Source organism: Diorhabda sublineata, chromosome 7 (assembly GCF_026230105.1).
Source record: "Diorhabda sublineata isolate icDioSubl1.1 chromosome 7, icDioSubl1.1, whole genome shotgun sequence".
Taxonomy (NCBI): domain Eukaryota; kingdom Metazoa; phylum Arthropoda; class Insecta; order Coleoptera; family Chrysomelidae; genus Diorhabda; species Diorhabda sublineata.
The window spans coordinates 26,028,881-26,100,969 of record NC_079480.1 but is presented as its reverse complement, the minus strand read 5'-3'; the positions used below and the strand labels follow the sequence as shown (position 1 = coordinate 26,100,969).

General features: G+C 32.7%; 2 protein-coding genes across 2 annotated transcripts; both read left to right on the top strand.

Moving 5' to 3' along the window:
- Positions 1 to 25,867: 25,867 nt before the first annotated feature.
- Positions 25,868 to 40,703, top strand: LOC130446744 (venom allergen 5.02-like). Its single transcript, XM_056783157.1, has 5 exons — positions 25,868 to 26,122; positions 28,673 to 28,828; positions 28,889 to 28,970; positions 31,369 to 31,516; positions 40,409 to 40,703. Exons 1-5 carry the CDS (start codon positions 25,991 to 25,993, stop codon positions 40,629 to 40,631), a joined length of 741 nt encoding a protein of 246 aa, XP_056639135.1. The 5' UTR covers positions 25,868 to 25,990; the 3' UTR covers positions 40,632 to 40,703.
- Positions 40,704 to 45,390: 4,687 nt separating this feature from the next.
- LOC130446743 (venom allergen 5.02-like) lies at positions 45,391 to 57,896 on the top strand. Its single transcript, XM_056783156.1, has 5 exons — positions 45,391 to 45,561; positions 46,420 to 46,584; positions 49,303 to 49,384; positions 54,873 to 55,029; positions 56,619 to 57,896. Exons 1-5 carry the CDS (start codon positions 45,439 to 45,441, stop codon positions 56,839 to 56,841), a joined length of 750 nt encoding a protein of 249 aa, XP_056639134.1. The 5' UTR covers positions 45,391 to 45,438; the 3' UTR covers positions 56,842 to 57,896.
- Positions 57,897 to 72,089: the final 14,193 nt, after the last annotated feature.

Sequence of the window (72,089 nt, the reverse complement as noted above, 5' to 3'; positions counted from 1 at the left end):
TTTTTGAAACACTGTTTTTCAGAGATAACGCAGCCAAAAGATTCTAGGGGTCACAGGTATATACCGGGGACAGAGTTACACGCAACAAACTTGTGAATAATGTCTCGTATGCAAGGAGCCTCAACAACAATTCCAGACATACACAAATCATCCAAAGATCGCCAGAACACCAGCCAAACTATTTTATATATTGTTACGAACAAGTTCCTTGGGTCGGTCATGTCCAGCTACTATGGAATTTTAAAAGTTCGGCGGCCCTTTTCGCACGGCATCTTTCACATTTTTCATAAATGGAGGAGCTCGTTTGACGTTTATTTTTTCATTTTTTTTTTAGTGGAAGATGGATTATTTGCAGTATTGCTCCCAAATGATTTCTAGGAAAGTCTATTTATTTATTTCTATTTGCTCTAGAACTTCGTAGAATTTTATTTAGGTATATAAATTATTTGTGTAAACGTAGTTAGTTTAGTATTAAATAAATAGTCGTAGTGAATAGAACTAATTAAAAAGTAATCCAAGAGTTCAAGTAAATTACTTAAGTAATAGTGATAAGTGATTTATTTCAAGTTTAGTGTAGTTATAGTGCTCAAATAAATTAAAAACCAAATAGACTGCGTTTATTAATTCACCCTAAGAACAGAAAGAGTGTAAATAAATACGAAAAACGTGACAATATATATCTTCCAGATGATCTGTAATTGGGGTTTTTTTAATAACCATAAATATATAATAATATCCATCGCATAATTCATGTGAATCTTTTCCAATGTCATATTTTATCTACGCGTATAATAATTCATATTAATATGGAGATTTAATTCATAATTCTAGCTTTAACAACACATCATAATAAACGTCCATAATGAATTTATTTATCCTAGTCATGCGATACTATTAAAACGTCATACGTTATGCGTTCAGCTGTAATTTGGACATGCTGGAAACTATTCGCGGACGGTTGGTTTATGACGTTAATTAGTTATCTTTCTATCAACGCGCTTTATCTCTCCGCCAGTTAATCACTCAAATATTCTTCCGACTTCGGTTGTCCTATCTCGACTGCGCCATCTTACCGGTAATATCATTTCCTGTATAACATCGACCAACGTTGAGAGCTTCAAATTACAATTTATGGGTGGAACATTATTTCAAATTTATATTAGTTGAACGAAATGAGGCTGAGATATTAGGTAAATACGAGTCCGCGAATTCGAATTTAAGTTTAAGAAACACTAGGGGAGTATAACTTTCTTTAGAGAAAATAACCAAATTGTTTTCGTGCTAAAGCTTGAAGGGTTTCAACAGCAATTTTACAGATATAAAGTCTAATATTACCTTTCAGGATAAATGTCCCGATTCATATTTCACTTTATCCGAGACCATTTCCTCGGCGGAAAATCATGGTTTAAAGAATTTTTCCAATTTAATATTGGTTGGTTGAATATTGAGATTGATAATGCGATTTTATGGACCAGAATGTGGTTTGGAAAATAAATATTCTCAGAAACAAATATATATTCTCAAATTAATTTCGCATACATTTCTTCGAATTCCTTCTACTCGAATGTAAAATATTAAAATATTAATTCATTTAGGTGAGAGTAGTAAGTTTTTACTCATCATGATAAAGGGTCGAAGCTCTATAATTTTATATACATTTTTCAAAACGTCTTAGCATACTTATAATTACCATCCTGGAGTGAAACATTCTAGGTGTAACCAAATTGTCATCTCGAAGACATAATGATGGAAGTGTATGGTAATCGGAAAGTGTCCAACAGTCACAAATGTGAGGCTCAAATATATGAGCAAGCCTTACAGTTTTCCCAGTGACATTTATATGACCAAGATATCTGATTGGCTTCTCCAAGCTTATCGGTCTTTGGTAGTTTCTTAGAGGGGCATGACGGGTGTATGTGTGCACCGATTATCACAACTGGGTTTGTTGCGCAAAGCATTATTATTCGTTTTTACGCGCACTGAATATTTACCACAGACGAGACTATACATCACTATATTCCGGAGTGGAACCGCCCGTCTATGGAGTGGAGAATGAAAGATGAAGGCGTGCCAGTTAAAGCGAAGGTTACAGCGAGGAAGTTGTTGTGTATCGTGTGTTGGGAGATGAAAGGAGTTATTGCGGTTTATTTTTCTACTGAACAACGATTTGTGAACACAAAGACGAGGAATTTTTACGAAAAAGGAATCCCGAAGCTTCTCTTGACACAGTGTCTAGAGTGTGACGTAAACACCAGAAAAAACTGTGAAAAAATTCGGCTTTGTACCTTTATAATGAATTTTTCTATAAAAACATTACAGTTTATATTTCAACCACTATCGTATGATTAAATGGCGCTTATATATCACATCATCAGATATCGAGAAGAGTCTTCTATTTTTTATGTTCCTCGCATGGAGACAAATCCAGGAATCCTGAAAATCAAATCTAGAGACGAATTGGAAAATGATACAAAGTTTTCTGGGTAACTAAAGAGATATTTCCCAATAGCTCATTTGTAAGAGGTGCACTTTTGTTAGAAAGAGAGCACATCTCCTGAGTACTTATTTCTCATTTTCGATTTCATCTGTTGGAGTGAGAGTATAAAAATATTTACCAGCAGTGAATAGTAAGTTAACTTTTTCAGTGGAGGTCCAATCCTAAGCCAATTCGTGATGAACCATCTTTATTCCATTTATTACATAGGAACAGCTTATTTACCTACAACGATGAACAAAACCATCGCAATATTTCCAGACGACACAATTTTGACTGAATCCAAACACATTATCTAGATATCTTTGATTGCATCTAAGTAAATTAACAGAATGGTTCACATACATAGAAAATTAAGCAAAACTTTCACCTTAGGAGAAGAATTGTGTGCAAAGGTCTTGTTTGCGAATTAATGTTTCATTCGGGAAAATGAAGTGAAATACTTAGTAATCCACTTATATTGAAGGTTAACATCAACCACCAAGGTAAAAACGAAACTAAGATATTAGGTGCTATTCATTAATTGGGAGACCATCCCAACTAAATCTGGAAAATAAGCTGTATTGAGGCCAATATGGATTTACGAGATACAGCTATGGTATGCAGCCAAAATTCAAACTTTGATAGTGCCAGAATAAGACAATTCACATCATTACTAATGCTTGATGGTAAACTACCGTTCAAAAGCTGCTCACATACATTATAGATAAGAATATAGTTTCAATGAAGCTACACTCTAATTGTTTCTAATTGTTTTCGATTCATCGATGTAGCCCTCAATTGCTTTTATTATTTCGGTAGACTATTTTGGCAATCTTTGTAACAGTTTTGTCAAATAATTGTCGTCTATTTGGTTCCATTTGTTTTTCTTCTTTGTTATCTTCACATATTCCAAATATGTGAAGATAACTGAGATAACCAAATAAAACTTTAGGATATTCTCCCTTTCCAATCCTTTTAAATACTTTTTGCACAGCTTCGAGGAATGCTTGATATCGTCATGCGCCAGAACTCACTACATTCTCCTTTAATATTGTTAAACAGCCTTCTCTCTTTACTAGGTAGCTCTTGGGATTACATATGGTTATATGGTGCTAACATCGTTCTTATTTTGACCTGGGGGGAAATACTCCTATAAGAATACACAAAAACTTCAAACTTTGACTCTTTCCTACCCTTCATGCGTCCAATTGTCATGTTCTTTAACCCACTACAACCTCTTTGTTCAATGCCAGCATTCTAAAAAGGATAACTTCTCTCTCTTTTTCACTGTGGAAGTACTTAACGGCTCCTTGATTTGTTATATCTAGGCCCGTGTCCCTCTGGGTAGTGTACGTTCTAGGCCTACTTATCCAACGAGATCTTGAAATTCTATCTGTAAAAACTTATAGGTGTAAATTCAGCCGTGACTGCTGCGGAATCAGAAATTTTGCAGTTTAGAATACGTACGACAATTGAACCATTTTAAACAAGCGCACTTGACTATGTTATTCAATTAACAAGAGTCGTATCTTGTCTCATTTTATTTAGTATTAAGTATAACCACCAAATAAAGCGTTTTTGTAGACATATAATAACTCAAAGTAGTAATTTTCTACTTCTACTTGTCATTATACAAAAACAAACATTTTACTTATTATTCAACAGTTGAACAGTTTATGCAGCCTCTGAAGACGATAACTTGGGTATCGAAATGTGACAGCATAATTTTGAGTTGGTGAACTACTAGTTTAAACAGTATGTTCAGTATTTCTATAAATATGAGTCTGTCAGCAATTAAAATCAACCTCATAAATTGAGAAAATCTACTGATATTTTTCCAAACAACGTAACATGTTTCGCAGAAGTAATATCGCGTGCGTGAAAAATATAATAAATTTTGTCAAACAAAAACCTTGTCGTTCTACTCATATATTATAAGGTATTCTACTCGAACGCTTCAGGGTCGAAGAGGATATTATACTGTTTAAGAATATTCTCGAATTATTATTAGTTTCGTTTTAGCTGTTTTGTTGTTTACCAGATACAGTTTCCATTTTATAACATAGGAAACCCTCTTCGAAATGTCCAAAAAACGTTTGAAGCTGTAATAATAAATGATGAATTAGTTTGTTTTTCATGAGAAAAGTTCAGATCATACTAGATAAAATTTATTGAGAAAATATTCTCCTTTTCATGACATTATCATCTGATAGTACAACAGTGAACGACAAATCTTATCCTAACTAACTCAGTATTAGTTACTTAGAATTTATTACAATCAACATTAACTTTTTTTTGAAATCTCCTTGTCTGGTCTGTTGTTTATGATTTCTGGTAAACTTGGCTATCGTCTCGTTGACAGTATCCATTTCCAAAATAGCATTTTGTCGTGAAAATAACTGAATAACAAAATTCTTAATCTCTATGACTTTTTTCGATATAATCAATTCAAACCATTTCCAAAATTTCAATGCTATATGTTTTTGTTTTTGGTTTTTGGAAACAGTAGTTATTTAGAAATCATACCTGTACAATATGGTTGGTAAGGAAACAATTCAAAACAAAATTCATTGGATTTGACCAGCCTTTCAGTTCTTTTGATGATTGCAGTCGATTCAAATCACTGTCGTTTTGTTGTATATAGAAATGTAATTTCATCAATCGTCACATTTGGTGCAAAAAATATTTCAATTTTACAATTTATTGTTGTTTTCTCTGTTGCACTGTGATGATATACTGAGTTGATTTGCAAAGGTATGTTCTTGTAGAATGATATGATTTCCAAATGATATCTTGATTATGTCTTAATTTCATGATTTTCTATCATTATTTATGAGATTTTTCCTACAATATCTTGTGTAACCAACTTTTTGGTTGCTTACTTCGAAAAATTTTGATAAACGAGCTATTGGATAGAATGAGCTGGATATTTAACAAACGTCGTTTCAACTATGGTACTATGGCATTAATATAAAAATGTGATACACGGTGACATCTTTCTTACAGAAAAAGGACTTGAGGTCGAAGAAATGCTCCACTGCTAACTAAATAGTAAACAATTTGTCCGCATAACAAAATTTTATTTTCAGAATCAGTGAATCATCAAAAAAACATTACAAAAAAATTAATCCCTTGGAATGCCCAAATACTTCTTAAATAGAGTATTATATATAATCCAGAATATTTTTTCTATACCTAATCATCAGGTGGGTATTTTTCGTAGGGATTCCGTTTCAATAGTTGTAAACTGCGCAAGGGTGCGTGGTATATTAAAAGTCAAATTCGAACATGGTACTTTCTCTTCTCATTCGACTATAGCACGGTAAATGCTTAGAATATTTTGGTTAACTTATCGGTTAACGACGTAATTTTGATATTCTATTATTACAACCTAAATTTCAGTATTCTATCTTTATCTATACTAAGTGGCTTCAAGATCAACCATCAACAAGGCACAGAGAGAGACCAAACAGTTGAAAAGAGATGACTACATATATCAACAGATTCTCAAAAATTGCTTTCAACTGTTTTCAACCGACTTTGTAGTCGAGGAGAGTCCAGAAGAGATGCCGTATAGGAAACAATGTTTGTGACAAATACTTCTCGAACTACACTCTACAAAATTGCAAAGCAAAGTACAACAATAAGACGAAAAATGAATGATATGTTAACTCCAATATGCATAACAATCTATAGCACGTTGCATAAAATGCCAAATCTTCAAGGTTCTTGCAGAAGCTAAACGTATCTTTGAAGTATGTTCGAACATTGGAAACTTGGATGAAACATGGTTTGACAACCACGATACTGTTCGTAAAGCCTGGAAAATGATAATTAGAAATGTAGAATGAAAGAGCCCCCAAGTTTGAAGAATGTTACGGATAGCTTTTTAGATTTTCACCACCGAGTCTTGGTTCAAAGACAAACTGGTGCCAGCACTGCATGTAAACCGTGTAATTGTGTTAGATAACGTCTCAAATTATTCAAGACAAATTCGTATAATTCCAACCAAATATTCTTCCAAATCAGATATACAGGAGTTTCTATTTCAACAAGATTTATATTTCAAAAAGCATTATACAAAGAAGAAACTCATAGGGGTCTTAGGAACAAAAATAATTGCGGAAGGATGTGGCTAACTAAAAAGACAAACAAGAACTAATTACACTTCGCCCAAAAATTTCTCTTTCATTGTGGAACTGATATTGAAAGATGGTTCAAACATTAGCACCGAGATTTAAATAGTTTTAAATAGACATGTAATTGATTTAAACGGCAGTGATTCTGAGGAAGATGAATGTGATTTAGAAAAATTATATTGCAGTATATGTAGAATGGAGACCAGAGGGGAAAACTTGGTAAGTCAAGAATCGAGAAATTGTCATAGCTATGAAGTTAAAAAGTTATTTACTGGCATGATCTTACTGTTATGGAATATTCACTGTATTGAATCTATATTATGACAAAAAAATATAAAATACAGGAAATGGTCTTAATAACTATTTCTCCCAAAGATTTTTTTGCTCTATGAGTAATTTCTATCAAAAAGGGCTATGTAACTTATACTCAAATTACTCAAGTTTTAAAGTTGCAGATGTAATTTTAAAGCAACAAATTCATCTTGGTATTTAATTTTACTGAAATTATCTTCGCTCGTTATGCTTCCTTATTTACGTGTGTAAATCGATTATGGCTATACAAAGTGAACATCTATGTGACAATATTTCCGCTAATTCATGCCCGGCATCATAAAACTTGTACTTCTATTCAGTATATTCATGCTTTTGGAATATAATAACTAATGAAAAATTATTTTTTGTCATTAAACTAGATTTTTATTTTGAAAACTACGTTGTGGAAAACCTATTGATCAATATCAAATCATATTCTGGAAAAAATTGATTTTCTTTTCAATGAGAATATATATATATATATATATATATATATATATATATATATATATATATATACACTGACTACCACCCTGATATTTCTCTATGTAACATATATTTCTTATGCTTTATAGACAACAAAGGCGTTAAGGGAAAGAACTTTTTTTAGGAAAAGGCGGTAAAATGGAGATTTGTTGTTTTTGCAATATATTTTGATGGTTCAAGGAACTGAGACTTTACCAATGATTTATATGATATTCAAACACGTCACGAAAAGTCGAGTTCGCTATCATATTTATTTATATTATCGTTATTCTCTCAAAACTCTATAAACGACTTTTATGTAGCTTCAAAAAAACGAAAATATATATAAAAGTCTCAATTATCAAGATTTACGTATTTATATATGGTTTGACATAATATGATATAAAAAAAGTCCCCATTGGCTCTTTCTATATTCGAAATAAGGAATATTTGAAATATTATGAATCAATATCCATAAATTGATACTGATTATTTGAAAGTACCAAGAATTAATTTAGAATTCACTAATTTTCAATTCACTTTTTACATAAATATAACTCGATAAAAAATATATTCTCTGTCAAAAAAGTCCCAATAATTCTTAAAATAATATTTAAACTCTTGGTTAAAAGTGACTTGATTTGTATGCCGCTATTTTTCGCGGGCTTAACATGACGCCATTTGCCATTTTCAGTATTTGTTTACTATAAGTGTGAGAAGTACTTTATACAGATTTTACGCGACAAAAGCCATCAAAAAAGTTAAGAACCCGTTGTTGTATTGTATTGTATTACACCATAGTGTGAAAACTTTAACAGAAGGAAACCTGATAAAGTGTTCCGTGACAAACGTAAACAAGAATGCAATGGTCTATAATAAACAAGTTCATAGAAGAGATTGTTTAGAAAATTCCATGTCTAGTTCATTTTCAAAAATGTTTTTAAAATTCTCTTATGTTTTAGTTATTAAACCTGACTGTAGATATAAGAAAAAAACTATGAAATATATCACAATATATAATGCATGATAATATTTACCTTGCAGCTTTCACTCCTTTGACCTCAGCTATTGTTAAAATTTGATTAGATGCAAAATATGCAGTCATCATAAATGCATATATTTTCTGTAGATTCTTTAATTGTACTGTCACAAAACCACTTTCAGTCATCTTAAAAGATGATTACCAATACCACAATAACACTTTAGGAACACAAAAATGAACAGAATATTTTTTCCAACTGTAACCAACCTTCTGTTTTTTCGCTCGCTTATTTTGCACTTTTTAATGATCGTTTTATATAATTGAGAGTAACTTTAATTTTGAAATAACGATTTTATCATAATATTGCTTCTGGGAAAAAATAATCAGTCGAATTTATACCACAAGCATATTTTCTATTATGCAGCATCTATTCCAATTATTCTGCACATGTGTTGACACGAACAGTGAGATGTTTGCACCCGTTAGTTTACTAATACATAGTGGATCGAAGAAAACAATCAATCTCAATATTTTCTAGCAGTAATGAAAAAAGATAAATGACAGTAGATTGGATTACACATTAACCTTATTCGCCATATTGAGCTCCGTGCGACGTATATAACTTCACGCAAATAAGATCTGTCCTTGAAGGAAAAATTTTTGACACCATTTGTGATGCTGGATTCAGGTTGAGACAAATGTTTTGCCAGCTAAAGCTATTACAGAATTTATATGTTACCTTTTCACTTCATTTTTTTCTCACCGTGTATACTGATCTTTGCGTGTTTTGACTTCATGAAAGCATTCTAATGGAAAATGAACTTCAAGCAAATTCAAATGAGAGGAGAAGGATTTGAGTTTAAACAAAATATCTAAATAATCACATCCGCTTCGTTAGCTGGTCTAATTCCGAATCAGTTTGGAATCAAATCGCACGCTCACTTTCTAAATAGTCGTTCGCGTGAGGGAGGGGTTGTGAGAAGTAATCGACCCACAAACGACAATTTTGAAAGTACGCCAGCCATCGGTTCCAAACTGATTCAGAATCAGACCCGCGAACGAAGCTATTGACCGATGATTTCAAACGATACTGAAGGAAGTCAAACTCAAAAATAATCAATGGAGATGTTGGGACACTTTGAACTAAAAACAATACTATAATAGTATTGAAATTGCAAAAAATAAGTGAGAAGCGAAATTCTTAGTTTAAGCAATCGGGAATAAGCGTTTTTCAAAGAAAATGAAAAATAAACAGAGATCAAAAAGCAAAAGTAGGGATTTTTATGGTAGCGATCTACAATTACTAGCATCTGAAATGATGATTTTAATGGAAACGTAATAAAAACATACTAAAGTCGCTTTAGTATGATTGGTATTTGGAGTGTATATCGTAAAACATGGATCACAAATAACACTCTATCATTAAATTTTGTTTTAAGATGAGAAAAAAGACAAAAAACTCAACAAAATGTGACTATGTTAATAATTTGCTAATTTTGAAAACTGTTTACAGTTATATGGGCGAATTAAAAATAGAATTTTTTCAATTGAAAACCAGCAATCGAAACCCACGTTAGACCGTGTATTTATGAGTGCCGAGGGAGTGATAATAAACAGTGTACTTGATATAAAACAGCTTTATTGTCTTTGATAATTTAGTATGAGAAAAATTTGGCAAAAATGTAGTCACCTGGGTATAGTGATAAAAGAACTTTGGCTAAAAGATACTATTACCTGATTATTTAGTTCCAGAAGAAATCCAATGAAATCAATTGATTTGAAGTGATCGGATTGAAAACAACCAATTAGGAAAACATACTGAAAACAGGTCTCATGAACTGTTCTTACTTTATCACATTACCAAGTGAGCTGTTATGAAAAAAATATCATAAAGATATGAGAGTTATTATTGATCAATTCAAAAGTGTTCTATTTCAGCAAGCAAGCTGTCCATAATTCTATACGACGAAAGCTGCAATCAGATCCCTGTAAAAGGAAGAAAAATACCCCAGCGGGATTGCAACGGAAATTATATCACATAGCAGCGGTAAAATTAGTTTGGCTAGGGAAGCTGCTACTTGCTTGAATTTACTTTTTTTGTAAAGGATCAAACAACGATGGTTCTGTAACAAATCGAGTTGAATATAACCCTGTATTCAGCTTGCTCATGAGGTTTAAGAGTTCAAATTTTAGGTAGAAAACAACGATTATGATTATTTAAAAAGTTGCCAAAATGTCAAAAATAGACCTAAATATTAAAGCATAAATCGTCAATGGAAATTCGGGAACGTCACTGGTATGGTATTAAACCCATTGGAAGAAATACGATTCAAAATTGGACAAAATCTTCTGCTGAAGTAATTGGTTGGAATACCAAGGAAAAAAAAATACTAATCACTCCACTAGACCGACCACGGATAGTCGATTGGCCAAAAGTGGTGCACAAGAGCAAGAGTTTAAAAAACTTATGAGTCACAATAATACCAAGTCAATTAAACTCAACTTGAATATTGACAAAGCACGTAATAATCGAATTATTAACAACATGCATGTTGGGAATACATCTTCATCAGTTATAGAAACTAACACATCTGGATCTTCACTTCACTTTTCCAATTGTTTTCTTGTCAATTGCACTTTCAATGAATATAAATTTTTTCTCTCTATAATTATCAAAATAATCCTTTTACATATATAAATGTTCAAGGATTTTGAAACAACTATCTCAAGCTCATTACCAATGTCTTTGAGTTATCACTACTGATAATAAAATGAACGAATGTCTTTTGGATTATATAAGAATATGCTCACAACTCAAAAGAACCAATAGAATAAGATCTACAGAAATATGGTATGGTTCAAAAAATGCCATAGCACATTGGAATGAAATAAAAGATTTAGTTGACAGGTGTTTAGGATATGACTTTTTCGCCTAAATAAGCTTCAGCAACAAGTAAAATAGGCAACAGTAATAAAAATTCTTCGACATCCTTGCATCCTATCCTGCTTCAAGGTTGTCGCTCCACCTTTTTCTGAGTCCAATGGGGATTTATCGCGCCCTATCTTAACCAGTCTGTTGGTATCCATACGACTTATGTGTGCTCATTCTATTCATTCTTTCTTGATAGAACTCATTCGTTGACGTCATCTATTTTGCACAATTTTCTGATGTTCTCACTTCTTTCCCTCTCCAGTAGGGTTTTTCCGGCTATCCTGTGGAGCACTTTCATCACTGCTGTATCCATAATTCTTTTGGTTTTTGCCGTTTCTGGCCGTGTCTCTGCGGTGTAAGTCATTATGATTCTTACCGTGGCCTTGTATATACTCGATTTGGCCTCTATTCCGATTTGTTTATTTCGCCATATGGTTTCGTTCAAACAAGCTGTTATCCTTGAGGCTTTAGTTGTTTGCTCTCTTACATCGTTCTCTACGTCTCCAAATCCTGAAATCTCGATTCCTAGGTATTTGAATTTCATTAATTGCTGAATTATCTGGTCCTCTACGACTAGCTTACATGTGGTCATACAATTTGCTTTCGACGCAGATATTATCATACTGAAAGATTTAGCTAAACACATGTAAAAGCCTTTGAAGTTCATCCTCATTGTTTGCGACTAGAATAGAATCATCAACATAACATAATATTGTAATATTTCGGTCCCCCATGTGGTAGCACTCTTAGCTTTCTTACTTCCTTGAAGGGGCTTAAGGAGTCTCTGTGATCTGCCTAATGACGATGATCGCATCTGTGCACGATCTTCTCGATCTAAATCCCCGTTGTTCATCTGTTAACGTGATAAGACTGTTTATTTTGTTTGTGATGATTTTTGTTGTAAGTTTCAGAGTGCTCGTTCTGCAATCGTCTGGGATTTTTTGAATTAACACGATCTTGTTAATGAGAGTTGTTAGTTGCTTGGCAAGGTTTCCTCCTCCGTATTTGAGTAGTTCGTTAGTTATGTCATCTTAATTTGGGCTTTTTCTGTTTTGAGCTGTTTGATAGCCGCTTGCACCTCTTTCAATTCAAACTGTAGATCTTCGAGTGTAGTTATTACAGGCGCGTTCGGTTCGTTTCTATTTTCGTCTACATTACCGTACAGTTCTTGGAGGTACTTGACCTATGTTTGCTTTTGTATTTGGTTAGTCTCGATGAGCATCATTCTTTGTCCCTTTATCGTTCGTCATATCTGTTTCTGGAGGCCGTAAAAATCATTCTCTTTCTGTTTGAAAAATTGTTCCCAATATTTGTTCTTGATTTCTCTCGCTAATTATAAGTATAACAAAACAAGTATATTCTTGTTTTATTGTGTATACAACTGGGAAGAATTTTTGCTCATTACGATCCACTTTGGTATAATCAGAAATGCAACTCTACTATGTGAAATATTGCCCATCCCTTTATTTCGCGCTTAATTTGACCCATCCTCCCCATTCATTATGTAAAATAACGAGGACCAGTTTTCAACGACGTTAAAATTATATTATTTCAACCAAAATTCGTAGACGAGTCCCACATCTCTGAAGTAAACGAGAATTTTTAACGAATTTTCCTTTAGAATATTTATTATTCAACTTCCCCCTTTTCCGGCAATAAGTTTCATAAACAAAGAAGCTGCGGACTATGATTATACATAATTCATTTCGTGGTTATTTCCCAAAATAGATCAGTCTAAAAGGGAGTGGATTTTTTTTCTGTAAGGAAATTTATTTATTATTTATAAGTTAATGAGAATTAAAGAGAATAATGGCATTATCCAAATGTTGTCATAATTACTATCACATGTGACTACAAAGGAATATAAATATTCAGATTTGCTGGAACAACAAAGTGTATCAAGTTTCGGAATCGTACATTTGGGAATCATAGTAGAAAACAGTCTTAAATATGGGGGAAATAGCATTGCTTAGATTCTGATAATAATGATACGTTTCGGCCTATTTAATTTCTAATATCTTAACACGATAATATTAAACTATACAGTAGGGCTTCATGAGGTTCACGGACATTGTTCGGTGCCACTGAATATATACATTCTCTAAAACGAAATATATAGAATTCTTTCTTTATAAAGATATGATATATAACAAAAATTGTGGTGGCACTGATCGTAGATATAAGGTCACAGAAGAATTTCTCAAAATTGAACTGATTTTTTCTAATCACCCACGAATATTCGAGCCGAATAGGGCGAGTTATCTGATTTGATTTAGTTTTTGAGTTTATATTGCATGTTGATTATGCGTGTCTTTTGTTGAAGTTACTATTTGACGACAGAGCGCTGAGAGTGAATATTCTTCATAAAAATACTGATAAATTTTAACTTGTCACTAATTGTATACCGTATAGTTTTCATACTCGATATAGACCTCGAGATAACCACAAAATAATCATATTTTTCACTTTGAATAATTGACGATTTCGAGATTTTATGAGAAGTTTGATACGATTTTTAGAACCACAAAATATAGTTACATCTTATTAACCCTTATTCTTGCATTTTTTCCGCTAACTTGACTGTATAACATTGAAATTTATATTAATTTAATTGAATACTTTGGACACCTTACATCGGAAGTGCTTCAATTTACAAGTAAAAGTTTGAACCAAACAAATAAACCGACACGAAGTGGACTAATAAAAATTTGGAATCTTCTAAAATGCTTAGATTTGTTTTCTCAAGGCATTCAAAATAAAGGAATATCCTGTGAGAAAAGTTTGTATAATATTTGAACTTAAGGTCAGGATTTTGAATTTGACCGTAATTATACAGATGCAAAATAATCTAAAATGAATTTAAAATGTGAAACTGTTCAATTTGAATCATATCGATAGACAAATAAATATTTTATACTAAGAAAATATATGAGAAATATACATATTAAGAAAATGTATGAGAGATATACAAACAGTAAATATCTACGAACATACTTTGATTTTATTCGTTCAGCATAGTATGTATGCATAAGGGTGTCCGACCGCGATCCAAAGGATCTCTTGTGTCCGCTTTTCTTGCTGTGACTCTGGGAATCCACAGCTAATTTATGAATCCTTTTTTCGTAGAAAGTTCAGAATGTGGCGTGGCTCTAGCTGCTAGCAAGGGCGTCGCCAAGATGGCAGTGGAGACAGGGGGGCCAATTGCCCCCCTCTAGAGATCAAATGTAGCTAGCCTTTCTATTTTATATGCTCTCAGGTGTAGTGCTCCAAAGATCTCACACCTTTTTTTATAAACTTAGCATTTACAGGTGTCCATTGAAGCGATAGTACCTAGACAAGACTCTTGTTAGTAATCGTTGGTTGCTTTTACCTAGATTGATATATCTGATATTGATAAATCTGCTTTGATTATAGTATCTCATAAGTGTCTTTCTAATATAAATATAAACTAGGTGAAAATATGTGATTAGATTAGGAATTTTTCCCTTCTTTTTTCTTGTGAGTCGCCAAAAAATCCTTCTAGGTACAATCATCTAGTGTGTGATAAAGTATCTAGTAAAAATTGACTTTTTTATCAACTAATAATAGAAGAACTATAGGCAAAAGCATCTGTAACGCAGTTAGATTATACTTGTATAAATCAGTTTAGGTTAGATTAGATTAGTTATGAAGTCGATCTAAATACTAATATAAATGTTTTATAAGATTATTGAAGAATGAAGTCGATTTTAGGAAAGATTAATGAACTTAACTTAATGCGTAAAAAATATATAACTAATAAATATTTTTATTCTATTCTTAATTCGAAATGTTCGAATTTCTTAGTAAATGAACAAAAATATATATACAGCTCTACAAAAAACATATATTCAAAGGAGTGCGATTTTAAAAAGATTTAAACTCATGAAATTATAATAAATTTTCAGTAAAATTCCTCATATATTTTTTCCATGACTTTATCGTAAAAACAAATAGAACACAAATATGAAAAGAAATAGATATTTATGTATCGAGTGCGTAAAATAGCCTTTTATCGATGAAAATGAATATTATCAATCACATGAGTAGAAAAAATTCATGAAAACTGAATGTTTTTTCGATTTTTTAGAGCCAAAAAGAGACGCAGCAAATAAACACGTAAGCAACCGTCGTGACAAAATGTTCATTAAAATGCAATTCGTATTATTACCAATGTCACAGAACTATTAAAAATATATATTTCCTGCTGGTTTTATGTGACATCAAACTTTAACAACATACTTGTTTAATATCATCCAAACCATTAAGTTTATCTTATTATGCGACGAAACCGAGTGAGAACTAAAATTACAAAGCAAAGCAATTCTATGTAGCTTCGTGAGTACAGACGACCAGATTATGATAATAGGTCAACTTTACTGTCTTGTCTTCACCATGAATTGCCCTTGTAAAGTTTATGTTCTACGCGAATCGTAACCAGTAGACACCAGTATAACCGAAACACACTTCGAGTTAAAAGTAGATAAATTATGTTGTTGTGAAAAGAATGGGGATTCTGCAATGATGAAATTACGAGGGGAACAAAGAAGAAATCGGATACTCGGATGTTCCCTTCCGAAGTTATTTATAAGAACTTATTAGCAAGATCGTTAACATTGTATGGGTATAATCATGAAAAACAATTCGTTGGGGATGGGTTTTAGGATTATAATGCCACAAACAGATAACTACCCCTTAATAGTTGTCAAAGTATATTAAAATTATCTTATATAAACTGATACTTGCTACTTGTCAGTTGACTAGTTTTGAGTTCATGATAGATTTTAGTTGAGAAAAGGCACTAAAGAAGTTTTGGTTAGCAAACAAGTCTTCTCCGAGTTGATCCCAGACCTCCTGCAATAGAAAAAATCTAAAAAAAAATAACGGGAATAAACTAAAAATCTCAGTATACCTGGGTATTAATACTGAAGTATCAGTGACCTGAAAACTTCCGCATACCAGATTACAGTAGATCTAAATGATTTTCTAGCATTGTTGAGCGCCATTTTGTTTTTCAATAAAATATTAACGGATTCATGATTAGCGATCCCGAAAACCTCTGTATACCGATTTTCATTGGAATATAATTATTTTTCAACACTGCAGGCTGCCATTTTGATGCCGCCATCTAGTTTTTCAAGAATCTTTTGCGACGACGGAAAACCCGACATTTCAGTTCAAATTTCAGTAGAACGTAATGATTTTTTAAACATTGCTGGCCGTCATTTTGTTTTTTAATATATTATTGATTAATTCTTAATCACAAGCCCCATATACCGAATATTATTAAGAAATAATGATTTTTCAATACTGCGGGCCATAATTTTGGAGCCGCTATTTTGTTTTTCAAAACAGGGATCGTAATCAGCAACCTCGAAAATCCACGCATACCAAATTTCAGTCGAAAATAGTGATTTTCTTTATTGACCGCTATTTTGAAAGCGTCATTTTGTTTTTGAGAAAATTATCTCAATTCCTTCTAGATTTTGTCATGTTTTCTGCATTTGGAACCACTATGCGCCGAGTCCATATGCTTTCGCTCTATTTTCAATTAGTAGGAACATTTTTTCCAAGTACTCTCATGTTCTATTACAAGTACCACATTATTTGCTTATTCAAAATTACAGTTCCATATTGTAGTTCGTGGAGTACTGTTTCATCAGAAAATAGATGAATTTTATCTAGTCATACAGTCAAATATTTCTATAACACCCTATATAAATACAGTTGTTGTTTGCAGATGTTACCAGTATTGACATCAAAACACTAAATTATGTACATGGATTCGCTGTTCGGTTTATGTGTAATTCAATATGCTCTGGCGTAGAACATCCTTCTGGTCGATAAACATTGTAATGTCTAGCATAAATAGTCTAGCAATGGAATATAAAAATATGAATCATACTTACAATTAATAACCTCTAGAGTATGGATAAGAATAACAAGTATTGAAACACTACCTGAGACAAAAAGAATATTGTACGATCCTAATTGTGTGTCATATTACAGTGGTCAAATAATGAATTAAAACAATTAATGATGAATTATTACCACATGTTACTTACAGGGGGACTACAGGTTTTACTCGTTTGTGTAAAAATATCAAGAATAGTTATTTAAGCAACAAGTGATGTGAAGTGATGTACTTTACTCACAAATTTCATACAAAATTTTTTCTATGTCAGCAGATTTAAAAAAATTCTACGAGGCTTTTATCAATTTTTATTTTGTAATAGTAGATAGTAATATCAAAAGTACAACAGTGAGCATTATTAATTTGAAATGAAGAAGTTGGTACTTGTTCAACGACAGAACATCGTCTATAGTCTATAATATTAGCACTTATTGGATTGTTGATAGGATCTTGAAATTTTACAATGTTGCTTGAAGTCGAACTAGTAGTTTCCCGTTAAAATTTTCACTGCCGTATCCATTTTGTTTTTTATTGAGTCGTCTACGTAACCCTCCGCAACTGTGTTGGATTTTCACCCACCGTGTTTCTTTATTTGAATTATATCACCACCGGAATCCACTAATAGAGACGCCGAGCCGAATAGCGTCGAAATGTATGCCCAGTGTAGTTTTTTGGATTAGGTGAATTCAAATAAATTGCGATAAGCGAGGGAATTTTTGAAAAGGTATTCATACCTACAAATTTTGGGTTTGGTTTTGCATTTTCCATTTCTACTGCAAAAAGAAAAGATCTGTTTTGATATTTGTGGGTCTTTGGTTTTCATATTTTTTATAAATATTTAACAGGTTTAAAATATCGCCAAATATTTCACCAATAACAGTAAACCATCGTAGAACATGAGTTTTTGTATCAGGAACTGTGATGATCAAAACATTTCCGGTATTATTAATATCGTTACACTTCATTTCATATAATTCCTACCTCCGCAGAGCTCCTGCGACTCCGAATATTGAAGCAACATCAAAGATGCTACAAATAATATCTAAGCATTAAAAATTTTTGCTGTCATATCTTATGCGTGAGATAATGATCGTCTAGAGCTTGCAACAGAAACTTATTAATTCCTTCACAGGAAAATGTAAGCCAACTGATTTCTTTTTCAAATATGCAATGAGTTTCCAGTATTTACTGATGTCTACGTGGTTATTTACTATTAGGGTGCTTTTCAGTTTTGTAATTCGCGTGTTGAAGACTTTTTGAACAACACATTTTGAATTTAGTTCTGAAATAAGCCAGTAACACTCAACAAAATCTTCTGGTGTGCAGTTTATACTTTCTTCACTATCACTCTCCATCACTAATAATAATATTACTCCTTTTAATCAGACACAAAACGGATTTTCTTGAACGAATATCAAGTAAGAAACGTTAGAAAATGACACGTTACAGCACTTTTTTAACGCAAATGCGTGAAAAAATGAACCGCTATGATACTTTTTTTAAGCTTTTTTACCGATTCAGAAATTACATTCTTTATAAATGCTGATTAATGGAAAAAAAGGAACGTAGAAAAAACTATTTTTGATCTGGTCTAAAGAAAGATGCGGCAGTTTTTGTCAATCGGTGCGATGAAAGCAAAAATACAAATATTCTAATATAATCAAGCAAACGTTGACGGTAACTTCAACAGTTTTCGGAAAAGTTTCTCTAGATTTATTAGGTCCTTTACCCGAAAATATACAAAATACATCCTAACGATCCAATGTGATCTACATAAATTTTTCGTTTGTTGCAGCAAAGTCATTCGTGGAAAACTTGTTGCGTTTTAGTATCCCCCGGGATTTTGTCTCCGATCCATGAGCTCTTGAGGATAGTACTATTTGATAGGGATGCATTTTATTTTCCTGTAACATTTATGTGTGACTAACATTGAACAGTATAGAACAGTTTTTCGACCAGAACTACTTAGGTTTCCCCGAAAACTCAAAGTTTGGAATCATCCCTCACTACATTTGCAGCTGATTTTTCGTCTTACATGATCAAGTTCGTGGAACAGATTTTCCATTCTCTTAATTGTTTTTGGGGTTTATAGGCGGCAAATCTAGACGCTTTTGTGAAATAACTTCCATTTGAGTTCGTGTGATATCTCCATGATATTCTTACCTCCAATTGACGAAATTCAATCGACAATAGTACTGAAACTTATCACTACTGAAAAGCAGACAGCCAACAGGTCTATAATTTTTAAACGAAAAACATTTGATCGGCAACATTATTATATTATATTATAATATTCAAATACATTGTCCAAGGTTGATAGTCGGAAAAACCGTCATGAACAAACTAACAAACTCAATTGGCAATAGGAGGCATGCGTGGTAACGTTAAATATATTTTAGAGACTTATTGATAATTAGATATAATAGATAATAGATAATAGATAATAGATAATAGATAATAGATAATAGATAATAGATAATAGATAATAGATAATAGATAATAGATAATAGATAATAGATAATAGATAATAGATAATAGATAATAGATAATAGATAATAGATAATAGATAATAGATAATAGATAATAGATAATAGATAATAGATAATAGATAATAGATAATAGATAATAGATAATAGATAATAGATAATAGATAATAGATAATAGATAATAGATAATAGATAATAGATAATAGATAATAGATAATAGATAATAGATAATAGATAATAGATAATAGATAATAGATAATAGATAATAGATAATAGATAATAGATAATAGATAATAGATAATAGATAATAGATAATAGATAATAGATAATAGATAATAGATAATAGATAATAGATAATAGATAATAGATAATAGATAATAGATAATAGATAATAGATAATAGATAATAGATAATAGATAATAGATAATAGATGTAGATAATTAGATCTTTCAAAGAAGATAGCAGATAGTGTCACTGTTACATTGAAATAATGGAGAAAAGTGACAAAAACAGAAACTTAGATGAAAGTGTATTCATTGACAACGCTCGTGGTGCAAATACCATCATCATGAGTAATATCCATGAAATGATCCATTTTACAAATTATTATCAATTTCTTGTACAATCAGAGAAGTGGTTTACCTTTAGATTTGTTACGAGAACGAAATATATTACAAAATTATTATACATAGAAAACAATATTTTGTCAATTTCAGATTATTATATAAAACAGTTTAGCTACTTCATTTAAGTATATATCGTCAGTATAAATTGACTGTCAGTTACGTATATTATAATGGATAAGCTATGCTTTGAATTAATTACGTCAAGATTTTCCTGCTCGGATTTGATTAAGTTAAACAACAACTTTCTCAACAGATTTCTCAAAGAATAACTGGCAATATGGAGATAAATTTCGAAATATCAATATTTTTATTTGCTCAGTTAGTTTTGTCGTTTGATAAGAAATAAAAATGAAGAACATTGCAAATTTCTATTGACGAAACACGTTATAAACGTAAAAACATTCTTTAACTTCTATTTTGGAAGTGAAAAGATGAAGGTTTGTCTTGTAGGCGACCTACGTGAAGGATGTCCGGAAAGTGCCAGAAAACATTATAAAAATAAAGATGATTTCGATTTTTTTCAGTACAACCTGCGATCGTAATTGAGAATTATCAGTTTTCTGCAGAGATCAGAAAAAGGTAAAACATTTGCATTAAGAGAAAAAAATGCAGGGTTAAAGAAAATTTACAGCAGAAAATCGAAAAAGTGTTCAAAACGGTGCCCATCTTGATCAATGCATTCACGGCAACGTTTCTGGAGAGGCAGGTCCGACGAAGCATGTGAAGCTGTCAGCGAAGAGTTTCAAATTCTTTCGCAATTGCATTCTGAAGTTAGAGAAGGGTGCGTGGTACTTGAGAAAGCCTCACAAGAAGAGATCACGGGATGTCAAGTCACATAACCGTACGACAGGCCTAGTACAAATGAGGTGGAAGATGACTTAATTATAGTAGAAGCTAGAATCTGGTAGGTAAAAGTAAGAAGGTGTATTATGAATAAGGGAAAATCTTTAGGTATGGATTATGGGGACTGATCCACCTCAAAAAGAGGATCTAGAGAGCGTTTTTGCGGACCAACCCCACTACCATTACTAAGCCATTATTCCCATTATTATATCAGGTTCACATCATCGCCTAGCCTAGGAATTATGGAGAACTTTCAACACTATATTTTATTTAACCATGACGTGACAAAACAACAAGAATACTACAATGAGAGAAGGACAATGAATTTGAACTTACGGTCTTGAGCGAAAGCCACATAAAGTAGAAATAGAAATATCGTTCAATAAGTTCGATAACGAACCCTCGTCTGCCTATCTATTTTCAAAAATGAATATTAAGAATGTATGAAATGACAGATGTAGGTGAGTGTTGGATTGTTGTCCATTTGCTCATGTAAATCTTCGAGCATTTCCAGATAACTTGACATCACGTGACCCTCAAAAAGTACGGACTCACGAGACCTCCCGCTTGAATACCTGCCCAAACACACACACACACACACACACAAACACACACACACACACACACTCCAGACAGGTTTAATTCTTCTTCAATGAAGACGTGTGGATTCTGGTCGTTTCAGTATACGCAGTTATGCCGTTTCCCGTACCGTTAAGCTTGGAGGTTACTTTAACCTCCAAGCTTAAATGTGATAATACATATCAAACCAAGAACTTTTCTTGAGTGTATATTGTACATAAAAAATATTAGTCAGAATCATATTTATTGGGCAGATACAGTCTATCAGAATATCAGGAAACGCCCATACTGTAAAATAATAACTTTGTACTGACAAGGATTCAGCACATAATCCAATAATTTTTTCATCACAATTCGTTCGGCGAACTTAACAATATTAGAAATCGTTTCCTGCAGCATTGCACTCTAAATGTCGCTCCATTGACTTAATATATGATTTCATATCTCTCTCTCTCCTGATTTACATGTATGTGAAAGTTCTTCCAAAGCGAATTAGCGCCCTTTGAATGTTTATTTACATCACCTCGCAACCCCAGAGCCAATTACCGGGTGCGATATTCGCGGTATTCAATAAATCACCCTTACACGTTTTTCATAAACACAATGATTAGAGTTTAATTGTTGTTTTGTATAAATATAAAATAACATTTGAATGAATCACTTCAATTTTCAATGACGAAGCGAAACATTCACAAAATATAACATACAAATTCTAAATTGATACGTAATTATTATACTTCGAGCGACAAGATTTTAATTGACTACCTCATTGTTGTTTGATGTATATTTAATCACTTGATGTACCGGATGAGCTAGAAAGAGCTGCCATTTAATATGTCTGAAAAATAAGACTAGTTTCCCAACTAGTATTGGCGCGTATGTACGTTTGTGAAGTTAGTGGCTATATTCTCTATTCAAATTTCTCGACTGTGATTTGCACATGAAGGCAGTTCATTTTCCTCTAGTTTTCGATTTTTCTCATTCTTCTCAGCATGTCGTGACTGTTATAGATCTATTGTTCCCATGTCGACTATCATATTGACTATAATTCAGTGTTTCCCAACTTTTTTGTGCCGTGCCACACCTAGGTCTTCAATTCAATTGATAAGTTTTAGGAAGAAATCACTATAAATCACATTCAATGCACTGCCACCACAAAATAATATATTTTTCCTTAGGATCAATACAGTTTTACATTCATCATGAACTAATTTTCGAAGTATGTTTTCCATTCTGATTGAGATACGTTCAAAATACGTGATTTGAAAGAATCAATCGCTTCTTCATGTAAAGAAAAACGTTTACCTTGCAATTTATTTATGAACTGCGGGAATAAGGAGGTGCCTTCAGGAGGTATGGCGGATGACCCTTCAATTCAATGTTTTTTCTGAGAGTTATTCGTCTTTTGCGATTGGTTCTCCTAAATTTTTTGAAACACTTCTAGCAAACAAATGTTGATATACTATCACCTGTCACATGGTTTAAGTCATACTTTACCAACAGAAGCCAGCTTATAAGGGTTGATACAACGATGTCTTCTTGCGAGCCAATAGAATGTGGAGTGCCGCAAGACTCAGTACTAGGCCCTATTTCGTTTCTTCTGTCTTCTTGCAGACGATACTAATTTCTCTGGAGTAACCCTGATCTCACGTCACTTCATAAAACCATCTCTAGTGAGCTAATCACTCTCAAATGGTACAATTCTAATTTTCTGTGTCTCAACGTTTCTAAAACTAAAGTTTCAAAATATAAAATATATTGCAACCTTTTTTATTAAATAACACCACCATTGACGTCGTTAAATGAATTGAGTTTTTGCTTTTTTGCGTTTTCTTTCCAAAGAACTGAGCTTATCCACCTCCTTAACAGTTTATTATGCCCTTATTGAATCACATCTCCGGTATTCCTTTCCCTTCTGGGATACGTGTGGTGCGACTCAATTTTAGCGAATCTTCAAACTACAAAAGAGAGCTGGACTCTCTCTCTACTTGGACTAAACAGCGGGACTCACTGCAGGGACCTTTTTGTCTCTCTCTTTCAGTCGATTGTTCTCTAATTTTGTCAGTTTCATAGATGTTTTCTGAAGCACCACGATTGAATTTTTTCAGCTAAATGTTCATGCAATATTGAAGCAATTACAACAGTTTTTTTGGACACTTATTACAAATTATCACAAACTGAATACTGTGGAACACTACAGAAGGTGCGATGGGTCATTTAGCATTTAGGTTGTTTAGCGGAATTCACTTGACGACGTCAAATACCCAGTGGATATTTTGGTCTCGTCAAGACAAATTATACCTAAAATTGAATTGGGTTCCGAAACTTGGTATTACATTTAAATAGTCATGAGCAAAAGCGATAAAAACTCGTATCGAGTCCCATTTTCGAATTGCCCCCTTTAACAATCAATTTGCACCTTTGTGAGAAGTGAGTCCCACGTTGGGAAACACTGCTATAACTCTGTGAAGGGTGGATCCCACGTTGAGAAACACTGCTATAACTCTTTCATTTACTATAGCGCAGAAAACTTCAGTTGTTGATTTCCTGAAATATTGACGGATATTTTTGAACACGATGATATGCGTCTTGAGGAAGATTTACTTTACACGGTTGCGCATGACATGACTAAAGTATTTCCATTCACGTCGATTTATATTGTACAATATTACTAAAGTCTTAATGGGCTCAAGAGCCTCTGTATTTGTAACTCCATCGGCCCAAAACAGCACGAAACCGAAACACTTCTAATAATAGCACAGGAATAATATAAAGTTGTTATGTGTGTTATATCCACGCTGGGATCTCATTAATCATTTATTATGGGATAATTGTTCCATTCGATTTATTTGTATGTTATTAACCGTTATTTCTCCTTCTGGTTCATTTTGTTGTTTAATTATGACCATACTTTCAGTTTCCTTTGTATTTAACTTTGAGCAAACTATAACAAGACCCTTTGAATTTCTTCAAACGCGCTGGCTATTCAAAGAGGATCATTAGCGCAGCATATCTTGTTGACAAGACACACTTTAATCAACATTTTCTAAAACTTCTTATTCCTTACATACAAATTAAAGAGAAAAAGAAATACAACTCACTCTTCTCTCACTCCTCTTTTTATTTTAATATCTTACTCTATAAACGTTATATCAAATCAATAACAAATATATAAACGTTGTGGTTCATATCCTTTCATCTTTGAACAGGCACGTTTACAACTATTTCCTGAATAATTTTTTTTAACTAGATATCAACGATATTTTTGATCTAGTATGTTTTATTTAAATGTATTGACCTCTGGACAATTATGTTATTTGTCTCAACTAGTTTCATCACATGCATTAAAAATCCTACATTTGTTTCAAATAAGATTGGATTCGGTCCAACTTTTTCTACCAAGACGTCTTCGTAACTAGATCTCGAGGCAAAAATTCCGACATTTTAGAATCGTCGGATGAATTTAAATCACCGATTATACTTTTTGTTAAAAATATTCATCACAATTAAAATATTTTTATTGTAAATCCTGTTCTAAAATGTCAAAATCAAATCCTCATCCATATCTACTGTGTATACTTATGTCGAATAATCAGAAAAGGATTTATAAATAATGAAAATAATTGGAAAACTATTGATAAATTTGTAAAATGTCTTGAATACGGAAACATGGACTGCGTAGAGGCTTAACATTTCTGATTACTTTTCAAACATCATGTCTAAATAAGATTTGAACCATCTCTATTACCAGTTCAATATTATAGTCTGTATTCGAAACGAAGATTTTTTTTAAAAACTGACAATCAATATTTTACGAAGATATTTATGAAGAAAATTATCAAAAATATCATTTCGAACTGGTTAAAATAGTGATTAGAATTTTAGTTTTATAGATGTTTTGCATCCCTTACATATTCAATACCAAATCTATTTTTCAAATCTGGAGAATAGAGAGATTTCTAGAAGTAGGAGCTGGTACTTCTCTCCTATTCTCTTCCTCTTTATCTTCAGATGGACAACTACCTTATGTATTTTCTTTACACCATGTATATATACTATGATTTCACTCGGGTTGAATTCCAATGAAGTGAGTTTAATGTTTGTTTGAATATTGAACATTCGTTTTCCATTATGAGTTTTCACGATAACGAATTAAAACTGTACACATAAATAGACTTATCTGTTGTTATTCTAATATTTATCAAGTTGAAGGTGAAAATGACGCTGGCTTTTTTCAAACTCTCATTGTTATGTTTAACCGTATTACAGTTATCAGCTGCGGAAAATATTGACTACTGTCAATTATCTTGTGACGGTATATCGAATACAGCATGTGATCGCAAACAATTGGTGAGTTAGAATTATGTAACATTATAATGGAAGTTAGTTGAAAAAAATAATCACAATTTAAGCAATTGCCCCCAAGATTACATCATATCACTGACGCACTTATTGAAATATTAACAAATATTTTGACCTCAACTTCAATGGTTTCGTGAATGCTGCGAAATAGATATAAGTGAAATGAAAATCGGAAGAGCAGGAGACAAAAAAATGTAAGATTTTAAAAAATTTAGAAAACTAAGAACGAGAAGCAAGGTTGCACAAAAGCAAGGAAGAAATGTGGATAACTGAAATAATGGAAGAACTGGAAACACACAAAAAATCATCAGTATATTCAACATCAAAATAAGAAAAAAGTCACTGAATAGGCAGACAGCAGGGCATAAGAAGAACACTTCAAAAATGTATCAGAAGAAAATGATTTAAACACACAAAGGGTTTCTATAGACCAATAGACTACAGGCCCATGTCATGTAAGCTGTCCAACTGAATGCTTGTGAGAATTCAAAAGTGCAGTTAGATTGAGTACATTTTGGTCATATATTTTTATACGGCATTTTTACCATCGATAGATCCATTAAAAATGATAAGAAAGCGCGCACAAAGGTGCTTCTAATCCATTATTTCGCAACGCCGTACAAAAATTATGCGACAAGGGGAAAAAAACGCGGGTTCCAACCCCCTCTCTTTCGGTGATTTGAAAAAGTACGACTTCAGTTCCAAAACATTATATAGCACACAAAAGTACTATTAAAAATAATGCCGTCTAAAAATTATTGTTCATTTGAATTTATATTAATAATTATCTTAATTTCGTGGTTTACTTGATTTAAAGAGCTGTAAAATCATATGACTCTGTACGGCAACTTTTTTACATGATATTGTAAAATACAATTGTTCTAAAAAAATTGAAATTTTTTAATTATTGTGAAATATTCATAGATTAATGAAATATAGCAGTTTTCTACATTTTCCCCTTGTTTTAAATAGTATCAAGATAAATTAATTAGGAAAAAATGATGCCGTACATTTTAATGTAGACCATATCTTTTGGGCTCATGAGAAAGACGCTACCATTTTAAGTGTGTAGTACTTCATGGCCATCTGATACTGTACGGTATTAACATTTTATCCGGTTAGCAATCAGATCACCTGGCAAATCACAAATGAAACAAACACCTTCTTGTTCATTTTCTTGGAGATTTCTTTCACTTTCACTAATGTTTTCATTCTCCTCGAGGTCTGACATGACCGGAGTGCTCGCAACAGCTGCTTTGAATCTCCGCATCGACTCCGAAACGTTCAACCGGAGCGTCTGTCTCTCACAACTATAGAAAGAACAGAATTCTCACCAGCACACAGTTGGACAGCTTACAAGTGACGGCATAGAGCTGAATCTTATTATTGTATGCTCTTATATCGTCCTATATAAGTCACCTAGTGGTTCATATGCTCCATTTTTTGGACATGAGTCTGTTGTCTACCTAACCATAAACTCTCAATGAATGCTTCTAGGATATAAGCTTTTTAAAGTGACTAATAAACAGAAATTGCCTAGAAACTTTTCACCATTTAGAGTTAATTTCTTCTTCGGATATATCTAAAACATTGATCAAGAGTACCCAATAAGAAACTCGCCATATTTTATAGTTCCTATTGTTTTTAATTATGACCGTCGCTATTAGATGGCATGTACTCGTCACACTATAGTTTCCACTACATTTAACTACTCCACCTGCAAATAGCGTTCGGCTGTTTACCCGTCACAATATTTTTTCAATATCTATATTTCCAATTTTACAAATGTGTTTTTTCAATTAACGGTTGGAATTTCTAAGGAAATATAAATGGAGCAAGTCATTCACAATTGGTCGATGGTTGGGTGTACTCCAAAAAATTGTGCATGTTAAATTAGTCAGCGTTTTATACAATAGTTATTTAAAAAGAGTGTTATAAGTCAGAGGTGTTATGAATTCGAAATACCAGAATGTATTCCCTAATGTTCTATTAAAAGAAGACGAATTATATTTCATCTATGATGAGCAGTTTCCATAAGCTCTGTGATTAGACCTAACAGAATCTTGACTTACCCTACTTAGCTGCAGCATTTCCGTTTTTCAAACTGAGATATTTGTCTTACATACGAAGGTTTTAATTGGTCTGCAGCCAAGCCTCTTGGTTTTCCAATATGTCCGTGGATCTAGAGCAGCTTTTCGTGAGCCAGCTCACTGAGTTTCAAAATTTAGCACAATACACCACATCCTGTATATTTCCCAATAAAATTTTTTTCAAATCAATTAATTCCATCCCAGGGAAGTACTAAGATGAAATATCAAACATATTTATTATTTGTATCTAATAAGTTTATACGTATTGAAATTGACCTGAAATTGTTATTTACTGTGTACCCTTTATTCCCGATTGGGATGAGTTTCACACCTACAGTGTTATCATTGATCGTAACCCTACACTTCAAAGGTAGCACCTGTTTTTTAAAATTCCAATAATGAATTAACGTTTCTTTATACATATATTTCATATAATGGATATTTATAGAATTGCGGTCCAGGATCAGCTTGTGGTTACAATGTTAAAACAATCCCCATTGATCGGAACAATATCACGAATCTTCACAATTTTTATAGAAGCAAAGTCGCGACCGGAAATGAAAAGAGGAAGAAGCAACCTTCAGCTGCTAATATGAACGCTGTGGTGAGTTTGATGTATATTCTAATAAACTTAATCGATTTCTCACTTTTTTCTCTATTGTAGACTTATAATACAGAATTAGAGCACGTAGCACAATGTTGGGCAAACGCTTGTACATTCGCTCATGACCATTGTAGAAGAATAAGTAAGTTCAATCATTTTTGTATTCTGCGCATTTTGGAATCAGCACATTCAAAATTCTCTATACCTTGATATGTATCATTAGGACTTTTCGGAAACTATAACCCTAGTTCATATAGATCACCTATCAGCTTTCGGTAGTTATTTCAAACTCAAATCGTGATCTATGAGAACTTTTTTCCAGAAACTTCTATTCGATATTGCATCTTTTTTCGAAATGGATGTATGTTCATTTCACATGTTTAAGGTTGAGATAAAAAACCAGCTGTTTGTTTTAATTTCCATTATTTGATGCTGTTTCAGTTTAGACAGAAAATTACTTCATCACATTTCCTCGAATCAAAATCTTACTCATAAATTCTACTGAAGTATATAACTGTTGTAGATTAGTTGGTGAAGCAAGCGTACTACGTCCCAAAATGATCAACTGTTGAAATGTTGAATCAAATATTGAAACCCATTGTACGATCTATTATGGTGATCAAGGGAATAAAACCAAAATTAGGGAAACATCCTTAGATAAACAACACAAGGCAATAACAGGTGTATCATGATTATGTCCCACAACAGCCTAATAAGTCACCCTATACTTGTCCTCTTTCAAAGATTCTATCGGAAGTTATGCATCAGTATCAGCATGCAAGGAACATAACATTAGACACAATGACCGACTGCGCATTAATCCATTTTTAAAAAGTGTTAAGTACTCAATTATATGGCTACGGAACCAATGCTTTCCAAATTGTTTATTTGAAAATTAAATTATGATAACAAGATAAGTGCAATGAGCAAATGTAGAAATAGCTTTACTACCAAGCTTATTGGTACCAAGCACTGGTTCGAAGATGTAAAATAGACAATAAGTTCAGAGCCCTCCATTTTCCATGCGAAGCACTCACGATCTGAATAGTGGAGACACCAGACTACACGGCAATGAGCAAGCTGATAACCGGGCTTGTCAACTTCTTTGATATAAATAACCACAACCTGTTATAGATTTTCCAAAAGGTAATTGAGTCGGGATCATGAAATAGTGGAAGCAAAAAAGAAAGCCGAAAACTTGGGGTCTGATTCCAGATCAGCAAGTTCACTATGTCATTGAATTCAGATCCCTCCATATTCCATACGAAGCACTCAAGACTTAATTAGTGGACCCACCAGAGTACACGGCAATGAGCAAGTTGATCACCGGGCTGGTCAACTCCTTTGATATAACCACAACCTGTTATAGGTTTTCCAACAAGTCATTAAGCATGATCATGAAATAGTGGAAGAAAAAGAGAAAGCAGAAAACATGAGTTGTGATTCCAGATCAGCAAGTTCACTATACTAATGAATTCAGAGCCCTCCATTTTCCTTGCGAAGCACTCACGATCTAATTAGTGGACACACCAGACTACACGGCAATGAGCAAGCTGATAACCGGGCTTGTCAACTTCTTTGATATAAATAACCACAACCTGTTATAGATTTTCCAAAAGGTCATTGAGTCGGGATCATGAAATAGTGGAAGCAAAAAAGAAAGCCGAAAACTTGGGGTCTGATTCCAGATCAGCAAGTTCACTATGCCATTGAATTCAGATCCCTCCATTTTCTATACGAAGCACTCAAGACTCAAGACAGGTTTTCCAAAAAGTCATTAAGCATGATCATGAAATAGTGGAAGAAAAAGAGAAAGTTTGAAACAATGGAAGAGATTTCTTCATCACTTTACTAAATGGACTCAAAAAGTTCTTCCACTAAGTGAACAATAGCTGTAAAGTTATAATCACTGGTGAATCACTACCTGAAAGATATTGAGAAAACTACAGACAGCTCTTATACGGGCATATATTCTGTGAGTGCAAAGCTATCCATCCACAAAGACTATGGTTCTAAAATTCACTATTCTTAAATCCAAAAGAGGCTCGTAGATTCGTAGACAGCAGACCGTAGCTCACTTTATACAATTTTAGGGAAGTTTCTTCACGTTCTTTACGCTATAAGTATTCCTAATGTAGAATATAAATTATTCTTATATTATATCTCATTGATATCAAGGATTAAATAGTTAACTCTAAAATTATTTGACACTTCAGCTCTATCTCTAGGTATTTCATAGTTGAGTTTGTTATTTCATAGAATAATTGGGCACTGAATAGAATGATTCATCATGAACTAACTGGTAAGGAGAAGGGTCACAAAACAAAGATGATTAACAAATCTACATCTCTCAAATATGCAAAGAGATTCCATTTAAAATTGATGATCGTATTTATTTGATTCAGGGTTCGAATATTTTGTGATGTGCTTCTCGAAGTTGTCAATCAATATATGGATACAACCCTTGCATTTTTAGAAGAAGAATTATATCGATAAACCACCAAATGATTATTAGATTGCTACTAATTTTTAATTTCCAGAAAATTATAAATATGTTGGACAAAATGTGGCAATTTTATATACCACAGCTAGTAGTGTAGATGTCAAAGCGGTTATAGCAGGTATGGTTAAAGATTGGTATGATGAAGTAGCATATTTCAACCCTGCGGGTGTTAATTATTTCGCTCCGTAAGTATAATCATTTGTATATCGATTCTCCTCAAAAGTTCTAAGAAAAACTTTATATAAAGTTATAAAAATATGAGAAACAAATGTTTTTACTTCACTGTACAATTCATAGTTTTATGTTTCCTCTTAAATATCAGATAATTGCGAATAATAAAAATTTCCTATTAATCTACTACACTATCGTTGCATTAAGAACCTTCAGGACATCATGCAGTTTGTCCATATTTCCATTCAGTGGCGCCCAACAATAACAAACATATTGTATGGAATTTCTTTTCCGTACATTCTCATATGTTTCTAATCCATTTCATTCCCATAACTATCGATTAGATAGTGAGTTCCTTTGACTATAAACTTCTTTGTGTAGTTCTTCTACCATAAAGCCAACAAACAACTTCAACACCAAATCTAGTATATTCATGTCAATATCAGACAATAAATTACGATCTCAATCAATAAAACGAGAAAAGTACCAACAAAAATATCAATTCACAATAAGGAATGGACACGTCAAATTAAGTTACAGGAAATTGGAATCAGCTTGATTGGTAAATACATCATAGCTGAGGAAAACGGTAAAAAAATTGAAATCGTATATTGAAAAAGGTAACATTGAAGGAAACAACAATAATACCAGGAGTAGTTTGTAATGGAATTATGTAGTTATCTCTAACAATGAACTTGAAGGTTATACATGTAACTGATGGTACTGGTAACAGTTGAAGTTAGTGGCAAATGGTATTAAAAATGGTGGACAGTCTCTACAACAAATAACCTTCAATCCTTGAAACATATTTGCTGTCATGAACATATTATTATATAAAATTTTTCTATTTGTTTGATTGATTGGAATTATCTTCACCTAATAGGCAAAGCATACTCGACATCTTCGGAATTCTCTTTTCTCGTCTCTCATATATTGTCTCGCGAGAATCAATAGTAATGGAACTGCTAATTCACTTGCCAAGCTATCTCTAACAACACTCAAAAAATTATAACTCAAAACTTTTACATATCTATATATTCACTTCTGAGCTTTTAAGCATTATCTCTCACATCAACAACAAAAAAATGGATGAGACAACTGAAATGGAAACGCTAAGAACAATAGAGGAAGGGAGCCTCAGAGATAGAATGAAAAGTCAGGATATTGAAGAATAACTAGGATTTCATGATGTGGCGGGATGGGTTAGAACAACAGATGCGTAAAATGGACGCAAAACTTTAAACAGAATACACTGAAATCAGACGGACCGCAAAAAAAGGAATGAGAGCTGGAGCTCAGCATATCACCTAGGAGCCTAGGAGGAGGATAAATATACATAATTAACGAAGACAGAGTCGTTTGTAAAATAGGGTTTAGTCGGTAGAATGTTGATCCAGGAGCAGTAACAAATCTAGAAATACTTTTACGTTGTAGGAACTCTTCTTCTTCAAGTACCATATAGTTTGCAGCGTGTTCACTTGTCCAAAACATTTAATCTATTATCTGAAGGTGCACTAGTTGTCGCACCCTGAATGCCACACTAGTCTTTTATATTTTGTAACCAGGAATTTTGTTTACGTCCTAGTCCTCTCCCTCCGTCGATCTTTTCCGTCAACATGAGCTTGAGAGCTGAATATCTCGGTCCTCGCAGGATGTAGAAACCCTACTAAATGCTTCCAAAAAGGTTTGACGTCTGAAGGCGTACGTAAACAAGATTCTTTGATGGATGAGATTCCTACTTCCAAGGTTTGAAGGCAGTAACTCACCGTGCAATCGAAGAGTTTCCCCATTAACCATTTCTCATGAGAAGTTTTGATGGAAACGTTCGATCAAATGGTTTCAAGCAGAACGTATTTTAATTTGAACTGAAGCGTGTCGGACTCTAAAAATCTATAACCATAAAATGTAAATGAAGTTCCACAATATGATTTGAGGAAAACCTTAATGAACTCAATGAACTAATATTAAGTTATTAATTTATCAATGAGCGGTGATAATAATGGTGAAAATGGTTATTACTTCAGACGGTAGCCAGTTGCTGAGCCATATGTTCTATTGATAAATTGCGGTATGAGAGATTGTCGGTATATTCTACTGACAATTCGCAGTAATAGTTGTTCATTACATACATAGGTGAGGAAAACTAACTACAACATTTTATATTTTTGCAATCCGAATTCATAAAGCAAAAAGAATCCATATGTATGCAACTACACTGGGCAAGTGAGTGTGCATATTACGGAAATTCGGGAAATTGTATACATAGATGAAAATTTTGCAAAAGAATGGCACAAGAAACTGGAGTAACTATCAACTGGAACGAAAAAGAAACTGATTCAATCCCGTTGGTATATGACAGAGATATTTCTCAAAAAGTGTTTGAAGAAAGTTCGATAAGGTCAAAAATTAGATAAGTTAAGCGTCAAAAAGAAAAAAGATATTCTGATAATTTATATATGTGATCAATGATTTTTGACACAAGAATAAAATGAAAAAATTGATTAAGGTACTTTTAAAAACCTAACGTTTAAGAGAAAACAGTAACAAAATAAATTAGGTGGACTCCAATATACAAAAACAATAGTTTCTGGCAGATTAATATCTAAATAGTGGGCGGGTGAAAATTTATATCTAAGAAAACCATCACTATAATTTCATGCAATTTTTATCTCCAATCAACATAAAAGTGGGAAAATATACAAAATTTAGATATAAACAGCATTAATCCCGGTGATGTGAAGTAGATGTTTTTGTGAAGGATAAACATCGATACATCGAGTGAAATAATCAATAGAGGTAAAGTAATATCTAAAAAAAAACAAGAAGGTGGTCTGAATAGATCAATGTAGACAGGAGAAAATTTAATAACATCAAAGATAAACATTAACGGGATACTTCAAATTATTGAAATTTGCTATTTTGTTTTCTCAAAAATCAATACATCTTCCTACGAAATTCTGTCTTTTATTCCTAGGATCACAAGTGGAAAGAATTTTTAATTAATTGGATATTATGAGGAGAAATGACAAATCAATCCCTATTATTAGCTCACTTTGAATTTATAATAATATTTAAAGCAGGGCAAATATCAAAAATATATAATCGAAAGTTCAATAAATGAAATATCAAGTTTATAACCGCTTAGTCGTTGTTTAAAAATCAGTTCTTCAACTGAAGTTAAGTACGTTTCTATACGAACATTTTACATCATATCTTAGCTCGACTCATATCATAAACAAAATATTTGTATGAGAAGATCGCGCTCGATCCACAAGTACTTTTACTTTGAAACACTTCTCAGTTTAGTACTTCAAATAAGAATTTGTCACAAAACAGTGAATAAAACACTGAAGTTCAATACATTTATTAAGAACTAGCAAACCCGGCGAACTCCGTTTCGCCACCAGATAGCTTCGTTTTATGTAACAATTCGTTTGGTGATTAAAAGATAAAGAAATTTTTGTTTTGTTTTATATTTGAAAAGGAAAAATTTTATTTCATTTCACAACAGTAATGAATTCATTTCGATCACAAAAATGAAGTGTTATATAGTTGAACTTCTCGAAGTAAATGAAAGTGAATCCGAAGTAAATACTGAATCGAAGCGTTATACGTGTCCGCAAATTATCGGTTTCATTGAAGTGCTCTTTGGTAAACCACATTTTTTGTTTTTTGGTCTGACGTTAACACAAAAAAAGCGGATGGTTTCCCAACTTGTGAACACGCAACGTATAACTGCCCATGTGAAAAACAATGATTTTCTAAATTTATCCCGCAAACACTAAGCGATTTGTCTTGCGACTTGTTAATTGTCATTGCGCACGCAAGACGAACTGGAAATTGCAATTGTTTGAATTCAAACGGAAGATCAGTCGGAATCATTCGAGGAATACATACATTTTCACCTGCGTACTTGCCTCAATCAAATTCGGCATAAGTCTTTTTACCGAAAGTCGAGTACCGTTGCAGTGGATTCAAATAACGCAATATCACAATAACTGTACCAACTTTGAGTTGCAAGTTATGTGGTGGAAATCCTGGTAACTCCAGAGAGTTCAAACACTCAGTTGGATAATTTACTACATCATCGGGATTTGTTATGGAATCAACGGATTTGTATGTCACCAAATCGCCAGCAATTTTTGGATTGATTGATGAAATTCAGTGCGTGTACCTCATTATTCTTTGCGGCAAGAATTGCTCGTTGACTTAACCAAGCATAATTCTGATAAATCTCACTAATGTTTGGGAAAACATTTTCAATAAGAGCTAATTGAGAGTCTACAAATCGGCAAAAGTCGTTGGTAAGAGTAATTAACCCAGATGTTGCATCAACTGGGACTTTCCATTTCCAACAGCTAACAATTGTTTGGAAAATTGTGCATCACTTTAATCATTTTGAAGTTGAACTCTCATATTAGTGGTTAGCGATAATGTTTTTACGTTATTCCATAAAGGTGATGACTTCAGGCAAGCATTCAATTCATCTGCAGGCGTTCTACGGGAAATTACTGGCAACATCTGCCTGAAATTGGCTACCAACAATATCATCAAGCCGCCAAAGATGTTGTTATTTCGCCGAAGATCCTTCAGTGTGAAGTTAAGTGCTTCAAGTGATTTCTTATGTGCCATTACAATTTTCCCATTGCACTGGATCGGGAAATATTGCATGTTGTAGTATCAATTATGTTTAAATTGAGTGGCAACTTAAGCGCAGAATGTGATGCTAACGCCAAAGCTATCTCACATCTTGATCGACTTATTGGTTTGTAGTTCATGCTATGTATCAGAGATGGCTCTGTATGTGAAAAAAGATTTTCCCGCTTTTCTGTTGAAATTTTTCGTGAATTTTCTTTGCTATAAACCTCACGGAGCCTGAGACCTATCCAACGAATGCAAAACCGGTTCGTGCGTTCTGGAGTTATAGCGTCTTATATACCGACTTATTTTTATATAGTAGAATAAATGCAAATTATTAGAAAGTTTGCCAATATTGTCAATGGTCAGTGGTTTCGTGAAACTTTAAACAAAAATAGGAGAGTTTCAGACCATACTTAATATAACTCATCAAATTGATTGGTATAATGAAGAGTTCAAAAAAATAAAGTACATATATGGAAATTATCAAATTCCGTTCATCCAAATTATCATAGGATATGCATGAAAATTACAGAATATTTCATCTAATTAAAGTAATTTTTCACAGTTGTGTGTATTGAAAGCTCCAATGAATGACCAAAAACCAGGAATTTACCCAATTTGATATGCAAAATATCAAGTTAAATAGTATAATTAAATTATTTGTACATGATATTTTTTATTCGTAATAAAGCGGAAATATGATAGAATTGATATGTTTGTTAGCTTTCATCAAATGCTGTTAGTACTAATAAATAGACGAATCATGATATTTATGTTAAATTATCTTTTGAAATTCGACATCGGTGATTTTAATCTACTCTAAATTCTCCTCATATGAATTTAAATTATGATATTCACAACCACATACAAATATAACAGAAAATATACAACAAAATTCATTTTCAAAGAAGATTATAACCAATTACTATTACAAAATTCCATTTATATGAAAAATAATTCATTATTCACGTTATATAAAATATTTTCTGAAATGTATTCTATCGGGTGGAAAAAAATTCGCTCACAGATTTGCATTTGTATCTCATATTGGAGACGATGTAGCACTCTACAAACCCGTCAAGTTACATCATATGTTTCATACACAATAAATCTTTTATCACGAAACTCTATCTCGAACATTCTATTCCTTAACTTATTCAACAGTAGAAAAACTGATAAAAAGAAATTGAAGCAACAATTTTTTGAAGAGAATCAATTATGAAAAAGGAAATAATTATAACCAGAGACATTTGCGGTTTACACTCTGATTTAAGGACCTTTATTTTATAATATGGTAGCCTTACATCAAGAATGAAAGTGTTGAGGATTTGAATTATCTGTTTTTGGTGTTGTAACCGTTTACTATTGAAGATAATCACTGCACTGCACAACAAACGTAAGAAAATTATTGAAAGGGATAAAAATCATTCATAGAAAACAAAGAAATGTCTAAGAAAATAGAAGTCGTAATTTGTAAGACATTCGTTATACCCATAGTGGCATATGGTCCCAAAACAACAACCGACTAATATAAAAAAGATGAATATAATAGAAATTAGAATCATCATTAAAATGGAGAACATCATATAAGAAACGAAGCGGAGAGATAAACATTAGACACAGGACATAGCAAAGAAAATGATATGACAAGTGCTGCAAATGCTTTGGTGAAGTCTGTGCACGTTTATGCAAGATTACTATTCCTTCAATTATCACTGAACACACTGTTTACACTACCTCTACGCCAACACTCACAATTACTACACTGTCTGGCACAAAAACTTCCTTGGCGGGAATCTTCACATTTATTCCTTGACTATTAAACTATAGAGTGGGCTCTAAGGAATTGGCCCTTTGTCCCTATTTAACCTACTCTTACTCTTAGTAAGAATGCAAAGAATTCTCAAATGCATCCAACAATTTATTAATATTTATGTCGTGATTATGACTGGCAAGAAACTATGTGCTCTTTAAACCGAACAATAACTGCCCAATATACCTTCCGTCGCAATCACCGCAGCTAATTTCATATCCACTCTTTTCCAAAATTGGTATTGTATCCTTAGGGTTGCCCAACAATTTTTTAACGTATTTTTGGATTTATAAACCACTTTAAAATCCACTCTACCAAATATTCCTTCCAATTCTTTTGTATAAACAGAATTGAAAGGTATCAGAGCAAATTTTTTTTATTTTTCATTTTGAGTTTCGAAAACAGTGATTTCACATAAAAATTTTCAACTTAATTTTTCAATTATTTACTATGAAAATGGCGTCTATAACATGATAACATCTTACGTCGCTGATTACGATGTTATGTCATTCGAATCAAGTTAAGTAATTGAGAGTCATGGGTTTTACTATACGAGTTTAGAGTACGCTTAAGGGCCGTGAAAGGGTATGACTATGATTTCACCCAATATTAGATTTTCTATCAGAAGGCATGTGTTCGTGACTATTCCGCAAATAGTTTTGGGAACTATGCTTGTGGTAACCAATTACCACTTCTGTTTGTTGTTGATGATGACCTACTAATCAGTTTACTGCCTCATCTAAAAAGTCGTCCACAAAATTTCAAGCAATTGCCGTTAAAGTTTCGTCGGTACGCCTTTCCAGATCACCAGAGTGATATCCTATTTGTATACGTCTAATCAATCGACTATACTACAATCCTCTCCTCAATTTAATAGTTAATTGCGTCGATTCTCATGCACTATGATTTTTCTGAACAGTTCTTTGCTTTTCGATGATCCTTTCACTTTCAATTATCCACTTTCGTATAGTCGCTTTATTGATTATATGTTTTAAATTCACATTATTGGGCTTACGTCAAACATTGATAACAAACTGATTAACAATAAACAACCACCTCAGTGGATACCTGAAGACGCCAGGTTTAGAAGAGGACGTAATGTGCAGATTATGCTATTTAAAGTACGAAGCCTTTATCCACATTCTGTCATAGTGTTATAAACTACGAATTCCAGAGCACAACTTCTACTGTTTTTCTCCAAAGTCAGAATTCGAATATAAAAATCTTGACATAATTATTATAAAACTGCATCCCTGACGAGTTACAGGTTCACAACTGCGATAAAAATCAATTTCTTCGTTGCAATTTCACTTAAAAATACCAATTTTGGTATACTATATAAGACCTTGAGGGGATTGTGTAGGAGGTCCAACTATTATGGGGTTAATTAGGAATATCCTCTAACCTTTAAAGTTTCCATAACCCATTTATAAATTCTCCAAAACACTAAACATTTCAGTGTCAATGTGAGAGGTTCTTTAAAATGCCAATATTCTGCGTTTCTTCCACAGTTTACTTCACAGAAAATTAACACCAATAATATACACATTTTCGCTAAATGAGAATTGTCCATTAATATAGAAAAAAAAACAATCATAGCAATTTAATTACTAGATGAATTTAATTGTAAATCATAATTATCCTTTGATTTTTCGTATAATATTTCTGAAAACATGTCTTGTTATTCGACTTTATTTCGAAAATGATCCAATAAAAATTATTGCAATAAAAAAATATTTGTAATAAAGTTATCCTTAGAATCAACATTTTCATCTTCAAATCAACTGGTAGATAAAAACTTTTGTGTAATTTTAAGGTTAAGTCAACAGAATAGTTAGATCGTCTTCTACTTAGCATCACTCAATTAACTCAATAGTCTCATACAGTGAACTAATTTTGTTTTTTATTTTCAAGTTAAAAGGCTGCAAAGAAATATTGATTTTTTTCCAAGTTTCGGGCACTACTTTGAGTCCCTGTAACTACTCAGAGATAAACTTATTATAGTGGTAAATTGCACCCAATCCTCATATTTTGAGCTCCCTCATACGTCTCTGCTTTTTGTCTGTACTTATTAGGGCCACCCTGTATATTTGAGACAGTTTTTATATTAATTGTCTCAAGCTGTATAAATGAGCATTCTGACTATGTATAGAAATAGAAGAAGCTGTGTTCTGGAGTTCCGTATTGTCTTAAATTCTGAGAGAATATGGACAGAGCCTGCGTACTTTAAGTAGCATTACCTCTAATTTCTTATTTCTTGTATCTTTCCATATCTTTATATGATTAATACAAATTCTATCAATTGTCTATTCTTATTACCAAAATTGTGTCTATAAACTTCTTAAAAGCTTGATAGTAGAACACACAACTACATAAATAAATTATCATTTAATGAACCAAATACTTCTTCCATGCTTCTAAGAATGTAGTTAAAAATTATGACGTTTTTTAGAAGTTCGGCAGGTCACTACACACAAATGGTGTGGGCAAATACGAAAGAAATCGGATGTGGAATGACTTATTATAGAAAAGGCTGGAATCATTACCTACTTGTTTGTAATTACGGTCCTGGTGGAAATATTATTGGTATGCCAATGTACGAAATTGGACCGCCAGCATCGCGGTGTCAGAGACGCTCAAGACACAAAAATTACGCAGGATTATGTTTGGCGTGAAACTAATAATATATTCAACTACAATTTGTTAATTTATAAAATTCAAATATAATATTATATATCAAGTACGATCAATACTTTTAATAGCATTATAATTCCTAATATAGAAAAATTCTTTGAATAATTTTTAGGTAGTTTAAAGAAATTTTTTTTAGGAGAAAGATTTGTTAGAGTTGGCCCTGATATAGTAGTTGCTCCTCTGCAGGGCTGGAGTTGTGAAGGTTGCGTAGGTTGTGTTGTCCTAGCTGACAGGAGGACAGTTGGTCAGAAGAGAACGAAAAGAGAGCTCTAGATAAATAAAAACGGCTGTTCTCTGTTTGGGGATTATTTTTAATGTTTTTTGTTTGGTTTTTATTTAAATGGGGGACAGATAAGTACAGCTGCGGCTGTATTATTCCCTATCGTCGATCATTTGACAGGGTAACGGCGTTGTTTGATGCGATAGTACGAATCACATAGCGAGCTCGGAGGTCTAGACGGCTTGCGATGGGGGTTATGTCTCTATTGACTGATAAATGGTGTTATTGGGCCTGAATCTACACTTGTATTGGCAGTACCTGAGAATGGATTGCTCACAGGTCAGGAGTTTCTTAAGAGGATAGTTGGGTGATGTCCTCTAGACGTTTACTCTATATTCGATTATGTTTTGTATGTATGAAGTAAGGTGAGGGGGTGGGTTCGTCTAAACTGTACTCCAAGTACCTTGATGAGACAGACTCGCCTCCGTACTGTGCTAAGAGTATCGTTCAGATCGGCCTAAATTTCACTCCCAGGTAGATAGCTCCTCAGCGGATGTCGACCCTCTCTCCACAAAGTCTCAATTAGAAGTTTTGTGGTTGAAGATGGGTTTGCGTAGGCAATTCGGATGTTTGAAGACGATGGCTTGAGTCTTTTGGGAATTGAGGGTCACCTCACCCTGTTTTTTGCAGAAATTTTAACTCTAGTATTCATTATTTTAATAACAATACTGCATATATGCTTGTAAGGAATGAAGTTTCAGTTTAATGCCTTGCATGAACATGCCAGAATATTCATATACATGAAATTTATGATACCAGTCCACTTATTCCTAAACGATAGCAAACAAGAAACACGGGACCATCAATATGCTTGAGGATAAAAAATACGAAAAGTTATTTTTTTTTAGATTAAAAAACAATTCGCAAATTCAAAAACAAACAGAATATAGGATGTTGCAGGCAAATATGGTAAGCATCCTTATAAATTAAAAAAGAAATAAATATTTCAGTGAAATCTCGGGTTTCTTGAAAAATTTCATCAAAGAATGTAGGACAGGAAGACCCAGTGCTACCCAACTAGAAGACTAATGACTCACCAAAATAAAATACACCCTTATAAACTATCTATTCATCAAGTATACTTTAGAAGCTTTCGAGGGAATCAGACAACTCGTCAAACCAAGGACAACAAAGCAACTGAAGCAAGTGATGGGTTTTTGATGTCAATTAACTTCTATTTCAACTAAGAAACTCTTTCAATTTTTATAATTTGATCTCTAAGCAGTCATAGAAATGGAGTTTATTAACAACACTTGGATTTGATTCATCATCTACCTAAAGTTCTTCAAAATACATTTGATAAGTCTACTATTTTGGATTTTTTGGGGTTATAACAGAAAATTAAGTCCTTAAATTGAATATATACTTGAAAAATGTTAACAAATGTTTTTGTTATGAAGCTTTAACTTCAATTTTCAAATGTAGTTGGAGTGTACTTGGTTGACTTGTATTCTGAACGCTTCATATGACTACCAAAGCTTAAGGTAACGTTCCACTAATTAATAACAGTCGAGCCTCAGGGTCAAGCCCATAAGTCCGGAACTGAATATTCCTCATAGCCCCGAGCGGTCCTATGGATCACTCCTTATTTGAAATCTCAAGGGCCCAGGGAAAAATTTGTTGTGAGTACTACCCAAAATTTGGATGGGTCATATATCAAACCAATCTTACAAACCATTGAGAAAGAGCGAAGGTATAAATGGGTCACACATATTTCTAAATGTTTCATAAAAAATAAACGTAGCAGAAGTAAATATGACCTCACTCAAAAGCATTATTTTTGATCTCATATAATATTGTTCAGGACACGTTGTACATTTTTGTATACTCTACATAAAAGCAAAAATTCAAAGGATAAAGAAGCAAACGAAATTTTGTTTTTCCACAATGCAAATAGGTGTAACTTCAAAGAAATATAATGACAATTTTATTTCAAATGAAAAGTGCAAAAAATGATTTTTTTGTGTGCGAGCTATAGGACCACTCGGGGCGCTGGAGAAAGTTTTAGTAGTAAACTTTTCCTCGGGCCCAGAGTGAGCACATGGACACAAAATTTGGACCCAAGGAACAGTTCATCAATTTTGGTTGGGGTTCAAAGTGCTGAAATCCAATCTATATTTTCAAACCACAAATAACATCGTTATATTTTTCACGTGAGTTGAATAGTTGATGATAGAATTTGATTACATATTCATGGCATAAAAAGTAGTCTCATTTCTCGCTTGTGAATATCTTATCAGTTTAAGGTCATAACTATTACCGACACAAACTCTTTCACGGTTTTCTCAAGTCTTATAAATTTATTTTAATGGCGCTATTACAACTATGTTCCATTAAAATGTCTTGAAGTTACCATAAAGACCAAAGCAGAAAGGCGTATTAAGTGTTATATTTGGAAACATCGCGACTATATATATTCACTTTTAAACAACTCTTTTACGGGATAATTTAGTTCACATTTACTCAGTCGTTATTCAAAGTATATTACATTTTAAAGATATTACATATTTAATGTGAAGGAAACTACCGTCAACCACAAATATCTCTAATCATATATAGACATTAAATTAGCAAATTATATTCAATAGAAATTGTTAATAAACTTGCAACTTATATATTTATGTTTGGTACGAGCTCTAGTTGGGAAGCTGTAATATTTAGACCTTCGATAAATCTAAGACGTCTGATATATTTTAATCCTCTTTATACAAAAGAATTGGAAGGAATATTTAGCAGAGTGGGTTTTAAATTCGTTTATAAATCCAACAATATACTAAAACAATTGTTGAGCAATCCTAAGGATAAAGTACCAAATTTGGAAAATTATGAAATTAGCTGTGGTGATTGTAACGGAAAGTATATTGGGCAGACTAATAGATCAGTTATTGTCCGGTTTAAAGAGCACATAGCTCATTTGATATATGGATACGGTGCCAGTCACAATCATGAAATAAATATTAATAATATAAAATTGTTAAAAAATGTATCCAATAAAAAATTGTTAGATGCATTTGAACGCACTATATAGTTTAGTAGTCAAGGAATGAATGTGAAGATTCCCGCCAAGAAATTTTTTCCCGCTGGAATTAATTTTCGCGATGTACTGGTGGAAAAATTTAGTATGAAACAGGTAAGTCAAGTCATTAGATTTTCGTTTACCTTCAGTCTCTGAAGACGATAATTTTGTTATAGAAACGCGCGTCAGAGAGTGTTATGGTTAGTGTTGGTGTAGAGGTGGTGAAAACAGTGTATTCAGTGTGAATATCGCTAAAGGATGTCAGATAATTGATTAATTCTTATCTCAATCAAATAAGTATTGTTTGCATTTGGAAAAACGGAGTGTAGAGAAAAAAGAAGAAGAGGACAAACAAAATAGCGTGAATCTGAAAAATTAAGAAGAACAAGGTACAAGAATATGAAAAGATGGTACCGGTAAAGGTGATGAAATACTTACAATATCTAATAAATGTATTAAAAACCGGGATCGCCCACTAAGACTGGTAATAAAATTGATATTTAAAATGGAGACAGTCCAGAAAAACTACAGAGTCATTGCCAAAAATATTTGGCAGAATAATGTAAAAAAGAGAAAAACGAGAAAAAATTCCTAACGATACTAAATTTGCATTTCGTTCCAATATTTATAATGATTCAAACATTTAAGGAATAAGTACGAGAAAAAAATGTATATCTGTAATTCATTGATCTAGCAAAAGTCTTCGATACATTGCATAAAGAAGACTTATGGAGGATATTGAAACAAAAATCATTTAATCAAAAGTATTAGAATTTTGTACCGGGCGGGCAGCTGAGAAGGGTCGTCTGAATGATCGATATTCTAATATAAGACTGGATTATTTTGTTGACTAGATAAGGCTACGTTTCATAGTAATTGTAGGGTGAATCGCCATAATATGCGCTACTGTTCCAAAACGAATCCTCGGTGGATGTAGAAGATCCAACAACAGGGTCGTTGGTCTGTAAATGCGTGGTATGGGATTCTAGGATTCTTTTATTGAGATAGTCGAAAGAAAAAGATATTTAAACTTTTTAAGAAAGAAATCGCCATTTCATTTAGAAGACATACCCTCAGTTATTCGTCGCGACATGTTCTTACAAGAAGAAAAACATGAATTGAAAATGTGAAAGAAGATGCTGATAGGAAAGGATAAAATAGGAAGGGTTGAAAGAGCTAACGAAGATGAAAAGGCACGAAGAAAAAGTATATGTTATGACTGCCAATTAAAAAGCCATACATTGCACGGTAATCTGGCTTGGTTTAGCGAACATTCACTGAATTATTGAAAATTGTAGCATCAAATTCAATTCGCGATAATTCCCTCAAATTGTTGTATTTACGAAAATTTAGTTGATGAATGTTTTATCCTCATAGTATATTATCCTTATCAGTATACATGTTTTATCATATTTTACCAATAAAGTATATATACCTTTTATTAAACTAACATAAATGTAGTTCAAATAAATGTGGTAAATTTTGATATGCAATGTTACTAATACAACTTGTTACAGCTTCGTGTCTATTTTTTCATGTAATTTTGGCAACTGTTGATTACTGCCAATTATCATGTGGAGATGAGGTTAATACTGCTTGTTCCGGAGCACCATGGGTAAGATTATTTTCAATATATGCATGTTTGAGGGAGCTGTGAACTAATGTGTCCAATCATCAACTCACTTTTTTATTCTCCGTTTATTTCAGTTTGTATGTCTTTATGCTCTATCCAATATATTCCTTAGTGACGGGTTCTTAAGTTTTACGGTGCCTTGTTGCCTTAGGATCTTTTTGGAATTGGAACAAATTCTATCAAGCCTTTATCACCAAATATTTCATTGCTTTCAACTTATCTGCCTAACGAGTTTATATAAGTGGTTTATATTACCAAGCTTTTCACAAAACGTTTTACTCCCCTTTTGGTTCTTAAAATTGAACACTCATCAATTTTCAAATGAACAGAAAAATAAATGAATAAGCGGAATCACCAGGATTTGACGTGGGTATTTCGAAGCTGTAGAGCTTGTGAAAGGGTGTGGATTTCGAGCAATCACATTTGAAACGAGAAATCTATAATAATATCTAGATTTCTGAGCATATTCGGCCCATACAGGAGAGTGTCTATGCTATAGATATCATCTTAGTTTTAGAAAACCTATCACTTCTTGATTGAACTGGTAAATTCAATTCAAACTGTCCACTGCGTGTTTTGGTGTCTTCAGACACCGAAGTTAAATAAACAGTGAAATTTTGAGAATTGGTATAATACATTATGGTTCATGTATGATCGTATACTGTGATCCGTTGATTTAGTGACTAGTCAGACGTTGCATAATGTTTTTGCTATTCCTAACAATGATATGAAATCTTTCATAGATTTCTCAAGCAATTTATGTTATTAGAACCAAATGCAAAGTTGTACGATTTGTTTTTTGGTTGAATTGAAAAAGACGAATAATTTTTTTCCTTTCAGAAATGTGGGAGAAGAGACAATTGTAAAAAAATGTGTACGAAGGATGGACTAACAAAAGAAGAAAAACATACTATTTTACACCTTCATAATTATTATAGAAATGAAATTGCAACAGGCCGAGAAAAAAGAGGTAATCAGCCGGAAGCAGCAGATATGATGGAACTGGTAAAAACTTTATTGCAGCTTCATTCTTCTCGATAATTGAAAGTTATTCTCTCATTGAGTCTTCATTTATTTGAAGTCCTTGCGCCACAAAAACTCATTGGATTATTATGGAAATACTTTTCTATGATATTTTTAATCATTACTCATAATAATGTGGAATTTGATTCGTACTTTATCGCGTAAATTCTAGACCAGACTACAATTTGATACACCGTTGCGAAACTTCTCAAATTCATAAATAATATATTTATATACCTCAAAAAGCTATAGTCTATAGCCAAAACCCAACTTTTACATGAAGTTCTGGTAAAATTCGGAAGCTTTTAGAAATGTTCTGTCAAAAAATTGCCCGATAAACTAAAATAAGTTCCACAATAACATGGGTAATGATAAAAATTATTATAAAAAAATTATTTTTATCATAAACTAATAAATTTCACTTTCCATTGGTGACGAAAGAACCTCTTGAAGAAAAACTATGAGTAGTATATTAGTAGAATATTAATTCAAACCATTAAACTAGTTCATAATGATATTTTTGTGAAGGAGTCGGATGTAGATTTTGACTGTTTCAAGATATTTTTGTTGAAATAATCTCTCAAATAAAAGATTGGGTCATGAATTTTTTAAATTGTTTTCCAGCAAATGTTCATTAGAAACGTGAATGGAAAATTATTTCTCAACAATAAAATCGTCCAAGTGATTGCCATCTCGCGCCTTCGATTCAGTCTGGCAGTTGGGACTACTTTATAAAATCAGCAAAATCCTTCAGCTAAATTACTATTTTATTATCAAATCCTACCTCAAGGATCGGTATTTCATGGTTGAGTATCAAAACAAATATTCAACCATTCATGTAATCAACGCAGGTGTCCCCCAAGCGTATTGGATCCACTACTTTATCTTCCATATACAGTGGATTTACCCACATTGGAGAACACATTAAGTGCAACATATGCTCATTATAGTGATTCACTAGCTTCACACCAAGATCCTAAAACTGCATAAAAAATTAAGAATATGGTAAACGAACACAAAATGGAATTCATTTGTATAGGAAACTTTCTTGGAGGAAACACCTCTACACTAAAAGAAAACAGCTGGGGATTAAATTCAGACATCTATGTTGGATAATCACAACTATCCATAGGGAATAAGTTATTGGTATACAAACAATACTTAAACCTATTTGGACATATGGAATCCAACTGTCGGGTTCAGGGTTAAAGAAGAAATTGATCAATTGGCCAAAAACCTAGTGGTAGAACCTATTGTCCGAAGTAGCTCAAAAGGTTCATCTCTCTACGTTTACTATCATATTTTGGCATTTTTAATTTGACTAGGAAAGTTAATTACGTAATACCCTCTATGTTAATTTTTATCTTTTAACTTCATTAATTTTGATACACCTATTTTTTAAACTATATACATATTTTGTAATACCAGTAGATAGTTGCATAAACTATACAATTTGAGGGGAAAGCTCCAGGGCTCTACCCCACAAGTCATTTTTTGCATCTACTTATTGTTCAAGAAACAAATTGTAAATGAATGTGGTAAATAAAAAAAATTTGTGCTCGGAAATACAGGATTAAACGTAATTAATTCTGCTATATTACAACATATGGTTATAAATGTATTACTTGAAATCACATCTATACAGAAAACTTGCAGTATAGGTACTTAATTTTGTTACATTACTGTTAAATTGGTTATTTCGACAGTTGAGACAGGCTCATACGTGCTTTTTGTGGAAATTGATTCGATAGTAAATGAATAACTGTTGGTAAACCATAGTTTTTTCACGGCTTATCTCTCACTATTGTTATATAATTATATTAATGTCTATTTACTACAATAGTTCACTACCTGTAGTAACTGAAGATACCAAAAGATTATTCGAGCTGCTCGCTTTCAGAATACAAGCAACTGTTCTCTAAAAATCTTGACCTTTACTATGCCAGTAAAATTTACGATTCATAAAATAATTTAAACGGAATATTAATCAAGAGATTTCCAAATCCGTAATATTAAAAAATGGATATTTTTTTTTGACTGCGAATAGTTTGATATACGATAAATCCTCCATTATTTGATATAAAAAAAAATGCTGAAACGAAAGGACGCGGTATGATCTACTCTCGTCCAAGTTTACAATTTATAACTCACATTCTGCAATTTATCACCCTCGCCAATGGATATTCAAGTGTTTCAATAGCGTTATCAAATCATGGAAACACTTTTATATTGAGGTTTCGAAATGAGAAAAAGTATACGATATGTGGAAATGTCAGCTGATCGGTTACAATTGTCCAAATAAAAGTTAAATGAGGAGGCTGAGTAATCATTGTAATATTTTTATTAAGAAATCTTTGTCATCCTCGATTGACTAGTCAGATTTTCATGACTCAAATTCAACTTATCAAATTTCCTAATTATTCTGATCTTGAAGCGACGTTCTAAACAGATAAGTTCTCGTATTTTTCCGATGTATTCATCAGTTCTTGTAGTTGTATGTCTTCCGCAACATTCAATACAAAACAGTCTTTTTATGTTTTGCAGAAGTTTTGATTGAACTGTCCCTAAGTGTAAAGCAAAATATGATAATACACTATTTCTCGTATGCTATCGAACGAAACGTTTAATTAGTTTTCACATTTCATATAAAGAAGTGACTAAAAGATACTTACGTTGTTGTAAGTTCCTTTGAATTTTCAGACATACGATGATGATCTTGAATATTTGGCACAATGTTCAACAAACAGATGTAAATACGAGCACGATACATGTAGAAAAACAGGTAAGTCGCTTCTATACCATTTATACTATTCTATACAGTGCTTTTCAGATAAAAGTATTCCCCTTTAATAACTTTTGTAATACTGGTATTTAGAAAAAATCCAAAAACACGTCAATTTATGTTGGAAGGGGCAAGCATTATGGCTTATTTAAACTTACTGGAAAAGCCACCCCCTCACCCCTAGCAGCATCCCCTTTATTTTTTTAAATTACTTTTCATATTTTTTATGTAAAATTTGGATACTCCTCTTTGAGCTGATTTCAAAAATGTATAATACTTGTAGGTTAAAGTGGTTAGTTTATGAGATAAATAATTTTTCTTTTAAGAGCACAAATTTTACTTATTATTTACTTTCACCTTATTTGCCTGTACTAAAATGGGTTGTACAACAGTTCAAACTCTTTAATCTTTTTAACTGTGCTATTTATTCTACTTAAAAAATCCAAACAACAAAAAACTCTACTTTTTATTAAAGTTTGACATTGTCAACTAGAATTTGTAGTCACTATTGATAGTGTAATTTGATACATTATTTATTTTGTTTCTCTGAAATGGTTTACTCTTTGCAAGAAAGAATTGAAATTGTAGGTTTATACTACCAAAATAATAATTGTGCAAGAGCTGCTGCTAGGATATTTAACGAATTACATGACGGAAGACATGCAACTCATAAGTATGTAATTCAACTGATGGAGAAATTTACCACAACAGGGTCTGTTTGCAATAAAGTGCATTAACGAGAGGGACTCGTAAATAACGAAGCAATCCAAGTGGCAATTTTAGAGCAAGTCAGCTTAGAGGCTCAACAACCCCAATCGTTGTCAACAATAAGTAGAGCGATCGGTGTTTCATCTTCTACAGTTTTCCGAGTTCTACATAAATTCAAGTACCACCCATACAAAGTTAAGTTGGTGCACGAGTTGAATGAAGATGATTTTGATCGTCGTCTAGAGTTTTGCGAATCAATGACGCAAATTATCAATAACAATCCACAGTTGTTAAACAATATTTGCTTTTCTGATGAATGCTCATGGTCATTAAATGGCTTAGTAAGTAGGCATAATTGTAGATATTGGGCTGAAAGTGATCCACATATTATGCGTGAATTCCATACACAACATCCCCAAAAGTTAAACGTTTGGTGTGGTATCCTAGGTGACCACATTGTCGGACCTTTCTTCATCAACGGAAATTTAAATGGTGAATCATATCTTGGGTTACTCAGGGAAGGGGTTGACCCACGTATTACAACAATAATAGAAAATGATGATAACCTTTCCGAAGATTTACTGGTATTTCAACAAGACGGAGCTCCCCCACACTATGCTATGCCTGTCCGACAATTTTTAAACGAAACATTCCCCGCTCGTTGGATAGGTAGAAGCGGGCAGATGATGGAGTGGCCACCTAGGTCACCGGATTTAACACCCCTAGACTTCTTTTTATGGGGGTATTTAAAAACAAAAGTTTATGCTACCTAACCAGAATCTCTGGATGATTTACGAGAGAGGATAGAAAATGAATGTCGACAATTAAATCCAGCCGTATTAAGCAATGTCAGAGAGGCATTTCAAAATAAATTATACCATTGTATGGAAGTGAATGATACTCATTTTGAAAACTTATTGTAACTTCATAATAAATAGCACAGTTAAAAAGATTAAAGAGTTTGAACTGTTGTACAACCCATTTTAGTACAGGCAAACAAGGTGAAAGTAAATAATAAGTAAAATTTGTGCTCTTAAAAGAAAAATTGTTTATCTCATAAACTAACCACTTTATCCTACAAGTATTATACATTTTTGAAATCAGCTCAAAGAGGAGTATACAAATTTTACATAAAAAATATGAAAAGTAATTTAAAAAAATAAAGGGGATGCTGCTAGGGGTGAGGGGGTGGCTTTTCCAGTAAGTTTAAATAAGCCATAATGCTTGCCCCTTCCAACATAAATTGACGTGTTTTTGGATTTTTTCTAAATACCAGTATTACAAAAGTTATTAAAGGTGGATACTTTTATCTGAAAAGCACTGTATACATATTCCCAATAGTGACACCGAACAACATTGAGTTGAAACAACAAAATGAGACAAAATATCTGGGTACGTACTTGAATATGAGATGGCAGAAGTATATATTTACAAAGAGGGAACAACTGGATGTAGGATATATAGAAAAGCACTGACTAATTGGCAGAAGCTCACGATTGAACAATGAAAATAAAATGGTCATCTATAATACGATTCAATAATTTGTATTGACCTATGGGATGCAACTCGAGACGCTGCAAGTAACTATAACATTGAAAAGTTTGAGAATAAAGCCATTAGAAGTATTATAAATGCCCCGTGGTATATGCCCAATTTCATCATAGAAAGAGACCGTCGTCTTTGGCTAGAAATGAAGCCAAGAATAACCAACCTAATGTACTCCTGAGGAAACCAAGTGAATAAAACGTAGAGGTACGTCGTGTTAGAAGATTCAAATCAAACAAGCGTGTTTTTTGATTTTATTATAACATAAAAACTGTCAGTAATTGATTACAATTACAACTTATTGTAACAAAAAAGATCTTTATGTGGTGTTGAATTAAAGAAAAGATTACGTGATAACCAATTCTCTAATATGGTATATTTTTGTCAACGTAATGTTTGTTTCGAAATTGTCAATCAAAATATCCATCACGACAATCAAATGGTTTCTAAAAATAGATGAAAAACATCATTATTTAGTTGCGGTGTCGTTTGTCAACTAAAAATTAAAAACAACTCCATAAACCAGATGCGAATGTACACGCAAAATAGGAATGAGTTTATTGACGAATTAGTAAAGCACAACTGACGTGAAATGTGTGGTAAATGTACCAGGCAGGCAAATGAAAATAGAATCTGGCATTTATCTCAACGAAGGGAAAATAATGACAATTATGACTCCGAAAATTGAATTTCATGATATAGTATGTGGAATATGATAATGATAACAACATGCTTACTACCTCTACACTAACATCCACAATTACAATATCTGTTGCGTGTTTTGTTACACAAGTTATTGTCATTAAAGACCGAACGTGAACTGTATTATCATTCAAAATATCTTTATTTTCTGTTCTAATTCCCTAGTTACATCTCATCTAATAGATTAAGAAATAAATACGTTGGCCGATGTTCTGGCGATCCACAGATCTCATGTGTATGTATGGATGCAATTTATGGTTCCTTGTAACGGGGCATTATCCACAAGTTTAATGTTGCGACTCCCAGAATCTTTCGGCTGAAATATCCCTGAAATATAGGTGAAAAACAGGGTTTCAAAAATCGATTAAAGAAGTTTTACAACCAAAATATGTGATTAGTGAACCATCTAGAAGTCTACACCCACTGTCGTGGATATTTCCTGCGCGAATATACGGCTTTAAGTTTTTCTCAAAGATCTTTGGCAAGCAATAGTTGTCAAAGTTTTATGAAATTTTAGTTACGAAGTCTTTGACAGTGGTTTTATAGGGTATTTTATGTTACCACGAGGTTCTAGAAAGCTTTGGGTAGCATGAACATTTAATAGCTATACGGAGCACTTGTTTTGTACCACCTACAGGGTGCGGAAATTTTGTTTAGTACCTGTGTAGTAGACTGGGGCTGCGTGTATTAGAATGGGTCTAATGATTTGTTTCTATAATGAAAGTTTGTTTTGTGTGGTGAGTATACTGTAGCTTTTTGTACTTGTGGGCGTTAGCATTTGTGTCTCCTTGCAATGTACCCTAGTTACTTTAGGGTAATGCTTAACAGGGCAGTTTCTCCGTTAATGTGTAGCTGCGATTGTAATTACTTTTCCTAGCTATACGTCTGAATAACAAGTACTCTGTATTTGAGGTATTTAAAGCTAGTTTACTATTTTGAAAATATGGTAAAATTTTGTTGTTTAAATGTATAGGTAGGCCATATATGTAATGTGAACTATTGAAATGCCAAAAACGATACAAAGAAATTTTAAAATGGGTTAATTTACGAATGAACAACATAGTAGAAAAACCTTGATTATAAATTCTTACTTTGACCTCCTAATAATATGTATGACATTTGAAGCTGTGGTTTGACAATGTTTAAACCAGAATGTGAACGCATATTAATATATTGGGTTATGAAAATATAATGTACAAAATTCGTGGATGTATTTAAAAAAAAAATTGAGGACACGTCAAATAGAAATTGTTCAAACTATGTCCAGTTAACTCTCAGGTCAAGATAATACAAGGGATTTAATTTCTAATTCGTTCCACTAAGGCTTCTAAATTTTCTGGTCAGTTATCGTAGACCTGACTTTCTGAATGTCCAGACAAAAAGAATCAAGAGGTGAGATCCACGTCTTCTATGGTATAGCGCTATCTTGTTGAAACCAATTATTGGGATTGAAGTTTCTGGATGTTTCTTTTAATGCATCATCGAAACGAAACAAATTTCAAAGTTATTTATTATCTCTAAGTGTTCGTGAACAAATTGAACTTTTATGATTAAAGTTTCTCTTCCTTTTATTTCTTTATCACAAAAGACTTGGCAATATTTAGTTTCAAGGCAATTTCAGTTGTAGTTGTATGAGGTTTGTCTTCTAATAGTCTTACAGAATTTGAAGTATCTCTCTTGATTCACGTTATATTAAATTAAGCTGTGATTTTTCTAACTGTACTTCTTGGAATTGTAGGTCTTTCAAAATGTGTTTCGTTGAATAAAGCACATGCTTCTTTATCGAAACCTCACAAATTCCAAACATTTGTTTGAATCCTCTCTAAGAGTTCGTGAACAAGTTGAAATTTTTTTGATTGCAGCTCTTCTTTACTACAAAAAATTGGGTTTTAAAGCAATTTCTGTTGTAATTGCGCGAGGTTTGTCTTCTAGTGGTATTCCCGTTATATTGAATTAAGCTGCAATTCTGCTCACTGTACTTCTTGGAATTGTGGGTCTTTCAAACTGTGTTTCATTGAATAAAGCACATGCTTCTTCATGACTTCGAAGTTTATCATTAATTCAAATAATTATATAAGAATTGGTGTTAATAGACATCATAAGACATAAATTAACATAAAGTGACCATCGACCTCAATCGACTTTGATAGATGTTAATCGACAATATCTGACAAAAATAGAAGCCAATTAACCTGAATATATGAGAATTGATGTGATTCTATCTCAATGGATGTCAATAGACACAATCAGTTTTTAAAAATCGGCTGAAGAAACCGGACTCACAGGCGATTATCGTATATAAAGTGCCACATAATTGGGTGAATTTTAAAATATTTTTATCACGTATTCCTTGGTGCCAATTTTGTTAAATTTTTTTTTTCTAAATCTGTAATCCAATCTTTTCCTGATATATGGACTGAGTTTATCACAACTCTGTGTATATTTTGAAGCTAACTATTCTGAACAAAAAACAGTACCATCATCACCAGATACCTTTTCGTGATTAGAATATGATCTACATAAACTGTTACAGAGAAGTATAGCAGCGTTGGTCAAAATATAGGATTACACAGCACTAATGCCGATAGTTCTAATAGAACACAAATCATTGTTAACCTAGTTCGTCGCTGGTACGATGAGGTTACTGATGTCAAAAGGGAAGATATAGAAAATTTTGGATTGAGCGATAGGTAAGAACTATTAACATGTTTAAATCTTCTATTCAGTGAAAAGAATGTATAGAGTGGAAATGAAGACTTCCATACTTTTCGTTTGTATTTCCACAGACTCTCGTTTCATTTTATGGAAATAACATGTGCATCTATCCAATTTATTTTCTTTTTTTAGACCTTTTAGACTCGATAATCTAATTGATTCATGAAAAAAATTCAGACATTAATTTTGACATCAATTTTGATATTAATGTTGGCACTGATGTCGACATTAATATTGACATTTATTTTGATATCAATTGACAACAATTTCGACACCAATTTTGACATTAGTTCTGAAAACAATTCTGAACAAAGATTTTTTATCATGTATGTATGTGTGTATATTGGAGTACTATATACATCACGAGTCAAAGGATCTGTTTTGTCATATTCCTAGTTATGATATTCGAGATTCCAGTGTTTACAGTTGATTTATCCACTCCTCTCTGAAATTTCAGATCTTCATTCAATTTTATATGCTCTTAAGTATCTCACACTTCTAAAGAATGTGAATAGAGGTTGAGGTTTCGTCCTATACGCAGCTGTATCTGCACGTTGAATTCTTTGCTGGATAGCGTCTTCAGGTTTTCATTGAGGCGACAATGTTCCAATAGGAATCCTGTTAGAAATAGTAAATTGTTCTTACTGAAGTTGACACATTCAGCAGATCTTCTCTTATTATAATTTCCCAGAATCTCAATCACTGTAGATTATCTCAATAATCGGTTTCACTCATATTCACTTAATTTGCCAATGCTTTCTTTATTGTTCTATAGCTGACAACACAAAGGGTTTTAGGTTATATGAATGGTTCTGCTCATTCCACCTAAGTACGTCCGGAAATCCCTTGCAAGGTAACTTAATTTTTTTGCCTAGCTCGTTTAGCTATTCCTCTGGTATTTAATTCTCTTGTAAAGCATTGTCAAAGGCGCTTTTTATGTCCAAGAAAGCAAAGGTATTCATAGTGCATTCTATTTGTTCAGTGCTTCACACGTGCTTGGCTATTGCTACAGTTTATCTCTTAGTTTTTTTATATGGGGCAACTTGATTCGAATACATCAAGTATGGTGGTGTCTAGCCGTTCTGGTCTAGATGCGCGTCAGGTTGTAGGTACTGTAGATACGTTTTGCTTGGATTCCTATTGAGTTCTGGTTCACTGGAATCGATTTCTACTCTGAACATAATTATTCTATGATCAAGTGAAGATTCGTTACTTTCTAAGGTATAAATTTTTCTTGTCATAGAAAAAATGATATTGCAGTACAGAATTTGAGGGGACGTAAATATGATCAGAGATGTTATAACGTTTATGTATCTATGCTGTATACAGGGTACTTCAATAAAAGGTCATCCCTTCTCTAGGATAGATAGAAAACTGAAAAATTTCATATCAATATGTTTGGAGCCTGATACATCGAATGGATTTGTTCTTTATGTCTGAATCTCATAAACGGCAGCAGTTACATGGTGATAATGTATTTTATATCTATCCTATAGATGAGTCTACCTTTTTTGTAGCACCCTGTGTCAATTCCTTGTGTTTTAACTGAAGAATTTGTTCGCAGAACGGAATCTATTGCTCATTATACACAACTAGTTTGGTCTGAAACGAAGCAAGTCGGTTGTGGATTAACAATGAATGAAGAAGATAATATATATAATTTCTATTTAGCTTGCAATTATGGACCAATGGGAAATGTTCTAAATGGCAGTGTTTACAAAATTGGAAACACGAGATCGGAATGCTCCACCGATAGTGGTCATAATGATTGGTCGGGATTATGCTGATAGCACAGGATGTAATTAATGCTAGATATTTTGTAACTGATGACCAAATAAATAAATCTCTAAAAATTTGTTTTCAAACTATCTTATTATTGACGAAACAGAACGTTCAAAGTCAATATACAAGACAAAATTGAACAAAATGAACTGTCAAATTCATGCATCAATGTTAAAGTGAAAGTGTATATCTACCAAGAGTTGATACGAGGTTGTTTCTACAAATAAGTTCTGTTCTGGTAAACCCCAATGTATCTTTAGAAAGTTACAAGCCCATGATAAGAGATTTCCACTCATACAAACCAGTCCAGGGAAACTGAGAACACTTAGAAGATCAATTTTGCTCGAGGAAACTTTCAATTTCAAAGAATGAAGAAAATAATGATCACTTTTGATATTGAAGATGAACCTCTCAAATTTGAGAAATGAAAATAGAATACGTTGAAAAATATTAAAGAAAAAGTCGAGAAAAGAATAAGAGAGAAGACTAAGGAAAGAGATATGACTGACAGTGACTCATCAGATCCGAATCCTTGGGTTATTTCTGGATATAGAACAGATTGTGTGCTTTTTTCTGTAATGGAAAATATGGTGAGGATGAACTGTGCTTTTAGTTGTATATTTGTTAATATTACAAGATGCAGTGAATAAGTCTAGTAAACTGTGAGTTTAACTTCAATAATGATGTGTGATTATTGTGACTAACTGACTAATGACGTCCTTCAAAATAGTATCAAAATGTTTTCAAAACGTTTTCATGTCATAACTTATCCCACTACGAATAGAATAGAATTTCATAATTGCATGGAGTCAGATAATTGGTTTTATCGATCTCAAAATGTTAATTGGAATATACTATACTGTTTTTTATTTGAACTAAGATAGTAACCAACACCTGTACTCAACAAATTCTCGACAGAAAACAATCAAGGATATATCGAGATACTAGATAATTATATCAAAATGATTATAGAACTCTCTAGCAATATGAAGAAAAAGTTGATAATTTAATTGTATGTTTTGTAGTTTGATTCCAATAAAAACAACATGTTAGAATCAAATGAACATCCTTTTTCACTTGTATGATATTTGAAACTACGACGTAATTTCATTTCTAATAACTTTGTACGTCATATATTGCTGGAAATTCAATTTAATCCGAACCGTTATCAAGCGGTCTAAGTTAACCAGGAAACTTGGTATAAAGTTGTGTAGTACAGTCCAGTCAAACTAGCAGAGTATGAACTTGGAAAATCTCACTCAAAAAGTTTGATATAGCTCTAACAGTAGTTATAAAATTAGATTTGAGACGGGGTCTATTAGATATTGGTAAAGTGCGATTCATACTAGTGTCTCTCTCTATGAAAATTGACTTTTCCGTAATACCTAACAGGAGATAATACAGACTGTAGAATAGGATTTTTGAAGGAATCTTCCTCATTTTACTACAAACACCCGCATTTATTATTTTAACCCTTAACCGAAGAAAACAAGCAAATTTTACTGGTGGGTGTTCGATTTTTTCTAGGTTTCAGTGATGGCTTTCACCTACAGCTCTGTGTATCTTCCAGGCAATCTAGTGTAAGGGTCATTTAAAATCATTCAGCCTTCTTATTGTTGTCTGACATTCTCAATCGGTAAAAATACCAGAAAACTATATTTACATTATAATTTTTAAATTTTGATTAACTTATTTTGTATTGTTGTTTAGTAATTTAGAATAAATGATGAAGGTATTCCTGGTTCCTTTTTAGTTGATAGTAATTTCGAGGAAGCTTTGTTAGAATAGAATACTAAGAAGAGGATTAACAATTTTTTACTAAGATGATGAGTTCATTCTATCGAGTCATGATAATGAATCTAATATCGAATAAAACGAAAACGAAAGAGAAAGGTATTGGGATACTACCTAAATAATAAGCAGAAACCAACAACTGTTCTTATGGTGAGGATAAATTTGAATGGGAAAATAGGCATTGTGTACCTTGAAATACTAGTATCTTACAAAATGATGTGCCTTGATGAAAATACAAATGGAATCCACAATCAAATTCTGGAGAGGTATCGAATCGTTTTTTCAATGCTCCTGTTGCAAAAATAAGATAAAAAATATTGAAATTTTCAATATAAATCTGATCATTGCATCTTAGACATAATAGAGCTTGGAGCGTGTCTTAAATTATTGATTCTAGCATCAGTTATTGAATCCAACCATATGGATGTACGGTCTATCTTGATTACAGACGGATTTGGTAGAGAGAACTTTTTATCGGTAATTGAGGCTAATTGATTCGCCATTATTCTCAATTGTTTAAGATTTAATAATGATGAAACAAGAAACGAGCGCAAAAATAATATGCAATAGCAGCTAACTTGGAAAATTTGAATGCAGGTGCGTAAAATATTGAAACGAATACTTATTTGGAAAAGATATTAGTTGCTTTTTGCGGCCGATGTGTCAAATGACCCTAGAACTTTGTAAGGTAGGAAATATAGAATGTTATAACATCACAAAAGGAAGAGTTGACAGTTTGGATGGAAAATGCAGCGTTCACTTCTTATATATGGCAGCTGTTAAGTCATAAATTGTTTACAAGTTTACAGGGAAAATAAAAGTAGAGAAAGCTTCCTATTTGGAGAACAATTACGCATCCTATTGAGAACATAAAACAAATTCTTTGGACTGGACGAAAACTATCCTTTCTTAAGAAATGATCCTTTTAGAAGAAGCGCTTGGGTATTAGAAATACCATCCATTAGTACACAAAGAGCAGACAAAGTATGAGTAAAAAGGTTCAGATCCAAATATTTTAAAAGCTTTGTTAATACAACCAAATTTCTCAGCTGCAAACTCATTAGTTCTGATTGGGAAATAAACGGATGAGTTAGTTAAATGAGCTGAGTAAAAGAATGAATTCCAGGATGCACTGAAACGGAGAGACTGAAGATAGCAGACAAACTTACTGAAGTAGGGTTGGATAAACCCTATGTAGAACCCAAATCCATTCGTTGAATCATCTGGATAACAATACAGAGAACCTAAGAGTCCGTCGATGGCGTCTAGCTTTATCCTTGAAGATCTTGGATATAGCATCTGTTGACTCATACATTGCTCACAAGATCTTATAATGGTATGCATCTTTTGGCCGTTATCTAAAGCTATCCATAAAACAAATTCCAGATGAAGACTATTCTTTTTGAAAGAGATAACTCTGTTAGAAGAAGCACTCCTACCAAAAAAACGAGAAACACATTCATTTTTTACTATATTTTCTTCTATCTTATTTTTTTTGTCATTAAAATAATTCAGTTCTGTGTATTTTTTTAATTATGCAATTTCATAGTTTCACGTCAAACTTTGACGAAAATTGTTATTCATGTTATGAATGTTGAAAGTGATGTTTTATTGTAACTAAAACATAAATAAAATGAAATCACTTTCAACACAAATATCGTACATATCGTATAAATGTCCCAATTTTCATGATAAAATAGGCGAGTTTGGAATGACATTGAACTTCAAAATACATTTTAAAATTGAAATTACCACATCACTGAGTTAAAAATATTTTTAACAAGCTTCCACGTAAACAATTACAATAATTGAAACAAAATTATAATATAATGATTATTTTCTATAAATAATGACCAAAATATGTCTTCCTCTTCTTCTTTCTTCCATAATAGGTGCTTCCTTCTCGATAACTCTCCTTATTTTCACTTCTCCTCTTTCGTGGCCGACCTATACTCCAATGTTTCAATTGGAGATTTATCTTTTTTATTTTTAACAGTCTATCATCTGTCATATGTTATTTTTTAAGCTGTGATACGTTATATAAGCCACATTTTATGGTTCTTTCTCGATCTAACAGTGTTTTTCCCGAAATCCGCCTGAGACTTTTCATTTTTGTTGTTTCCAAGAGTTGTTTCGTTTTTGATATATCTGTATAATATATGCGTTCATATAAGCTTTTTTTTCTTAATTTATTTCAGAAAAATTACCGAGCGCCTGTGGTAGTCTGTGGTGTTTTAAGGGTAAACTTTCAGTTGTATTTCTTTCCCTATTCCAAAAAATGTGTCCCGCTTCATAAATACAATACGATCAAGATATACTGTTCATTAAACATAACCACTTAGTGAGATGAAAGTAGTTTCCATGTGAAAGAAAACTATCTTTACTTATATACTTTTGCTATAAATATTGTAAGAATTCTTTTGCTCAATTACATTAGACCGCAGTATGGTACAAAATAAATATCTCGATAAAGTAACAGGGCATTGCTCTGTACGAGGACTCCATTTGAAAATTTCCCATGGCGATGAGAGATATCCCAATAAAGTTGCTCTTTACGCGATTTGATATAACTCTGTTGCGACAATGATGATTCATTTTTCGAAAGGATATTATATGGTAGTTTTGATCATACAGGATGTTACTGATCTCTCAAAATAAAACACAAATTTCTTCGTAATATGATAAATTCATATTGTAGTGATGATAGATTATTTGATGAGGATTATAACATGACTTTTAGTACCAAGGATGTAAATCTGTTGTGTTTGTTACAAAAATTCAAATAAAAGTTTTAGAAGTGAATTATATGACAAATAGAGGATAATCTCCAAATAGATGCAACAACTACAGTCCAACTAGAGTAGAATATAATTTCTATCAGTTTCAATAGAAAATGTCGATAAGAGATACGCATCAGCTTCTCTTAGGTAGATTAACTCTTATGAAGACTAACTGACATAACCTTTCATGAATAAACTAACCATTTACGCAAACGGAGGTTTTGAGAATACACTTTGCGACATAGTTCGAATAAAACTTGACTATACAATAAGGTGGTGTCATTTGGCTGGACTGGATGTCAACCCAAACAAGAGCTATCTAATCACCTTAAATCCATCAAGATAAACGGAAGAGCTACTGAGTGAAAAACAGATGGAAAATATATGGGACTTATCAGGATAGTAAACTCGTTTGAAGAGGTGATAACCAGTAAAGTCACGTAATATTTAATTTTGGTACCCTTGGGGCTATGAAAACATATCTAAAAGCTTCAATAAAAGTGATTCTGAATCCTGGGAGACAAACCTCACTCAGAATATTCATAGTTATGAGGGATACGTTGAAACTTCCCTCAAAAAGTGTTCTGGAAAAAAACTACACTTCAAAACTGAATTATGGAAGTAAATAGGATTTAAACATTGTATTAGAAAGAAATAGAAATACTATTTGTACATAGATAGCAGTCAGAACTGAAATAGGTGTATAATGGTTCAGAACTAACTAATACTAATAAAGTTCTTAACTGCAAAATCATAAGAACTGGTTTGGAAACGCATGGATAAGTTAAATGAGCTAAGCAAAATAATGAAGACGCTCTCCAATGGGGTCCAGGATGCACTGAAATGGAGAGACAGAAGATAGCAGACAAACTTGCTGGAGTAGAGGTGGATAAACCCTATTTAGGACCATAACCCTTATGTGGAATCATCTGGAGGACAATAATGAAAACAATGGAAAAGGAGAAATTGAGGAGGCGATGATACTCTTGGCAACCTATAACCAAAATATATCCACTGGATTTAGAGTACAACATATTTACGGATATTAACAAGGTTCAAGGTTCAAGATTCTGCTACGTAGAGGACGAAATTTCTATCAACATTCCTTCAAAGTTTGAGAGACCACGGAACTCTAGAGATCTATACCTGAATATGCGTAAAAAAGAAAATGCAGAGCTTTCGTAGTTATACCACCGCATACTGAACTTTCTCAAAAGTGAAAACTTCAAACACTAAGGAAAGTTTGTCAAAAAGTATACATACGTTAAAAAGATACCAATTTATCAAATTTCTTGTCCTGGAATTTTTATTGTAATAATAAACAAAATAAAAGCAAGTGCAGAATTACTGATTGTAGACTACAAATTTCATTGCGAGCTAGATTTCGAAGTACTAGTCTTGCAGATAACTTCTTTGTGTAAAACTTTTTATCCAAAATATTATGCCATATTTTGCTCAACTCATTCTTTTTCTATCATGGTTTCATTATTTCCATGTATATGCTACAACAACTACCGTATACTTATGATGAAATATATGTCTCTCTCACAGTTATTTATTTTTCATATTGTCATGGTTTTTCAAACCATTCTTCAAATCTCACAATATAGGTATAAAAAAATTTAAATGAGAAAATCCATCTATTTGATTAGAGATTTTTGAACTCAACGATCGCCATTTCGATTTAACCAACGATTTACAATTTCTCTAGAGGGCAGATTAGAGACTGTCAGGAACAAGAGCTGGTTAATCTAGAGACACTTACAATTAAACGTTAATTTGTTACTCTCTAATTAATCACAAGATATATGTCGGAAATTAATTTAGTGTTTTCTTGGGAGCGTCGCATGAAATAATGAACACTAACCAAAATCGGTTAGAAAATATAATATTATGATAAAATCCATATTATAAAAGTTTTCCAAACGAAACATTTGATCCTGAAATTCCAGCTAGTTCCTATAACACAATAAGAATTTATTCAACGAAATGGATTAGTTTTGAAAAAGATGATGATGATGATGAATTCACCATACGTTTATTAGAAATAAAAGACAGGGAAATAGCTTTTCCTCAGCTTAGACAGTATGATGACATAGTCAATAAACTCGATCAAAGTAATAGGTTAGGATAGATTGGTATGGGCCACCTCGATCGAGATTCGTTGTGGATCACTCGAACACCTACTCAATGTATATCCTTTATTTTCCACAATTTGTAATATTCAACTTACAGTATTTCATCGATACAATGTACTTTATTAGTATTTGACGTCGTTTTCCGTCGATCGTCTCGTCCTCTCCTTAACATTAGTGAAGTAGTACAGTACAATATCTACTAAACACTCCAATGGTCTTCTGGAGTGAGTTTCGTGACTCTTTTCACCCTTTTTGTTTTCTCTTCAAGCATTCTTGGTCAATAGCATATTTCAACAATTATATCAGTAGTAACATCATAACTCGTTCAAATTTTTAGCATTTTCTTTCAGGTAATAATGTCCAAGTATCCAACAGGATTATTTGGTGTTACGATTCTAGGAAAATGACTCGTGACAGTTCAATGTCATTTTTAATTTTGGTGTATTTGATGCCATTGGTTTCAGGTTTGCCTGACTATCTATGTAAATAATTGTTAATAAAGCCTTAGAAAAATCACAAAAAATTGTTGCAGTGGAGTGATGACTGTTTAGGCTAGAGTAGACATTATTTAGGAGGGAGAATATAACATCATTCGTGCATTTGTTCCTCAAAAACCCAAGTGGTGAGGTGATTTAATGTGCAATCGGGGCAGACTCGAAAACATTTTTAATGTAAGTCTATCAGTTCCAGATGAGTATTTATTTTTTTGCATCAAGTGTACTGCGACGCTCGGCTCAAACTACTAGATTCCACATGCTCTACTTCTGTTGTAGGAATGTTTATTTTTTTTTCTTTCCTTGAAATATAAATTTCGGGTAGGATAGTTATTTATACGTGATCCTTAAGTTGCTCTCTTGAGAACCCCATTTATGAACAATTCTATGGGTTGTTCTTAGTGCTGATGGTTCAGTACATCTCAAGCTTGTGTATAATGAATTGTTTTTAAATTCAGTAATTTCATTATTATTATGGAGTTATTGATCAAGGAGAACTTTGGATAATCATAAAATATTCAGCTCTAATCACTTTCATCTGAATTTCTTTGTCATCTGGATCTGTATAGCTGTTTATATAGGACAAACATCTCAGTGTTTGGTAAATAGATTAAAAGATCATGAATATGAATTAAAATATTCAAATGCATCAACAGACAATGAAATATCAACATACATTCAATTAAAATAATTCTTGAAACGGAATGAGTGTAGAAAAATTGATTATTTAGTTGAAACGCTCACATTTATAAACGAATTGCTGCATTCTGCTGTTAATTGAGTGGCATTCAAAATATTTATTACATCGATAACATAAAGTTGTAGTATTGATTGAGGAAAGCAACTTCTGTTCAAAATTAATGCTTCATTTTTTCCACTGCTCTTTTTGTAACCATTATTTTAACTTCTTGTTGCTGATGACAGTCTTGTGTTTTAATCCCTTATCTTCGTAGACTGAAAATTTTCACAAAAAATAGTTCCAAATAGTTTTAAATTTTACTTTGTCCAATAGGCCGAAGACCACTTTCCAATGATAGTCTCCTGCCGAGAAATTGAAATTACAAAGTCATATTTTGATATCTCCTATTTTTATTTGTGTTTTTGTAAACTTATTTTCTACGAAAAGTGATCTAGTATCGAGAAAATTCATTAAGCTTTGACAAAAAAGTTGAAAAGATAAAAATTTTCCAACCTTTATATGAAAAATCTATAAATAAAATATATCAGTTTTGTAATTTTTTCAGAAGTCGAACAAATGTCTTCAAGGTTGCAAATTTCCATTGAGTCACTCGGTAAACATGTACTCAAGCACCATCTAGTAAATAAAATAACGGCATCGCATTTTTTAATTTTCTATCTGACTGTAATAAATATCCAAGAAATATACATTTACTTCACGTGTGTTCGATTTCATAAATTTTTCAAAACTGTCATAAACTGTTGGTCGTAGGGGTAATATCACCGTATATTTTTATGTTGCTCTAAAAATTTCAATTCCTCTTGTTGTTATTGCTATCTTCAATCTGACTCTCTAGACACTAAACGTAAGGTTGCTTTTATTGCTTCGAATTCCTCACGATTAGATGTTGTTCACTGTATTTCGAACATTTAACCTCAATGGTCACATATGTTGCCATAAAAGAAACATATAGCATCTACAATATCATCAAACTCATCAGTCAATGTCATGTATGAGTAGTGATACTTTATATTTTGAGTTTTTATTGTTGAATTTAAGAAGCTTTAACCGAATACGAATTTAAAGTGTGACAAACCAGCAATAGACTTATTTCAAAATTATAATTTGAATGTGAGAATTGAATATAGAAATTCAATTAAGAAAATGTATTATTTTATCATGAGATTATTCTCAAAGTAGAAAAAGCAGTAACTTTGCGGGATATGGGTAACTTCAATGACGCATGAGCTATAAATTTTTTTGTTAATTAGTACTGCTCTTGGAATCGAAATTTATATGGTTGCCTAACCTAACAAAGAAACATTTCTTCCTCGAAATAGTCTTCTTTTAAGTTTACTACATTTTTCCTAGAGGTGCTTCAGCCTTGTAGCCCTTCCAACTAATAATTACCATCTTCTCTTCAAACTAGGCATACTTAATGCGATTTTCGACCATCTTAATCTGATGAAAATTTGGGCTTTGTGGTTAGGAAACAAGAAAAAGTCGTTGTCGGTCAGATCTGGTGAGTGGATGGATGATAAATCAATTCGGCCATGGCGTCTGCACAAGTGCGTTGTCCTGATGGAAAAGTTTTTTCTTTTTTCTAAATGCGGTCGCTTCTCGTAATTTCTCCCTTCTTTATAACAACATTCATGCACTCTTCTGTTATTATCACCTTTTATAAGAGAGATGACGAACACAATCCCAGGACTATGTTAGAAATCGGCGCAAAAAGCAAGAAATACAATTTATTTTACTGAAACTGCGTCAGTAACGTCTGGGAAATATTTATTCTAATGCTTTATTGGTCCAAAGAGAGCAAAAGCGGTCACAAATGCGCGGATATCTCAGGCATGAATACTTCTTCAATCGGATATAACAGATGCGTTAATTTGTTATACCTATAGCCTCTTCTATCTCTCTTATCTCAATCTGACAATCGTCCAGTACCATTTGGTGAACTCTTTCGATGATATCGCGTGTTCTCTCATTCAAGCTGGTGCGACCAAGTTTGAATTCTGTTGCCCGAAATGTTATGATCGCAAATGATTGTTGTGAAGCTTCGCGCACAGTGTCTTACTCTCTTTCCATGATATTATTCTTTTGTTTTCAGTGCAGTACTTCTTTGTATATGATAGTGTAGTGAGATAGAAAGAGAGAAGCATCCGAATTCCAGAAAAAAATGTTTCCTAAGCGTATTATGTGTGGTATACTCCAATAGTAACTTCCTTTTTATACATAAGAAGTCTTAGTTCATCATCCCACACAATAGAACTGATTTAAACAATTGTTAACTTGTCCTATAATGTACATGTTTTTAGTCACGTCGTACCCTTTTGTGACGTAGTAGAAAATTATTTGAGAGGTGTGAATACGAGAGTAAAGTGGACAAGCTTGCACAGTGATTCACAGGCTTAGGGAAAAGCAACTCTTGACAGGTTACTGCGAAGAGTTTTGGCAGATGTTCCAAGTGTTTCAAGTGACTCATAGGGTCATCAAGAGGTCCTTTAAACGATCAAAGAAGTGACGGGGAAAGTAGATCTATAAGCTGCTTCTTATCACGACGATTTTGATTCGTGCTAAAAGTATTTGTTTCTGTCTACATCTACATCCATTTTATATATTTGACACCATGTACCTTATATAATCCCAGAAAAAAAATTTTAAAAGGGAACGTTTTGACAAAATTATTTATATTTATGAGCTTAGATCAGTGATTTCGAAAGTGGTACACTCCCAGGGTTCCACAGGAAACTCTACAACAGGATTGTACTTGAATTTGCATAGTTAGATCTGATTTTTCGAAGATGTGGTAATTGGTTTACGAGGAAAAAATATTTGATATCTTCTGGTTTACATCAGTACATCATGTATTCAATGATGAGATAAATAGAATATCAGTGAAGTGCAGCATGATTGATTCGAATTTGTTGTTACTTTTTCACTTATTATACACGGCACGCTTGTAAAATGTATCTCTCTTGTAATTCATTTTGATCATTTCTTTTTCCATAGCTATTGAATTAAATATGGTGAACCTCATTTTATTTTGATAATAACTAAGCATTTGTAACATTCCGTGTACATTTGAGTTTGTTACAGGATGAATTTTGCACCTAAAAGAACTTTTAATTGAACAGAATTGGAGAATTTGACCGAAAGCCGGTTTATATATGGTTGAATGCTTGATCCTTTGTGACACGATTCTAATATAACTCAACTATTTCCTCCTTAGCTAGAGGGTAACTGATAAACTCAACTCACCTCGAAATTTTATGGATGATTCGGTATATTATTGACAATATTATGAGAAAAGTTTATTCCTATAGTATGGAACACAAATAATATTCTATCAAATCGATGTTTACCATCGAAGGACTTATGGATCCTCAGATCAACGACTTTGTAATACTGTAGCCCTCATGGCATAATTATCTACTTGATACATGAATAACTAAGAAATGCGAATAATTATATATGTATGTGTAATTAAGAAACTAACAACAAACTCACGTAGATTTCATATTAAAATTTTAACAATTATCCTATCAATCAAATAAATGGATATTTCGAGTGGAAAACAAAATCGTCTATTTCTAAAAAATATTTTTTCGATAAAAATTTAGGTTTCTCGTTTCTTCTGATATTGCAGAATTTCTTAATGGGAAGTTTTCAGGAGAAATACAAATTGAGGCAGATTTATCATCCGCACTAAATATGCATCGACTCATTCTCAATATTGAACCGCCATTTCCAATATACAAATTAATTTTGATTGATATAAGAAGGGAAATATAGAGAAGCACTTAAGACCCCAATCAATCATAATTATCATTCGATAATTATTCAGTTTTATAAATATATTTGTGAATGAATCATGGTTTGTTTTGTATAGAATAAGGAATGATGAATTTCTATCAATATAAGGATCATTTGTTTCCAAATATTGTTGCTAATTTATACAAGTATCACTCATCAATAATGACTGACATTGATGCAAACATACATAAAAAGTGAGGAAGAGACATTTTGAATTCCCATTATACGAATCTCAAAGAACATACCAAAAAGTAGGTAACTAAATCTCGGCAACACAAATTTAGTTCTGCCATCTACCAATCGTAACGCTACTGTGTCATTACTGTCAATGTCAATATGTCATCCGTCATCAATTTCTGAATTCCCGTCTCATTTCATTCAAATGTCGGTACACAGGTAGTGTTGAAATCGCTTTGAATGACGAATATATATATTTTTCAGCAGTAAGATTTGATATTAATGAGAATTTGTTTTAAATTCAGGTAGGAAGCATAGTCCTACACGACGAAAAATCTGAAAATAACTGAAAAATTAACAGCTGAGTATTGTTTTTTGTAATTTTCCATTGAATATTTTAGGATGGACTTGAAGGGATGTGATAGAGTAAAATAGAGATTTAAATTCACAGGCTCCAATAGGAAATATATGGAAGGAAATATAATTAAACATTTTTTTCGATTTCTCAAATACTTTCCTGATGTGTGTTCTAAATGGGTATAATTTTGTGAAATTCAATGCTCAACATCAAATTATTGTTCTATGGGTTTTTGTTTACAGAGTGAATATTTATATTTGTTTCTGAAAAATTTTTATTTTTTTAAATTTCTCTAATTTTAAGACAAGTTTATAAATTACTCAAGAATTTTCAAGACTTTTGTTCGTATATAATATTTTTTCGTTAAATCATGATTATAATACTATATCATTGTAAAAATATTATTTTTCTGCTTACTATTTATTTACATATTCAGTTGAGAATGTATGAAAATATTATTTTGTAAATAAACTTGTCCTAGTTCTAAAGTGTTTTCTTTATCGTGAATTCAGGAAACTATGGTATAGGAGCTGGATGGAAATGAATAATATAGAATATAGTAAATGTTCTTTGTTGAAAATTTATTTAACCACGAAAATAGATTAGTTCTGCTACCTATATCGAGGGCACCGGTATCGAAAATACGTCTTTCCACTGAATATGCAGAATTTTTAAATTTGGTTATCCTCACCATCAAGCTCATAGAATGTAGCGAACTTGTTTCCTTCAAAGAAGATATTTTACAGTAGAAACATTGATATTTATATTCCCGTGGGCGTCTTGTTAGTTGAACCTCATGAAAATACGGGCATTTGATCTACTAAAAAAATTCAAGTGCAAAAGATTGTCACTACTATGCACCAATAACAAAAACAAAGTTTCTCGCTCTCCTAATTGGTTTATCGCCATCATATAAAGCTTGTATTAATTTTATTGAGCGTATTTGGTTCCATTTTTCTCATTATGTAGTCGGTAACTACAGTCCATCGTAAAATTCAGTTCGAATGCCCTGATAATACTTAATAACAGAACTATACTCACCGAGTAGCTCGAACGAGTACTCGTCCATCTGTGTAGCAGAGCTTCTTCGATGCGGCGAGTAGTTGATGACATTCCATCTGATCAGAGCGGAAATCATGTGTGTTTTGTAACGATAACATGTCCCCACGAAGTGATAATTAAAAAAATGTTTTTTACACGCTATTATAATTTGCGTAATTTCTTAATACATATTCACTTTATACGAATAAATCTCTTCTAAATACACTAGTTTGAATAAAAAATCGTCACAAGGTCTATAAACAATTCCTTAAACAAAACAGGGAACTATGAAAATCTTAGTACTACCTATAATAAAGTAATAATGTCAATACATTATAATAATGTTTTTTTTCCATAATTTAGCCACTCTATGTATATTCTTCAACCTTTAAGATATTCATATTATTTGATTTGAGTTGAAATTTTAGTTTCGTTGCTTAAACTTAACTTGGCTTGTATACCAGGTTTGTCCAGAAAATACGTATAAAAGTTGGATAACTTCATTTTACAGGCTGCAGGCGCCACTTCTATAGCCAATCCCATCAATGCTTAGCTCAAGTCACTCTGCGTTTAAGTAGGAGTGAGCAGTTGCTGGTTAATAGTCACCCTTTTTCAATTGCCGCGGGCTTAAAGCTCTAGCATCAACATCAAGTTTCTTGCAAAGCTAGGCAAGAATGGCCTTGAGATTTTTGAGTGTTTGCAACAAGTTTCTTCAGAGAATTGTCTCTGAAAAAACTTGTAACCAAACGCGAACAAGTGGTTACAAAAATTTGGGAAAGGCCGAGAAGAAGTGAAAGGAGACTCGTCGACATCGAGTTCGGATAGAAATTATAAACAAACTCGGGCTTATGTTCTTGAAGAGCATAGATTGACAATCGGAATGATAGCTGACGAAATTCTGACACAAAAACATGAAATGAAAAAATTGTGTGCGAGAAACCTATCGAAGCTGTTGACTCCAGAACAGAAAGAGAAGACTTTCTAAACGAGATGGTTTTCCGAATTCAATTTAGAGCTCAAATCTCATAGGAATGAAAGTTAGCTAGAGAACCGAAAACAAAAAATTAAAGTTCCAATGTGGAAACAATGTTGATTGTTTTCTTTGATTCTAGGGGCATTGTTCACAAGGAATTTGTCCCTTCCTGTTACAGATTGAACTCAAGTTTTTACGTCGAAGTTTTGAGAAGCTTGTGTGACCCAAGTTCGTACAGATTTGGCAAAAAAGCCAGGTGGATCCTTTATAACGACAATGCGCTCGCTAACAAGTCGCTCGTTGGGCGTGAGTTTTTGGCGCGAAGCGCCGTGACCGATTTAGCACATTGTGACTTCTTATTTCCGAAATGTAAAAGGGGGCGGTATTTGGGAGATAAAAATAAAACTTTTATACGTATTTTCCAGACAAACCTCGTACTTCTATAAATAACTAGTATTTGATAATAACTCTTAACAAGCTGTATTATCTAAGAACTACGGGTCAACTCATAAATGGTGATGATAATGATGAAGTAGGTGAACGATTTAATGTTATGGTTAGTTTCAAACGGCACCGATTCATTACTTGAAGATAATAGAAATGAGCGATTTGTTATACTACATACATAACAAGTATTAATCTCTTCAATTGTATCATTAAATATGAATGGTCGGATCTACATTGCTTGTTATATAAGTTGGTGAGCGCTTCGAGTGATTTATCACCTGGATTGTTATGGAAATAGAACCTTATAATATAATATCCATTCAAGTGTACTTGTTAATTGTATTTACGTAATAAAGCTCTACAATCGATTGTTTAATGTTTATCTGAATTTTTGTTTCATTTCTATTGCATTCGATCGATTCTGTTCTGAATTACTCTCAGTTCGAGTTAATTCCAATTTAAAACCTCACCTCGCAAACGATTTATTGAAGTATTATGTGAGATGCAGCACAAACGCACACTTTTACGAAATCAATTATGGGAACTCTTGCGG

What these genes read in the sequence shown, in the direction of transcription:
- LOC130446744 (XM_056783157.1), top strand. Translation starts at nt 25,991, where the DNA reads ATGACGCTGGCTTTTTTCAAACTCTCATTGTTATGTTTAACCGTATTA. An exon ending in CATGTGATCGCAAACAATTG is followed by an intron (nt 26,123 to 28,672) that starts GTGAGTTAGAAT and finishes GGATATTTATAG; the next exon opens with AATTGCGGTCCAGGATCAGC. An exon ending in TGACCATTGTAGAAGAATAA is followed by an intron (nt 28,971 to 31,368) that starts GTAAGTTCAATC and finishes TTTAATTTCCAG; the next exon opens with AAAATTATAAATATGTTGGA.
- LOC130446743 (XM_056783156.1), top strand. Translation starts at nt 45,439, where the DNA reads ATGTTACTAATACAACTTGTTACAGCTTCGTGTCTATTTTTTCATGTA. An exon ending in CAGCAGATATGATGGAACTG is followed by an intron (nt 46,585 to 49,302) that starts GTAAAAACTTTA and finishes TTGAATTTTCAG; the next exon opens with ACATACGATGATGATCTTGA. An exon ending in CGATACATGTAGAAAAACAG is followed by an intron (nt 49,385 to 54,872) that starts GTAAGTCGCTTC and finishes AAACTGTTACAG; the next exon opens with AGAAGTATAGCAGCGTTGGT.